Raw genomic sequence first — 72,089 nt, 5'->3', positions numbered from 1 at the left:
AGGCTCTGCTTCTTTTGGCATTAGAGGATCCATCTATGAACAAGGTCCATGTCGACCGAGGCTTCTCTTCATTCTCAAGGGCTTGGCTATGGCCATGGTAAAGCTTTATTCAACCAAGAAGTCTGCCAATGCTTGTGCCTTTATTGCAGGCCTTAGTTAATAGTGTAAGTCAAACTCTGATAGCTTGATCCACTTGGTTAGCCAACTCAAGGTCTTAGGCTTCGAAGCACTAACTTGAGGGGTTGGTTGGTCAATACCGAGATGTTGTGGGCTTGAAAGTAAGGCCTCATCTTCCTACCTGAGACCATCAACTCAAAGGATATTTTCTCTACTTTTGGGTATATAGTCTTGGCCTCACGGAGGACCTTGTTGACATAATATACTAGCCTCTGAATTCCCTTATTTTCTTAAACCAACACCAAGCTGATTGCCTCGTCCCCAGCTGAGAGTACATGAATAAGGTTTCTCCCAAGGTGGGTCGCACTTGCAATGGTGGCGATGCGAGGTATGCTTCAATTCTTCAAAGGATTTCTAGCAATCTTCTGTCTATTGGAAGTCCTTCAACTTCTTAAAGGCCCGAAAGAAGGGTATGCATCGATCAACTGACTTGGACATGAATCCGCTAAGGGCTACAACTTGGTTGGTGAGCCTCTGGGTTTCTTTAATTGATAGAAGGGGCTCCATGTCCAATATGGCTTGTATCTTCTCAGGGTTGTCTCATATGCCTCGTTGGGTGGCTACGAAACGTAGGAATTTCCTAAGGTGATCCCGAAGGCACATTTAGTGGGGTTATCTTCATGTTGTATTTCCTTAATACCCCAAATGTCTTGTTGAGGTCCGAGATGTGCTGGCTATCTCTGAGGCTCTTCACAACCATGTTGTCGACGTAGGCCTCGACGTTCATCCCCATTTTCTCTTTGAAAATCTTGTTCACCAATATTTGGTAAGTGGCCCTAACGTTCTTTAGCTCAAAAGGCATCACCTTGTAGTAGTAGGTGTTGTACTCAGTGATGAATGATGTTTTCTCTTCATTGTCGTGATGCATTTTTATCTAGTTGTAGCTGGTGAAGGCATCCATGAAACTTAGTAGCTCATACCCCATGGTGACATCAATGAGGTGATAAATACTTGGTAAAGGAAAGTTATCTTTAGGGCAAGCCTTATTGAGATCTTTGAAATCAATGCATATGCGTCATTTCTCATTAGCTTTCTTAACCATGACTACATTAGATTAGAGGTGTAAATCGCTCATGCTAGGCCCGATACGATGGTCCGAGCCATGTTGGGCCTAGGGTTCCAGATCCATGGGCCAACACAAGCCAACTTGCGGCACGACCTGTCATGGGCCAGCACGACATGACCTATGGGCCCGTAGTAGGTTGCGCTCGGCTTGCCCGATGAACTAGCCATTGAAGGGGTCCCCAAAGGCTAGTTTCAACCTTTTGGGAATCTTTTTTTTTACATAAATACCCCCAATAGCTATAAATAGCTATATAGGGGGGTATTTATGTATTTTGGTTTTAGGGCAAGAAAGAATGGCAAAATTGCCCCCAATAGATATATAACAACTAGTTTGGGGGGCATTTTGGGTAAAGTGATAAATAGCTTTACAATGACAAAAATACTCCTTCCAATAAGTAAAAAACGGATAGTTTTGAGGGTATTTTGAGTAATTGAATTATTTTTAATTCCTATAAATAGCCCTATCCTCCACCATTCTTAACACACAATTTCATCAATTCTCTTAATCTCTTCTCTAGTTCTCATACTCTCTCTCGTCTCAATCTCTAATACATTCTTTGATTCTCCAATTCTCAACTTTATTGAAGTTTTGACAAGAAGAAGGCCTACTCAATAGCTCAAGTATTTCAAGCTAGCAATTTGGAAGGCTTGGAATCATGGAATTAAAAGGCTTTAACCACTGAAATCAAGTTTAGATTCTGAATTGATAATCTAGGTAAGTGCAATTAAATTAATTTTTAGTTTTTAGAATTTAAAAAAATGGCCAGTTCCTCCTGAAACCAATTCCCCAACATGTTCAATGTCGATGATATTCAATTTCAGCATGGTAGTGTTAGCACCGATATGGATGCTATTGATATTGACGGAACTTCCACCCCTAGTACTGATACTAGGGGAAGAAAAAGGCCACTAAGTTGATTAGACTGGTTTAGAAAATATTTAAAGTAGAGAAGGTTTAGGGGAAGGGAAAAAGAATTGTTTGCCAAAAATGTAAGAAAGACTTTACCTATTGTAGCAAGGGTGGTACTGGCCATTTGGGCAGGCATTTGCTCACCCATGATGACATTGTAAGGTGTGCCTACCTTCACGACCAAGAACTTAGTCATTCGAGTGACGTGCTGAGGTTTGGTCCCTACAGTAACCAGTAGGGTTATCTTTCCTTCAAGTCTCACATCTGCTTTGGAAAACCCGACGAGTGGCACGTCAATGGGCTGTAGTCGGTCTGGTGTCAGCTTCATCTTCTCAAATGTCTTATAGAACAAGATATCGGCTAAGGAACCATTGTCTATGAGGATCCTTTTCATCATGTAGTTGGCAATGATCATTGACACCATTAACACGTCATCGTAGGGCATAGAAACCCCCTATAGGTCATTTGTCTAAGAAGGAGATGAAGTCTTCTGGTCTCGGGTTCTCTAGTGCTTGGCTCTGAATGTTATACTACCTGGTGTATGCCTTTTGGGACGAGGTGGATGCTCCCCCCGAGGCCGAGCCCTTGGCTATGACTTCAATGACTCCGGTTAGGGGGCGATGGGTGCGGCACCCGACTTGTGGCTGTTGTGAGGATGGTGTTGGGGCATCAGTGTCCTGCTTGGTGCCACAGTGGTACTTGTAGTACATGTTGGGGTTCCCCCTTCTTGGGTTCCTCTTCAACTTGGCTGGCCACTTCATGAAATCCTCTTTCCCTACTTGCATTAGTATGTGCGTTTGGGAGGAGTTTAGTGGCATTTACCTATCAAAGGAAGGGGCTAGCGGCTTCTTCTCACCGCCCCTGTTGGTGGGGCCGTTGCCACGGTCACCCCTTTCCTTCATCTTCTTGTCACAAGGGCATGCCTGGTTGACCATCTTCATATACACCCGAAGGCTTTCCCCGCGCTTCTACTTGACGAACATTAGGGAGATGACGGTTTTTTGATATCGTCGACTACTCACAAAGTTACCTAGGAAAAGGTCTATGAATTGGTCCTAAGAGCCAGTGGTGTGTGGAGGCAGTGTCAAGAACCATCGGCGTGCTACTCCCTTGAATGTGAACTGGAAGGCTCGGAACATGATGGCGTCAGAGTATCTGTGTAGGAGCATGAGGGCCCAAAAGATTTCCAGGTGGTCCTCGGGGCCTGTACTCCCATCAAAGGTCTTCAGCGTTTGGGCCTTGAAATTCAACGAGAGGGGTTTAGGGACGATGGAATCCACGAAGGCCTCCATTCGGCTAAATGAGGCATGGCAACTGGCGGAGGTGTCACCTTGACCCTCCTTTACCTACCGAAGCTGATCCTGAGTGGTGCTAATCTGTGCTTGAATATCTCCAAGGAACTAGTCGATGTATGGCATCATTGCTTCGGCTTGGTCTTGATTCTCTCTCACACGGTGCCAATTGTTGCTGCCAAATAAGAAGCAGAGGGCAACAACTATTTTTCTAGTGTCAGAGGCCCCGGGAATTATCCTAGGGACAAAGACTCCGACGGTTAAATTAGCCAAAGGCTGTAAGGGGTCGGACCAAGAAAGTAAGAAAACTTAGAGCTTAAGTCTATGTGTGTTTACCTCAATGTGGGAGCCCTTTTATAGATGGAGTTGCCTTAGAAGAGGAGTAGTTGGGAATAATTGGTGGCAGTTGATAGTAGTTAATGATGGATAGTTAGAATGCATCCAGCCAACGCCACGTGTCAAGATCTATAGGTCAGCCCGATATTCCTACATCAGTATGTATGTATGTATGTATGTATGTATAGGGTGTCATAGAAGTCATTTTCTCCATTTTTTCACAGTTATGAAAAAACAGAAGCTTCTATTTTCACATTTCACATGTGAATCTGTCATGCCACTACTCTTATCTCCTCTTCTACCTCCCTTCCACTTTCTAATCTATCTATTCAATATCAATGTGTAAAGAAAATAAGTGCATGCATGTCCCACAACTCTTCTTTCTTTATAATTCTCTCTTTTCTTGTCATGTTAGGCCTGAGTTCCCACAACCCCTCGTTGGGATTGGGATCCACTCCCAACAAACCCGTTCCAAGTCACTTTTAACATATCCAATACTACACATCTCACCATGAGATCGGGACCCATATTAAGGAGTTCACATCTGCCCCCACAGAATGCGCCCCAAAAATGATTCACATGCACATCTCAACGTGTATTGAGAACATCCCTGGGAGATATTCCCAATACACGATTGGGATGTACCGTGGGACGTTTCTAAACGCATTGTGTGGGGACAGATTTAAACTCATGTATGAGATGTACAATATCAAATCATGTTACAAACGTGGATTCCTCACATCGTCCTCCCCTAATCTATATCTACCATATTCAAAGCAAAGAAGAGAATGTCCCGCATATCTCCTTTATTTATTTCCCTTTCTCTCTCTCTCTTCCCATTGTCTTGTTAGGTCAGAGGTCCCACAACCCTTCACATCCTCCATTTCCTTCTACTCTATCTATTCTATATAGGCCCCACAGATCTTCTTTCTTTCCCCATTCTCTCTCTCTCTTCCCTTGTCATGTTAGGCCTGAGGTCCCCACAACCCCTCGCATGTCACAATGCAATATCTTCCATTGGTCAATGACTCGATAGTTCTTTTCACATTTAGAAAATAAACTCCCCCTTTCTTTTAGATGATATTCTAAAAGAGATCTGTGGGCGAGCTTAAATAATCCTATATTTAAATTTATATTTTTAAAAATTCAAAAAACCACAAAATTCTAAAAGAGTTGAAGAGCCATATGAGAAATCTAATATGAACAGCTGCACTTTGATATATATATATATATAGAAACCAATCGCCTAATGGTATACAAAAACCAAACTATATTGCAATATTAACTTGAAAACACATCATCAACCCAATCCTTAAATGAAAATACACTGAAACTGAATGTCTCATCAGAAGAAAAACTTAAACCGGTCCAACAGAAAAAAGCAAAATGTGCTTATCAACCATTTGCCAACTTGGGTTACTTGAACGCACAGGTTGAGTTGGGATGGATTGATGGCATTACACTTATAATTATTTATGTTTTGTACATTATGTATGACTTATGTAATAAATATGTTTATGTGAGGAGGGGAGAAGAGAGGTTTATGATTAAAGGTGGTTCATTGTAAAATATTATCATGATATGATGTCTATGTATACATTTTTTATATGTAATATATTGGCATGGATACAATATTTGGTATTTGTGCTTATATTTGTAAATTTGGCAGATAAATTTCCAACCTGAACCCAATTTCATGAACAAGTCGTCTTATGGTTGTAAACTTTCGATGGGCTAAGATTAAGGTTGAGCATTTTGATACATCAGATTGGGTTTGGGTTAACCTGTTTTGAGCTAACCCAGTCTGAAATCTGAATTGCACATTCAGATCTCCTACCTACGAAGACATTATAGTCATACATTGGAAATATCTTTCTTATCATTCATGGGAAGATGTTATCATTTAACCAAGATCTGAACAGAAAAGAAGTCACTAGATCAGGATGAACAGCGCAACCAAATCACTCTGATTGATGTGCTAATATCTAATCATAATTTTCCACCTTTGATTTGGACGCCAAGTTATTTGCTAAAATCTAACAATTGGCCTTGGAAATGCAATAAGTGTTTAACAATAAACATTAATTTAGTGCAGCAGTTGTTTCAGGGTCCTGGTTGAACTACTTTGAAACGCTCTGGATAAATTACTCAAAGAGGTTGGAGTGGCCAGCCCTTGAAATGGCTGGCTGACTGTCAATTTGGGCTCTCTGGAATTTTATCAAGCACAGTTCATATGCTGTCTGTGTAAGACCCATTTGGAAGGGCTGAAGTGAAGATTCAGTTAAATTGGTTCAACTGCTTTGAGATGCTCCAGATAAACTATTTGAAGGGCTTAAGTGGACAACTCTTCAAGTAATTGATTAAGGGCTGGTTTGACCTCTCCAGATTTTTCATATCCAACATAACTTGCTGGCTGTCTATATGGATTCCACCTTAAAAAGCCAAAAGTGGCTGTACTACAGCCCTTCCAAAAGAAACCCAAATTTCCTACTCACTTTTCTACCCATAATACACTACAGTTGTCCATCTCACCATACAGATGACAATATATGGATGCATTTTCAAGATGACTAGGGTGTGAGTGGAGAGAATTGTGGACAGAAAATCCGAAATGTTCCCGAACCCAGATTTCCTACTTACTTTCTCTACCCACACACTGCAGCCGCACAAAAGGGCACTAATTTTGGTGAATAACTGAATACTTATCAGGCCCTATACTCTAACGAAGAAAAATTGGATTCCGTTGATATTGAACAAACAAGATGCTGGATCTTGCTTCGTAATTCCCAATGCATAAATAGATTCTAGGCACGAAGTTCAACAATCCAACAGCAAAATTGTCGATTAAGACGTAGGGGTGAGCAAAAAAACCAAAACACTGAAACGGTCGAAAAAACTGACCGAAAGCAAACTGAAAAATTGGTTAATTAAATTGGTCGATTTAGTGTTTTAAAAAATCAAAGGTATCGGTTTGGTTTCGATTACCAATATAGAAAATCGGCGGTTAACCAAATCGATATATTTCTATATATTATATATATTTTTTATATATTATAAATTAATATATATGCATTATATATAAATATATATATATATATATATTTATAATATATATTGTAAAAATTAAAAAACTGAAAAATCGATGAACCGAATCAATGATTAACCGAACCGATCAATTGGTTAATCAATTGGTTTCGATTCAATTTCGGTTACTGGTTTTTAAAAACCGGTACTACTGATTCGGTTGCAAAAAGAGCCCCCCACGGTTCAGTTAACCGAACAGTGAGTATCCAATAAGACGCTGGGTTCAGCTCATTCCCATTGACAGAACCAAAATTTAGGTTTAATTATAGAAAGAAAAACCCAAATCTAGGCTAGTTGCCTTTGTTCTGCATTCAACATTAATCGGAAAACATAGAAGCAATTAAGGAATTAAAACTTGATTAGGCTACCAAATCTTGGGCCCAGCACTCCAGCTGAAGCATCTCCAAGCCTATATACTAAACAGTTAGTAACTCAGCTAACCTAACTCATTCAAACTGTAAGGCGCTGCATTTGGCATTCCTCATTTGAAAGGACTTATCTCCTTTTGGTAATTAAAAATTCAGTATTCATATGAACAATTTTTAACCGTAAAAAGGAGATAAATCCTTTGCCAAATGCAGTCTAAGCCTTATCCCAGTCTTGACTTCAATTACTCTTATGAAGTCTAGTTCACCTGTTGTCTTGACCCAGACATAAATGTGCCTTAGGTTATGTTTGGAAACGATGCAAATAAGAGTGTAAATCCCGGTTTAGGGTAAATTTTCACTCTGGTTCATTTTTGGTCGTGTTTGATAATATTATATTTGTACATTAACAAATAACAGAAAACATATTTTCTAATGCATATTTAGATGTAAAAGTATATCAATAAAAAAGTAGTAAATTTGCATTCAAATAGGCTTTTGATAAAAGAAAAAAAAGAATATGCTTTATTAGAATTTGTATTTGCATCCATTACACGTAATACTCAGTTTGGAATGAAGGAATACAAATGCAAAACCTTATATTTTGTATCATTTTGTATGTATTTAAGCTGTATATATTTGCATTTGTATTGCTTCCAAACTGAACCTAAAAATCTGTTAGTAAAATAAAAAATTTATCAATACAAAACTAACCCAACTTTATCCAAGGCAAAGAGGCTGGTCAGAAAATGAAGAGTACTCTCTAGAAATCCTCCTCGCTGATCTTCTCCTCTTGTCCAGGCTGGTGGACAAAAAATTTATTGAGGGGTAAAGCAATAAGCATATAAATGCAAGTTTAGGATGTCGGCATAATATATGAAGAAATCAAAATGGTGGGTTACATGATATATGAATGAGCTAGCTCTATGTGAACATCACGACGCCTGACATTGACTTATATACACTGCAATGCTCCCACAATATTATTCAGTTGCTACTTTGGCAGGAACGATACCACCATTACCATTAAAATGCATGGTTTCTAATGGTGCTTGAGATTGACATGTGAGTTCTCAACCAACATGTATTGCAGTGGCCCCATTAAAATGTCACTCCATCTAATTCAAGGTAGGGCCATAACATTACATCAAAATATTTCTAAACCTTGTTCTATACTGTATATATTTTTTTCCAAACACAACTTTCAGTACAGAAATATTATATATCCTGCAGCTAGCCCGCACCCAAGAGTAGGTGAAGATGATCACTTCTAATTAAGTCCAACCCAGTCTCTATAAATACCAGGCTAATTAATATATACTAATGCACATGTGGAAGATGAAAGAGTATGGTTTTGATCGTTGAAAGATCTTCCGATATCATGTTCTTCCAGCGGATTTTTGACTTTTTTCCAAATTAGAATGTATATACTATATAATATTTTACATTTATAGGTGATGCAAAGATGATAAATTTATTATGCATATATTATTACATTTATATAAATTGATATACCACTATAGTTGTAATGGTAATTTCTCTCTCTGTTCAGCTTGAGATTTTGGCACAAGAATGTGTGGAAAGTTGGCCTTTCTACTAAAATCTCAACCTTTTGATATGGTCATTAAGAAGTTTGGTAACTGTTGTTGTTGTCACCCCTGTATAGAAAGCTTAAGTCGTGTTTTTGTCAATGGAACTGTTGCTAATTAAGATTCGGTGTCACTTCAGTAATATCTTTTAATATTCCCCTCATTTCAGCACAACATGTAATGGATAGAGCTAATCTTTGGTGGAGTTCTAGTGCAGTAAGCTCTGAATCTCACAAGCTTATTAAAATCACCCCTTCTATATTATTGTGGGTGATCTGGAAAGAATGATGCTCTCGAAGGTATGAAGGAAAGGGTGTGTCTCTACTTTGACTCTTATAAGGAAAATTGAGAGGTGGTTGCAGGAAATTAATCTGGCTTATGTTAAGCCTTCATGTCCACATAACAATCCTCTCTAATTTTATAGGTTTTGAATATTTTTATTTTGCCAATCAAAAGAAAGAGAATTCATTGGGTCTATTTGGCGCGGAGCATATCACGGCAACCCAAGAGACAACCCTGGTGGAGGGATGGATTGTTAGAGATTGCAATGGTATTTTCTACTTTGCTTCCTGCAATTTCTATGGTCATGGCACTTCTTTCAGAGCCATATGCATGGCTATCCATGAAGGGCTTAAAGCTTTGTTATGAAAAAGGTATCAAGGATGTGGAAGTGGATTGTGATAATCAAGGTTTAGTAATTCCTCAATGCCTTGGAGCATTGTCTACTTCTTAAGAGAGATTACAAGTTCGTTTAAGTCTATGAGAATCAAATTTTCTCACACTTCGGAAAAAAGGAATAAATGTACAGACTTCCTTGCTAATATGGGAATTATGAAAAGAAGTAATTTCACTCTTCTTAGGATCTTCCTCGGCACCTCTTCAACTTCATGAAGGAAGAAGACTATATGCAGTTCCCAGTCCTTCGGTTAGATTGATGCTTTATCTGATTTGTGCATTTTTCTTTGCTTTGTTTTTTATAATGCTCTTGGGCAGGGTTGGTTGAACGTGGAAGGAAGTGTTTTTCTTGTTGGGTTTTAAGGCAAGGCAGGTTACGTCCTCCCCTATAATTCAATTTCCTTATCAATAAAATTCTTGACACTGGACTGGACCCATTCAAATTCTGAGAAAAACTTAACCTGAGACTGCCCTACCCCATAATACTTGGCATGTATGTCAAATTTCAATGCAGACTGGGCCTGGATTGGACAAATAGTGCTTGATCTCAGTCTCAATCTAGGATTGGGCCCAATCCTTTTAAGGTTGGGCTTCAGTTTACTTAAACCTGGCCCTGCCCACCCGAATTGCACCGGAGAAAGATTTTAAAAATGTGAAAATTATTAAAAACTTTTCCTCCTATTTCCATGTTCCACCGCATGGCAGCACCACCGGCCAAAGTAACAATACAACGTAGGGACAGGACTAGCCTGAATTAGGGACTAGAGTTGATCCCAGCCAAACAGGCGCGCAGACTAGAGGTAGAGGAGTTCACAACAGCTACGACCATCATTGCAGCGAATTCTTACGAGTTACGATCACTCAATAAAATCACCAAGGTTCTTTTCGATTTTAAGACAAACAGAGAATATGCATAGTTTATTGGACGGTGAGAAGAATTCGGTGTGGTGAACGCTCACTTAAAACTTAAAACGACTCATGCAAACAACGAGACCTCAGATGAATTGCTCAGAGTCAGAGACCCTTCTACTCATCCTGCAGCAACAAATCCAAGATAGCTCAGAAGGGGCACATGGTTTGTTAGACAAGTCGCTATCTTTCCACGTGGCAAGTTTAACTCCGACACTCCCTACCATGTGTGGCAGAGGTGGACTTCTCCAATTTCGTTTACTAAAAAGGATCCAGAGGTTTGAAAGTCTACAAAAGTTGATATAGATAATCAATTATTGGCCTGACGTGTGGACTGTGAAACCACTTTGACCACTTGATCCAGCTTTCAGACCGTGGGCTTTAACTCAGTCCTGTTGTAGATTCTCTGTCCACCATGGACACAAAAGATTTAGATAGGTCAAGCAGAGTGTCTCAATCCTAAACTGTCAACCCCCAAGAAAAAGAATGGCCAATTGCGTTTCAAAAGGTGATAGATTGACTGATAGTGATGTAGATGGTGTTTGGCATCTATCTGTACATGTTTTCAGGCAAAGCAATTGTATATCTGTTAATATAATTTGGTAGAGAGTGGAGACATCTACTATTTAGGCTTTAAAGTGTGCAACTTTTATGAAAAATTAGAATCCCATAACTCCAAGAAAAGTGTTTTTGGAGTGTGTTACCCAGTTTATAGTGAAGTAAAAAAAAAGTACTTTTAACAATAATAGTAGCGAAAAAAATACTACTTTTAATAATCAACAACAATATTGAAGAGACATATGGTCCCTGTTAGGTACAGACAAATAGGACTCTTTCTGTGCTGAAAGGTAAAGGAAAAAGAAAAAGAAAATTACATGATTGAAGACCACTGCTTCGGCCACGGAATGACAAGTGTGTTACACAATTGTATGATGGAGTATAGACTATAATGTAGGGTGTAGGTCCCTGAAAGTTGCCTTACAAGCTTTTTGCAAAGTATTATCTATGACTGTTTATCATTCTACCAATCTACACATTCCCTAAAACCTTTTCACCACCTCGACTGGGTTCTAAAGCACAGCACTGATATGGGAAGCAAACAACAACCTAACTCGGTTTTAATTGGATTTTAGGGCCGTTATGCCTTTATTTAGGGTGTTTGTTAATCATCATAGAGATCTGAATATCTGATTCTAAGTAATATTTACACCAAAGAATAAAAACAAAGGGGTGTTTGTTAGTGTGAATGGTTTTGGTTTAAACATAAAAAAAAAAAAAAAAACAATTATCACATCACTAAAATTATATTTACCTCTTGCAAAATAAAACCATTCATATTGGTAAATATCCCCTATATCATCCCAATTAACCGTGAATATGTTACTATTGAAAAAACAGCCATTACCCAAGACTGGTCCCAACTTTCAGGGTTTGGGATATACACCTAACCTTAATTTGGCACTTTTGTTTTTCTTCTTTTCTATAGAGTGATCACTTTTGGCTCATATTCTGCCGCTTGTCACCACAAGATTTTATTATCATACCAAGCAGTGGCCCTACTAAATTAGATGATTAAAACTCATCAGAGCTGTTTGGTTTATAGTTAGAATTGGAATCGGAATCGGAATCGAAATCAAAATCTATCGGAATCGATTTGTTTACAGGAATCAAAATGAGAATTTGAATAAGTTGGAATAGGATTTTATTCGCAAGAGATGGTTCAGATCAGTAAAACCTGTTAAATGGTGGGCCTAGATCCGCTACACTTTTAGGACTCAGATCACCGGTGTGGTAGAAGCCAGAAGGGCAAGCAATCAGGCCGACTTTGATGGATTTCATAAATCGAATACGCCCATATAATATTCGTAAATGGGCCATACTAGCTAGCCTGATTCTTGATCTTGGGCCCCGCTGGTTCTTTTTTTGCCATTGATCAATTGATCGATCATTAACACGGCTGGAAGTCCATTCTATAGGGTTTGTCTTAACAATGTTATTTCGGGTGACTGTACATGGTTTCTGTAGGAAACCATTTGAGAGGGGTGTGACAATATCATCCCCGATCTCTGCTGCAAACAAGATGCATAACCATAACCATGGTTTTCAAACTGTCATTCACCTGAACAGTTGAACCGTTCAGTTTGGTCGCCATCTAGGCAATCGGTTTCATTTTACTCTTAATTTATATTATAATAAAATATCATTGACTTGGTGAACAATCTGTTGATCTAGTCAGTTGAACCATTAATTCGGACAACTGTTTTTGGACATTTTTTATTTTTATTTATTTTTTAAATTAGAGTGGGCTATTAATTCAAACTGGGCAGTCGAACCACTGACCTAAAGACTGATGGCTAAAACGGTTCCAATTCTGAATTGGTTTTTAAAACATTGTGTATAACAGGGCTACGAAGCCCAAACACTAAGGCCAAACAATATCACTCCATACTATTTAATGCAAATAGCTCGTTTTTTCTTCTCTTCCCCTCAAATTAGGAGGTGTAAAGTTGGATTGGATTCAGGTTAAATCAGCCCAAGTTGCACTCCTGGTTCAGATAACCTTTCTGATTCAGGATTGCTAGGTTGGTTCAATAATGCATGTTCATCCCCAAAAGCCCGAGAGTGCTATTTCCTGGGCACTACAATATAATTCCACAGGAATCAACTGGGTGCCTTACTTTTGCTTCGTTTGTTTGCAGTTCAACTCCATTTGCATCAGTACAAATGTATGACAATGCATTTTGCTTTGGGTTCTAATTTGTACTCCAATCAAACAAAATAAGATATAAAAGCTGACATAAAAATAAAATCGAAACTTATAATTAAATCATTTAATTTGCACTCTCATACTTTTGCACCACTGCAAATGAAATTGCATTGCATGTGAAGGAAAGCTGGATTACAGGTCTAGGTTATCAGGTCCTGTTTGTTTTTATTTACCTAGGTATCTTCAATTACGTTGGTAGAGAGAGAGAGAGATCAATTACTCTCTAGTATCTTCAATTACCAATATGATCCAATAAATAGAACAATAAATGAATGTGAAAATCATGATCAATTTACTAAATATTCAAACTTAGCTCCCACTAAATACCGACAAACCAATAGATCCCTAAAATAAACTTATCTAAACAATTATGTGACGAAAATTAGCTGATTGTGTTAGTGTCCAGCTAGTTTAAAACGCCATCATCTATTGCTTTTGCTTCCTCAAATTATAACGGGTTCGGAATTTGTTTGGACAAATATGTGTTGAGGAATATGGAAGAAGCATCATTGATAACCTTGTTAAATCATTAATTAAACAAACTTATGGAGATCGAAGTTTTTATTAAATAAAAAAATACGTGATTTTATTCTCTTGATGATAACTTCTGCACGAGTATCTGTAACCCCCACCTCGCCGCCTCACATAAGATTCCCACTAATATTCTTCTAAATCAATTTCCCTTTTTTTCTTGGTGGATTTCTATGCTAGCCCAATAGGCTTTTTCATCACAAGTGCCCATGTCTTTTCTGTACTTCATCGTGGTCCTGTCCCGCTAATAATGCACCCCATAACATGTTTCTTGGAGGATTTAATTGTAGCTTTCACTTTTAATGTATATATGGTTGAACACCCTTAAGCTAGAAAAGCAAATTATAATCAAGGATTAAAATATCAATAACATATATTATATTCGTATTTGCTTTTGGTACATAAATTTTTAAAACAATTCAAGACTGTTGAGATTCTTTAGTGATCATATCATGAAACAAAAAAAAAAAAAAACAAGTGGGTGTTAAATATATCGATATTTTAATCTTGGACTCGATTGAGAAATGAACTTTTGCTACATTCAATATTGATAATTCCGTAGCTCCGTGTACACAACTCAGTTTGTAGTCCTGAAATCAATATGGAACAGTGAAAGATGTAATACAAGAATCAATTTGGGAGAATGTAAATATAAATATATTTAAAAAATATCTATGCACAAAGTTTGTAGTGACCATATTTGTATTTACACTCTTCTCAAACTGAGATTTGGGAATCCTTGCTGTATTTACACTCTTTCTTAAATAAAAGAAATACGAATTTGAATCTTTCTTAAATAAAAAAAAAAATACAAGAATTTAAAATTATTATTTTTTTTTTTAATATTAAATGATTATTAACAACTTAAATAATAATAAATTAATACATTTTCAAAGTTTAGATACTAAATTATCACATTTTTAAATACAATAGAGTAGACCAAGTACTGTGCACTAAATGAGAATTTTTTCAAAGTGATACTGTGCACAACTGTACGCTCTTGGAGCTTCCAAATCAAGACAGAGAGAGAGAGTTATAGAAATCATTGTAAAGCGGCAAGGTAATAATGATGGCAAACAAAACCCAATTACTGAAAAGATGACATGCGTCTCATTCTGGGGAATAAAATAGTGGTCACGGGGGAAAAACACCTTAGAGCGGGGTCCACTCGCTCAATGCTCATTTCATTCATTCATTCATTCTCAGGTATAGGTATTCAACAATCAACACCTTTAATTTCATTTCCATAATTCCATCTCATCATAATCTTCAGTATTACCTCGACGTGATCCACCCATCAATATTAATCCTAGACAACTGGTCTACCAAAACATATCTTCTTTTCGCTTTCAAGGCGGCAAGGCCCCACGTAAAAGCAGATGAGAATTCATTGTTTGAATTGAGGCCCCACGTCTACGTATGAAGATATTGACCATCATCATCACCATCTCTTTTGTTCTCTCTCTCTCTTAAAATAAAAACAGAAACAAAAAAAAAAAAAGTAGTAGATCTTCATAGATCATACACACGATAAGCTTATAGTTGTAGAGAGCAAGACTATAGTTAAAAAAGTTATCACGGCGCCTCCCCCATCAAACACTTTCGGTAGATGGAGGCAGTAAAGGCTGAACGAGGGAGGATGGTTTGGAATGGCTAGACACCGGCCGGTTGTTTCCTTGCTCCGACGCCGGGGCGATCGCAGCTGTTTCCTTTGTAAACTTTCTCTCTTCGCTCTTCCCCCATAGCACCAGGTACAAACCCACAATGATCAGCACAGCACCGATGATCCTGTACAATTAATGCACATAAAATTTAATCAAAAAGAAGAAAACAAAAAAAAAGTAGGTTGAAAGGTAAGGTGTTGGTCGAAGATTGGGGAGTTATAACTGGAGTACCCACCCTCCCAAATAAAACTCTTCGCCTAAAGAAATGGAGGCCATAATAGCGACAACCAAGGTCTGTACAGGTTGATACACAGCAACAAACACAGGGCCACCCCTGTCAATGCACCAGATCTGAACAGCGAAGGCGATCCCCGAAGCCACCACTCCCTGCAACCAGGAAGCTATATATTCAGTTTCAGGTCATCATCATCACATACCCAACCAAAGTACACTCACTCATAATACTACTTTATTGCAAAAAACAGTAAGCGGCAAAGCGATCGAAGAAGATTCACGCTAACCCCATGCATAGACAATCCTGATAGATGTACTGATTAATCAACTAACCGCATAGAAAACACTGAAGAGCTCGGCTCCAGAGTGAACTAGCCAAGCCTGAGAGTTTCTCTCCATGAAGGCGGCAATAACTAAGAACTGTAAAAGACCGAAGAAGCATGTATACGAGGTGACGGATAGACGAGCTGGGTATTTCTTTAGAACCGGGGCTTGTAAGACCAGCCAGCCTGACCAAGAGAGGCAGTGCCCGATGAGATAAATGCACCCCAACGTCCAATTCTTCCCGCTGGCGCCTCCAAGAGAGAGAAAGAGAGGTGTTTGGTGCAGATGGGGAGAGGGCCTAAATATGGTTGGGCCTTTGTAGAGAGTGATGACCGAAGCTCCGGCAACACAGGAGAGAGTTCCGACCACCTTCGCGATGCCGTCTTTTCTATGTAAACGTACTTGTTCTATCCTGTCAACACAATATACCTATACTATATCAGTAGATAGTGTGGGAAGAAAAACCGAGCAATGTGTAAATAAAAAGAGAGCACAAGAGTAGAGCATGAGACGGGAAGTTTATTACCTGAGTATGGCAGCCATGAGAAAGGTTATGGCTGGGACCGAGTTCTGAATAGCAGAGGCGAAGGTGGGTGATGTGTTGTCCAAACCCAACAAGTAGAATCCTTGGTTTGCAGTAATTCTGTTGGGAAATGTATATATATAAAACCCCTAAAATATGATTGCTTGCTTGCTCAAATTTTAATTTTTCGACATATATAATATATCAATGAATCAGTTATGTTGAATTAATCGGTTAACTCATAAATCATACCCGATGAGTGCAAGGAGGAAGAACTGAACCAGAAAATTAGTAGTTATTGCAGGCCTCTCTTTCCTATATTAACAAAGAGCAACAAGTATATATGAATATAGCTAGGTTAAGTATTTCTTTGCATGCTCCAAAGTCTAAAGAAAAGGAAGACAAAGACAGAAACGCGCGTCCAAAGTTGAGATAGGATATCATACTTCTCTAGGAAATAAGCAAAGGGAAGGAGCAGAAGCAAAGCGATGATGTTCCTATAGACAGGGAACACAATCTTGCTTATGCCCATATTGAGGGCCGCTCGTGATACAACGTGAAACCCAGCATAGCCAAACTGCAAGGCCAACATGGCCATGTGCAGTTTGGCCCTCTCAGGCACTGAAAACATTCTCTTAGCCCAGCAGGCCAAACCACTATCCGCCATTGAAGCTAACACCAAGGTAAGGAGAAGAGAGAAGCTAGCTAGCAGAGAGCTAATATATAGACGGGATTAGTAGCTAGATAGAGGAAAATAAATAGGCTGGGAAGCTGCTGCCTGCTGGTGGTGGTGTCCTAGAGGAAGTGTGGGGGCTGTAAATATACTTGAAGGTGTGGAGGACAAAAGCGAGTGTGCGTGGAAGGGTGTCCCACAACCGGTCCTCAAAAGACGTTGTGTCAACTGTTAACACCCTTCAATTGTTTTTGGTTGTCACCCACATTCTCTCTCCTCCACTCCTCTTGGCTGACAAGACAACCCTCATCGCACTACAGAAGACAGAGAGAGAGAGAGAGAGAAGCCGGTAGTCTGTAGTGTTGAGGCTAACAGCTTCTGGTTTGGCTCCATGCCATTAATGATTATAATTGAGCAGGGGGCTGAGCCGCCATTGATAGATATAGCGCGCACGAGCTGGGGGTGGATTCTCCATGCGTCCCCGTCCCCGTCCCCATCGACACACAAGACCCTACCACTTCCACCTTCTATGGTTTTAACTCTGTAATCTCTTCTATGTCATAAGAATTTTTTATATTCTCTGTATGCACTCCGTACGGGCAGTGCAATCTCTACTCGTCAATACACACCATTGGGTGGTGTTTGGAAGGGAAAATCAATTCATGGATTCCATTTTTTATCACCTTGCCTCATCAACCTGTAAATCACTGTAAGAAACCTTATTTGGCAATCCGATTCTTGAAACATTAATACAAGAATTGGGGGGCTAGCTCAAGATCTTGACTTTCGTAGGACTGGGCAATTCTCCAAGCTGAGGGAGATAGCTTTTTTTGAAACTGTGATTACTTTTGCATTACAATGATGTGTCCAGGCCAATAACGTCCAAAAGCCAGTAATATGTAAATACCTAATAGGAGAACGCATATATAGAAGTGCAAATCAGCATCATTTCTACTATAGGTATTTCTAATTAAGAAAAAATGGGTGTTTGTCAAAATTAGTGATTCTTGGGGAAATGATTTCGACAAATTGCTCCCTCTTGCCAAACCCACTAATTAAGTCACTACTAGACTCATTTAAGAAAATGACTTAAACCCATCTTGTCAATTACATTTAGATGGAAGGTTAAAAATTATAATTGTATGCAGTAATTGAGAAATTAAGGAATCCCCACATCAAATGGTGGAGGTGGGAGTGCTTCTCTTCTTGATCAAAGCCATCATTTGATATATGGGATCATTTTGGGTCCGGGATGGATGTCCATGGATGGATTAATTAGCTAGAAAGGAATCCCCATATCTAATCAGTGTGTTGGGGTCCATGGATGGATTAATTAGGTAGTTATATATATATATATAGAGAGAGAGAGACCTGTAATTAATGGAAGAATAATGTGTAGAAAGTACAGGTCCCAACCACAAAAGGAATCTATCTTTTTGCCCTTTTAATAAGAGATATAATTTGTTCTAGTGATCGAGTTTCTGTTTGCTTAATGCAACTCTAGAGGTTTTGTTTGGTTAATGGAACTCTAGAAGACTTCATTAAGGAACCCTCCTAATTAATGAAGTGTTTGCCACTGGTACTAAATATGGATCCCACTCCCAAGGTTGCTCTCCTGTGGGCGTGTTCTGATGCCAACACCTTGCTTTAGGAGACATATTGCCCGCTCGATTGAGACCACCATCATTTTAATTTTTCAAATAAAGAGAGAGCCTCCCGAGGAGTAAATACATATATTGTGACAGCCACGCTTTACAAAAGTATGCATGATATTGTTCTGACCAACCGGTCTGAATTGAAGTAGTCTGAAGTCTGAACCAGTGTCGGACACCGCCTGTGTTTGTGTGTTCCAACCCCAGCTTGCAAATTTTTCGGTTGCCTCTCCATTTTCTTTTGAATTACCTAGTACGTGGCAGACAGCCAGAAATGATTCAGTGTCAGAGTTTTGGATCCGATTGTACAAAGTCGAATCTCAGGTTTGACCCAATTGGGTTTCGGGCCAACTCGTGCAACCCGGTTGACCCCATTGGGAGTAAATTAAAGGCATCCATGGTGATAATTAACAAGGGATTTCTGTTTTGCTTAAAAAACCTTTCAACAGTAGTTCTGGTATTTAGAGCAGAAAAGTTGCTCAGATTTTCAAAAAAGCAGAGAGCAAGGTGGGCTTTATTCATTCCACCCTTTTCTTCTTTAATGAGCATGGCGGAAAGAGAAAAGAATCAAAGATGGGGTTTGGCCATGGGGACAGAATATAGGGCACGAGGGTCACACAACGCAGAAGACACACACCAATTAAACAAGGAAAGAAATCTTTGCCTTTGCCTTTGCCTTGTTGTCACAAAGCAAAACTCAAAGCCTTATATACACTAGTGAATATAATGGAGATGGCCTGGTATCAATCAAATATCAATCTGGAGTCACCATCACAACATGACATGTTGGTAGGCAACACGTGATGGATCATGGATCATGGATCATGGATCATGGATCATGGATCATGGATGCACCCAAAGGACTGACGGGGGGTTACATGCTAGACGGCCGACCACTGAGGAGGCTACTAGCAGCTAACACCCAAACACTCACGACAGTGACCACGTCCCCTTAGCTAAAATACTAAATGCATCATCAGGGAGGATTCCAATGAATACTTGCTTCCAACCCATTGAACAACAAACAAAGTACAATAAAAGCTTAACAATTTAAAACAATCTGGGATATGATATGAGCCAACTTGAGATGGACGGAACTTGCCTGCTGCATAAACATCGCAGCTCATCCATCTCATTTCATGTGATTAATAGTAATATTATACATCATAGATGGATAGAACTGGAAGTACGTAAGACTTGTAATAGGCGGCAGTCGATTAATTCACACTTGTTTAAACTAACCTAGCTACCGAGCTACACACTCTTAGACCTCTAGACCTTCTCATCTGACATCTCATCCATGAAGAATCTTAGAATCGTGGGCAGACTAAAAAAGATTCAACCTAGCTAGCTAGCGGCGGCGAATCAATGCGGCTCATATTTGGGTGAAGGCGTGAAGCTAAGCGGCATGAAATGTCTTCACCCAGAGGATCATCCAATTTCAAGCCTAAAGGAGTGACTAGTGAGATCGGTAAATCATATATATCATCAGATGGCCTGGCTTATTGTACTGTACGTCCAATCAGGACTCAGGAGAGATCTATCAGGCTTGTTGAATAGTTTTAGGATTGGATGAAGCAGTGAGTACGAACAATTTGGGACTAGATGAAGAACGGTTTTTCCGATCCTCTTCTGAAAAACAGAAAACGACTTAAGTGATGGAGTCATTCATCAGTAGGTGAATGATCAATCACGATCACGCTAGGGTTAGGGTTAGGGGAAATTTTGGTGCTTATTCCTTCGTTTTTCTTCCCAGCCAGAAGTGCTGGTTATGAGGAAGGCGCCGTTGTTAGTGATAAAAACAATGATAACGGTTTGTACAAGGTCATCATCCACACCAGATCGAGATGCGGCTTTAGACCGATCGAACCGAAAGCCTTTCCCCTCCTTGGGCATATCCTCCTAGCTTTATGCGGGTTGGCTCTTGTGGATAAATTCTTAGTGGATCTACCCACTAGCAACTCTCTTGAGAGCTTTTGCTTGGCCATTTCAGAGGAAAAAGTGATTCCTTCCACTTCCAAATTTAAAAAAAAAAATCACAATCACTGTACAAGATCTAGAATTCTAGAGTAGACGACCAGTTGGTAGAGAAAAAGAAAATGGTCACATATGCTTTAGCTAGTGGGTCCATCCCCAATGAGATGGATTGATGCAATCCCTTAAAGTGGGTATGTATGCAATTGCAATGGTCCATCAAAAAAAATGGAGCGGTGGATGGATTGATTAATCAATTTCAGTTTCTTATATTTATGTGTCTGTCATGCAGTCTTCTTCTTTAATTCTTTTTGACTGGAAAGACTTCTACATTCATGATAACCTCAGACTCGTTAAGATTGATTGACTGCTCAGTTGCCCCTCTCTCTCTCTCTCTCCACTTCTTTTTATTATTCCTTCTCTTTGTACTGTACTACTAGTAATATAATACAGCATACCTATTAGCTAGATTGAACAAATCCTGTCAAAGTAGATAGTTGTTTACATAGTTGTCTTTTTGTTTTCCTTCTCTGGGCTCAAGTAGGGGAAAGGTCTTCTTTCTAGTTAACATCGAAAGAAGAAGGACCTAATAAGTATAAAACCAGCAATGTATCATGGACCAACCCCGCCTGAATGTAAACTCGATATGGGTGTGGCTGACTGGCTGTGATCATCTAATCTAATTATATATACTGGGTATCCAAGTGTGCTACATGTGACAACGAGGAAACCTTTCTTTCTGAGGAATTTGCAAGGGAGGGACCACCTTTAGTGCAACTCTCTCATTTAGGTTTGGTTCATTCATCAACTAGATATAGGACCAGATGGTATGTACCCCTTCCGTTACTTGAGGAATTTATAGTTTATAGGGGACCACCTTCAGTACTGCAATCCTTTCTCATTTACTGATTTAGGTTTGGTCCATTCACCTCATCAGCTAAATATTATATGGAACCAGATGTACCCATTTGGTTACTTTTCATTTCAAGGCCTCTCTCTCTCTCTCTCTCTGCATTTATTGTGTACCTGGTGTATATATAATGTACCCTTCAGTCTTCTAATGTCTCCTTTGAAGGGAGTGGCTAGTGACTATCTCCATTACCATCTTAACTTTAAAATGCACCATACCGAAGAAGGGTCCCACATATATAAGAGGGAGGAGGGGGGCAAACTTCATTAGAAAAAGTTCACTCATGCATGTTCATATGAAAAGATGAGATTGGAATCTTGGGACAGAAGATGCCTGCTGATCTATCCTTTGACCTTTATTAAGATGACACGTGGCTTCCTAGTAGGCCTTTTGTCAAGATCTGCATCACTGTTCCCACGTATCAGGCACGCGTGCTGCTCATGCATGCATCAGTGGACGACACTTCACTGGCCACTCCCACTCGCAATCAGGAAGGAGGAGGAGTTCATTCATTCATTCATTCGTTCATTCAAGGCACTATTATTAATTAGTAGAACTGATCGCATTCAACTGCAAATCAATCCATCATCTTCTTAGTTTCTTCCCGAGATGACTTTTGTGTCGCTTTAACTTCAAAGTTGCTCTGCTTGATTAGTCTTATCGTGGAAAAGGACAACCGAGCCTCAAGAACGATTCCAGCATCTCCTGATGAGAGAGAGAGAGAGAGCATGTTCAATGAATGTAACTTATCAGTGTTTTTGACTAGATGGTTGGTGAAGGTCAGGCCGTGTGCCCAAGAGTCTAAAGATATTCTACAAATTAAAGAAAAAAAAAAGATTTATACCCTACCGAGAGAGGCCAGGGCAATTAGTTATTTTTTTTAATTTATTTCGATCATTAATTTGTCTTAAGCTGTAAAAAGGATGAATTCAACATATATGGCCGGGTTAACATGATCCAGTGGCAGTAGCAGGAAAGGTGTTTTGGTAGATTCGAACTAATTAATTATCTACAGCACTGGAGTCTGATGCATGACAAGAAGAATGCGCCTAATCATGGCACTGAGGAAAAGGGTGCAACTGTGTCGCGGAATACATGGGCTAGCTAGTGACTACATGTTGCTGTTATGGCAACCCATATTCAATATAATAGCAGCCACACCAAGTTCTGAGCCCCTTGTTATGGCTACTCATCATAGACCCTTTCGAAAGAGGTAGGTCGCACACAAAGCGCCATCATTTTCAGATATTTCATTGTGATGATGTTTCTCAAATAACCATTCAGCCATGGTTTAAGTTCATTGGGCTTGAACTTTCCAAAGAGGTGTGAAAAAGCATAGGCCCATTCATACCTTATGCTGAAACTTAATTAATTATAATAGGGGTAATGAAGATCTAATATTAAATTATTTAGTCAAAAATGACTCTAATACCATGTTAAAGAACCATTTAACCTAAAAGCTTAAGCTAAGTTGATATATATATATATATATAATTCATGAGAAGAAAGCCATTTCAGTAGTGCTCATCAAATCTTCTTGAAGCTGCAGACAAGGGATGAAATGTCAGCTTGGCATGCAAGTTCCCAAGTTGCTAAATGTTAAACAGAAGCATCACGTAACCATCAACCGACAGTAAAATGACTAACTGCAATCCTAATTTCTCATGAACTCATCAATTTGCATACGATATACGATATAAAGATCAAGTTCAGATGTATCTAAATACAGGATTAGAGTTCTGTTGGTTTATATTCTATACATAACGATAAGGTTTTCATTTTTATTTTTAATTTAAATAGCATAATATTTTCCCATTCTTGAAATTTATTACCACTATAAAATAAAAAGATCCCAGCTTTTAGGTTGAATCGTTCTTTGAGATAATATCTGTTTGACCAAGATGGTTCAGTGTTTCATCCTCGCCACCCTATTATAATTAATTAAATTTCAGTACAAAGTATGAGTGGGTCTGTATTTATTCACACTTCAATCCGGATTGACTAACTTTTGTGTGAGAGGATATATTAGAGAATAAAAAACTATTTAAGAACCTTGTAACAGCTTAAACTTTTAGGTTGAACGGTTCCTTAGAATTACATTCAATTGCTTTAACGATCTCAACACTTATATCCTCTAAAGTGATTTTAACTATTGCATTAACAATGGATTTTCCACTTATTCCCAAAAAAGAAAAGAAAAACTATATCTACATTCAACGGTTCAATTTTGCTGATGTTACAGTTGATTTTGTTTTAAAAAACAAATCAATCATGTTGCCAAACACCTTCTTAGTTAATTTTAATTTTTATCATTGTTCTGTTTATGATATGAGAGATTTACAGAAGTTTTATGAACTAATAGCTAATATTTTATTTATATCTAATAACTAAGTTAAGCTTGTATAGAACTGTAGTTTTTTTTTTGTCGTGTATGTTTATTAGTTAGTTTATGAATTAAACTAAATATTCCAATTCATTGGTTTATATCTTTTTGTTAATATTGGGCCATTATGTAATCCCTTGGAGCAAAAAAAAAAATGCTAGGCTTAATTAGTTTGAAAAGAGTGCAAATATAAATATATTCAATGCAAAACCTTATTTGTGCTGTCCTCAGACTAAGCCTCAATATATATAAACACATTCAGTAAATAATAGCCATTGGACCTTTCCTTTTAGAAAAAGACAAAATACTAAATTAGCAATAGGAGACCAATGATGCTGGATTACACTTTTTAGCTAAGTGCAGTTGAGCTAGACATAGTTTTCTTAGAGATGCAATATATACCCTAAATGACCAAGGAATATTGCATGTGAAAAATTAGTTTAAGATTATATATAGCACCTCCAAGTTCTTCTCCCCACCCGATCTATTCATACAAAAAAAAAAAAAGTTGGTCTTAGACACTTTGCCACATATACAAAAGAACCCCACTTTTATAGGTAAGCTTTATGTTAGAAGGTAGAACTTTAAATCACTAATAATAATGTCAAAAGACTCAAAACCACCAATACAAGGTGGGGTATATGGATGATGTGTACTATGGGACTGAACATGTGGTCATTTGGTGGGTGCCCTATCTGATGGACAGTCTGGATCCACCACAAGGTCACTCCACATGAGAGTTGGTTCATGTAGGGAATCTCCTTACTTGGCCTGTTCGTGAAACCTTCTCAGAAAAGCAATATTATATTAAGCTTAAGTAACAATGAAATACGCCATTAAATAGAACAAAATGGTGAAATAGGATTCATATAGCCAATTCCCATATACTAGGGATAAGACCCGGATGAGGATGATGATGATAGAAAGAAAATCCATGACATCCTTCTTCAAACTAAAACAATCATCACAGCTTTTATCTACTGATAAATATAATAATACTTCATGTGTTTATAGATAAAGATTTTCTTGCTAGATTGCTTAATAAAAATTCATTGCTTCAAAAAGAAATTAAATAGTTTTGGTTTAACCTAGGACTAAGTCATTTTACAAGCACTAGCTTTCTTTATGCATTTATTCTTTTATATATACTAGTTTAATTTAACCTAGGACTAAGTCATTGACTAGCACTAACTTATGAATTATTTAATGCATTAACATTATGCTTGGTTTGAAGGAAAAGGTAGGGAAACTTATACATGGTTTGTAAAGGTTTCCCCACCTTTCCCTACTTTTTCCCTCAAATCAAACACAGCCTAATTGTTAATAAGGTTGAAGTAATAACTTGCTTTGAATTTCTCAGCAATTTCCATCTTCAAGGCCTAATCTATATATACTACTATAAAAAGTGGGAATATCTCCACATGGTTTCTGGAACTTTTTTAACCAAAATGCACCTCTTTTCGAATTTAGTTAATCTCTATTTTGAGGGTAAAAACTATAATTTGAATGCAACTATTAAATTTATTTTATTCTCCCACATTAAACCTATATGTATAGTATTAACTCCCATTTTCTCTCATTGAATCCTATATTTAAGTTACCCTTGTTTTCTCATCATTAAATTCCACTAATTAAATCCATAAACAATAATTTTAATGGTATAAACCCCTATATTTTTAAAATAGCTCACAAATAATTTTTTTTTCAAGTGGTGGGTAATCAATTCAACCATTTGAGTTAAATAGGTCAACCTATAATAACATAATTAAATACTAAAAAGTTTAAAATATAAAAAAATTATACACATCTCTAATATATAGTAATCATATTAAACAAAAATAAGTGTGATAAAAGAATGATGTAAATGAAATGCAAAATTTAAAATTGATCTAAAAGTGAAATCATTTTACCATCTATATGATACGCCAGCGGTCCAACCTTAAGGACCAAATAGGTCAACCCATGATGCCATAATTAAATAATAAATATTTAAAAAGATAGAAACATAAAAAAACAAAAAGAAGGGTAGAAGTTTTGTAGAAAAACAATTGAATACATCTCCGATATTTATATTCATCATATTAAACAAAAATAAGTATGAAAAATAAGATTTCTTTTTACTAAGAATGAAAATGGAATACAATAAAATTGACCCAAGAATAAACTAGTTTTTTTATCCATGCAAGTGGTGGCACAACAATTCAACCATCTAAGTCAATTGGGTATACCATGATTACAGTAAATTGTAAAAAATTAGAAATAAAAATTATTTTTATGTATTCATCATCTTAAGAGTATAAACTTAATAAATAAAAATTATTTTTATTAATGATGAAAATGAAATACAAAAATCAAGGAAAAAAGAGAATTAATGTCTAACTTGTGACCCCACTAACTAGGTCAAACCATTCAATTGGTTTGAACAGTTTGGTCACCATATTGGTGATCAAGCTAATGGTGTTTTGCAAGCAAGTAATTTGATGATAAATGGATCCAAAATACTGACTGTTTGATCGGATGATTTGACCATGAGATAAGAGAAAAAAACATAAAAAAAACCAATATTCTAAAAATCAAACAAAACACATTTCCCTCATGTCAAACAAATAAATTTGTGATGTCATAAATTAAATAATAAAATATAAATACAGAAAACATTATAAAATTTACAAAAAAAAATAAAGCATGTATTTAATATTACATATTCATCATATTAAACAAAAATACTTCTAAATATGAGAGTTATTGGATTTTTACTATTATTGTCATTCAAAACTATCAAGTGCAATGCATATACACATTTACTATTACATTAAGAAATACCAAAAAACTAATGTTATGCTCATTTAGAGAAACATGTCAAATGGATATCAACTGATGTTGGTAATGGATGGAAATCTGGAATTTGGGCAGGCAGAAAATTAATAAATTAAATAAAAGTGTGCAAGTGAAAACATATAGTAGTAAAGAAATAAAGAGTTAGCTAATGCTATAAATGTTTAGATCGGAGATTTCAATGAAGCAGGAAAGAATAAATCTGATTAGCTATTCAATTAATTTTACATAAAAGGCAAAATTATTAAAAACTGAAACATACACTATGCTCAAGAATTATGTCGACGTCTATACCCAAGAAAGTAGGAAGATGGATTCTCTAGACAATATAATCTTGTCCCAGATGATATCAACAAGAGCAAATGTTAACTGATTGAACCAGATGCTGCGTCAAATCATCATGCGCGTGAACTACTTGTACCCTTCTTGCATTTCCAAGATGACAAACTAATATTTCCAAAAGAAGGTGACAGAATTAACCACTCAAGCAAGAAAATTAATTAATTGTGCATGAGGACGAGGGGTCATAATTAAAACGAAGACGCCCCAAACCAATTGACACCTATCCCAGAATAGATTCAGGCATTCAGCAATCCAATTGATGTCCTGATTAATGTGCTACAGTGGAGGATTCATGGAGCAATGAGTCACAAATTGAAATCATAACAAACTCATCGATTCTCTCATTGTAAAAGCAATGAAGAATCCCCCTGCTTCATTGCCAGCTCTCAAGTCAGTGAAGTCACATGTATGGAAGATGGGGATCCACTGATACAATCAGGAACATGGCATCATGGCGCATAGCAATGTTGACGATTTCAGTCAATTCTTGCCAATGTAGGATGAAGTAGACCATTCCATCGTTTTCGTTTTAGAGTTTAGAGTAAGCACAAGAAGCAAGGTTTTAATGCGAGGCTCGTCACTCGTGATGGGAATTTGCGGAGTCTGAGACGAGTCCGATCCGATCAGTCTCACTAGTCAAGGTTTTGCCTGCTACATGCCACAGAGATTCACTGAGATGACCTAAGTCCAATTGCAGTGATGGGTCTATTCATGAACGGTCTATTCATATATATATATATATATATATATATATGAATATAAACAGTTAAGAAGAGAGAGAGAATACCATAAAAGCAAAAGGTCTTACGTATTTTGTCTTTTGTAGAGTTAATTCTGACATGGTAATATATGTCGTGTGAATACTTGATTCTCTAAAAAAAAACCTAAAACCATGGAGAGAGCTTGATATTGTTAGTTGAAGCCCTAACTCCTACCCCTCCAAAGACCTGTTGTCATACAATAAGTAAACTACAAATGGTGAACTAAGAAGTAAATTAAATTCAAACTCTCTCCAACAGTGACTAGCTAGTGAGGATCTACTAGTTGGTTACAAACAACACTGCGTTGCGTTCATCACTCATCAGAGTTCAGAGATGTGTGCCATGCACCTTTTGCTCTACACATGGGACTAGGGGAAGACTGTTTGTTACGTGTTCTTTATTCTTCTTTGACCGAATATATTCGGGAGCGATACTACGCCATGCAGTTTGTTTTCTTACAAATAATGCACCGTACATCATATTTCTCGATTGTTATTGTCATCTCAAGTGGGTCCCCCAAACAGTGGGTCCTGCACAAATATTCTAGATTTACAGCGTAAGATTGATTTGTATGGGCCCGCGAAAAAAATAAAAAACAAAAAGAAAGAAAGATAAATTTGCAAGGTTCAAAAGAAAATAAGTTCTTAAATCTTAAGCTTAGCATTTCACATGGACGTATTTGTATATTATCATTGATGGAGAGATGTGGATTTGGGGTATTTAGAGTTCAATCCGGATCTGTTACATAGTTCCCACATCCCTGCCCACATAACACCATTGCCATGTATTGGAAATACCTCCCGTGAATGATATTTTCAATGCACAGCCGTATCTGTATTATCCTGTGAGTAGGGATGTGAGAACAACTTGTGAGTCGCAGATCTGAGCCCTTTAGAATTTTAAGGTTGGATGGGGCAGCCGGGCAGGGGATTCTTCGCTACATGGCGATCCCAGCGAGCCCTGTCTGGCCCATCAAAGGCTCAGCTCAACACAGTAGCAGCCTTCGAATTGACACGAAAGTCTCCCAAGTTTCAACATGTCCAATGCTTACATAATATTTTCGTTTATAAGACAAAAACCATCTTGAAGATACAATTTAATATTGTTGTCTTGTCCATTGCCCCGGAGATGATGAATGATAATGATGATAACTTGAAGTCTAGGACTACAAACTCTAAACTTTATTTTATCCAATACATTCATTAAAATTAAACTCTAGTCATGTTCCATTACAGAACGCCCACAGCAAAATTGGAAGAGTTTTTTTTTTCCCTTTCCTATTACATCACAAGGCCCACCAATACGGAGATTAAGGCCACTAGGCCCACAATAGAAGGGAAATTTGGAGACACCAGAGACAGAGAGTGGGTGGTTCAAGTGGATGCAAAGGGGTACCAAAAAGACTATCGTTGCATGAGTAATTGGCATCAAAGAGAAATTATGAAGTTAGCGAAATTAATGGTAGAGACTAGAGAATGATTCCCTGGCTATCAATTTTTGTATAGGATGAGCTGAGTTGCTCCTCCGTGGCATGTAAGCATCTGACAAAAGATGGTAAATGAGTAGAAACATTGATGGACTAGTGGCTGGGCCCAAGTAATTCATGGTCTTCTCTTGTCTTGTGATGCAAGTACGAGGGCTTGACCCGGCTGGCGATTACAAAATTTGATTTGTTGGAGTTACATACAAAGAAATGAAGTATCTACCTTAATTCAGCCATATTAGTTGGTGAAGCTAAGCATTGATTATTCTGGTAAGTCAAACTCAGGAGGAGACAGCACAGAATCACTCATGCATGTTGAATGATATAGGCCTACATATTCCATTTAAATATTAAAACTAACTAAAGACAAAAAGATAACAGGTGTACATGTAAAAATGTTAAAAAGGACAGTGACAAACATTTTTTTATTCCTTGACCATGTCTATTTCATTTCAATCAGACGTTATCAAACTCCACCACAGTCAGCAGACAACAGGTACATTTTGAAGTCCTCCATTTGACAAAATACAAATAGTTTAATGCTTTTGTGAGAACATGAGAATTGAATAGATAAGGGCTGTAACTTGAATGCTAGACCTGAGATCTTAAACGTCTTTATATACTTCTATCCTATATGCCTCGTCTCTCTTCATCATGTTACATTGAACCCCTTGGCTACAACTGGGATCATTATTTTGTCATGGATCTCAGAAGAACTAGGGGTGTTGCTCCATCTTAATTTTTTTGACACAATCAGCTTATGGGGAAGAAAAAGAAGAAAAATAGTTGCACAATCTGATATAGAATCAGGAAAAAAGGTGTTAAATTATTCAGCATCTACATCCTCAGCAGATTTCTTGTATTCCGGCTTAAGCTCATAAGTTCCTTGGTTTGTACCTCTCTTATTGTAAACACAGAGTTCATTCAATATCTCCTTCAAGAATTGCTGCCAGAAATAAAAAATGAAAAAAAAAAAAAAGTTAAATGCATACAGTTGACCGGTTAACTATGTATCTACTTTTTTGATTGATTAATCACGTCTACAATAGAAGATCCCTACGAAATTCACTGTTGTCAGCTTCATTTCTAGACTTAATTTAGACAAACAACTTGGGGGGTGTTCAAACAACATGGTTTTGTTTTGAAAACAAAAACATTTGCCACATAATTTTGCTGATATAGCCATTATTTTTGTTTCCAAAAACAAAACTAACCATGTTGTCGACCACCCCCTTAGTTTACCCCAATTTCCCAAATATCACCTAATATTTCTTCATTGCTCATGTCAATCATTTTGCCCAAGCCAATCTTTTTCTTCCATACTATTTCATCACTTTGCAGACCAGAAACCAATACCAACCTATAGAACTTAACCAATAAACTCTCCAAGTCAATACTGGATACCAGATGCCGGTATCTCAAAACAAACAAAACTTTGTTCAAATGTAAGGAATTCCTTTTGAAGGGCATACAGTATTAATGGGACAAGTTAAAAGGAAAGAGGAGAGTTCTATGAAGCTGAAGATGAGTTGAACTCTCCCTTAGTACACCCCCACAATATGCAGAATCACAATAGCTAGTGCTTGTGAAGAAAAGGTGTTGGAGGGGTCTGGAGGACAGTACGAAAATTTCATCATACAGGGGTATTTTTGCTGTACATGGATTAGGAAACCTTGAGAAACATGATCCGATGATGTAAAAACTAAATTGTTCACCAAGGCTGTATACAGTTTGAGTTGAGAATGGTAAATTTCATGGGGACCTTCCATGGATGTAAGCACAAAATACCAAATGCATTCTTCTCTCTTTGCATTCTTTTCTTAAAGAGAAACATACTGCTTTGCCCAAAAAAAAAAGGTATGCAAAGGAGCAATTAAAAAACTTACTGCAGGTTGATCTGTCTCTTGGACCAGCTGCTTCAATGTCCAGTTCGGTTGCCTTTCAAAGAGCTTAAACATAATATCCTCCAGTTCCCCACGGTCCCTTCTTGTTCTTTTCATGTCCGTTCCCTTCACAGGAGTCACTTTCTTCTTATCCTGGACAAATTGTAGCAGAAAGACATCACGTATGAAATTACTGGCGTTAAAGACAAAGCATTATCTTCTTTCACAGATGGGATCTAGTAAGCTTTGGAATAAAATAGAATTATTTAAACAACATAACCTAGCTTTTACAGGAAGTTAAAAGCATTAGAGGAAAACAAGGACAACAACTGAACCATGCTTTCCTACATAAGGCACAGTCCCTTTACAAAACCCAGAAATGGATTTCTAAATATCACAAGAACTAGATAATTTCTAGACAATAGAAACATATAAGAAAATTAACAGTAACATAATTGTTCTGGTAAAGAAAAGTTATAAATGAGTACCTTAGAACCAGATGCCACTAAACCAACCATTCCAGGCAATGGCCTCATAAGAACTCCATGGTCATTGTCAATTACCTTTTTGGACAAAGAATTTATTAACTCAAGGAAAGAGAACATGAGATTCCAGTCATAAGAAAACAGAGAATAAACTGACATACTAACCTGTATTTGTCTAGTTTTAATCATACATTTGTTTGTCCTTTCACGGCATAATTTACCATACGCCTCAATATTTTCATTATGGGGCTTCATGTCAAATTTATGCTCCACTTTTCCTTCCATTGCAACCTTTCCTACAATCACAAAAATTCCCCCTTTAAATTGGTTCACTAGATAGAAAGGGTACCTGAAGGAGTTAAGAGTGTTCAAATTCAAATAGAACCAGAATTGATGAGCTGGAAATACATATGTTTGTTTTCTTGATACGATTTTTCAGAAGCATATTAGTGCTATGCAGTCAGAGTCAAAGCAAGTGTGAAGTCATGAATTGTATAGCCACTTAATTATGGTGCCTCCTAGATCCATATCCATACATGTTAACATGTTAAAAGGTCTATATGAAACTAAATTAACCAATTGCATTAGTCAAGTGGAGCAAGGTTTGCAGCTCAAGGAAGGCTGGGGGTCTAGGAGTGAGAAGAATTAGAAAACTTAATGTGGCATGCATAAGTGGTATTAAAGATGGAATGAACAGCTTAACAGCTTGTCAAAATATGGATCAAGCAATCTAAACTGGGAGCTGGGAGAAGCTAACATATCATATGGGTGAGCAGTATGAAGAGGAACACAGAAATCATCTTTGGAATTTGAGAAGGGAACTAAATTTGAAATTGGAGATGGAACAAGGATAAAGTTCTGGCAGGACATCTGGTGTGGAAAGCAACTTCTAAAGGAGATATTCCCAACAGTTTGAGATTACACAGAACAAGGAGTGCATGATTTCAGAAGTATTTTCACATGATGGGAGTTCAGGTGAATGGTGCCCCACATTCAGAAGAAATTTGAATGATTGGGAGATAGGGCAATGGATGGAGATGATGCAAAGAATCATCAGCAAAATCAGACATGATGGATCAAGACCAGATAAAAGAATTTGGGTAGGGGAAAAATCAGGAGTTTTCAAGGTAAAATCATTTTACAATAGGCTGAACGGTGAAGAGATGGAGAGGCTTCCGTAGGACAGAGTATGGAAAACAGCAGCTCCCCTCAAAGTAGCCTTCTTGGTATATGTTGAGTTGGGCCGATTTCTAGTTATTGGGCCCAATTATTTGTCTTTTATTTTTAAGTTGTTAAGTTAGGAAGTTATTGGGCTTTAGGCCCATTAGTTTATGTTTTTTAAGTTGTGACTGTTCAGCTACTTAAGTAGCCTCCCTACTAAGGGCATTCTTGTAATCTCTTATTCTTTTAATTTGAGTATATAATACAAAGAGGGGTTGGCAGCCAGAACTAATTCAATTCTGGTTGACATCCCACTCCTTTTCTTCTCCTTTCTTCTCTCTACTGCTGAAACTCTTCATCTTCTTCTTCTTTCTCTTCACAAGGAATTCATCTAAAACTGCAATAAGTGATTTCTACTTGGTATCAGAGAAGGCCAAAGGTTCCTTCAGTTGTTCTATCATGCAGCCCTAGATCAGCTGACTGCATGGTGATTTGAGAGGTTGATCAAAGATCTCAGGTAAGCCCAGTTTTTGGATTTTTTGGTGGATCTGTTTTGCCTTGTAGCTGGTCTAGGGTTTCCCATCAAATTCAAGAAAAACTAGAGAAAGAGGGAGAGTCATATTTCTGTTGGACTCTTCAATTTTGACTTAGGAAGTGGCACCCTAAGTTTTTAGGGTTCCTTGGAGTTTTCTGAAGGGGGCGGTTCAAGTCCTGCCTATTTTGGAGGTCTCTGGAGAGAGCGGCTGCCTCTTCTCTCTTTGCTCCCGTCCCGCAGAAAATGAATCTTTTGTGGGAAGATCATCTAGGGCACCAGAAGGGTGTCGGTGGTACCAGAAGTGATTTATTTGATATTCTTTCATCTTACAATAACCTTCTAACCTCTTTTTGAGAATTATGGAGGGTAACGGAGTTGAAAACAAACCCGGGAGTGAAATGGGACCAGTGGGAGGAGGTGTTGAAGACCTTTTCGGGGCTGGGACCATTACTACAGTTAAGTTGGATGGTTTAAATTACTTAGAATGGTCACAATCTGCAAAGATGGCCATTGGTGCTCACAAGAAGTTAGGGTATATCACTGGTGAGGAGGTGAAACCCGAAACTAACAGCTCCCGGTGGGTACAGGAAAATTATATGGTGATGACTTGGCTGTGTAATTCAATGCTGCCCCATGTAAGTAAGAATTTTTTGTGGGCAAATACAGCTAAGGAAATATGGGATGGGGTTGTAGAAACCTACTCACAGAGTGAGAATGTTGCTAGGACCTATCAGTTGAGGAATCAGATTATTGCTACAAGGCAGGGAGATAGACCTATTGCTGTTTGCTTTTCAGCCCTTAAAACCCTGTGGCAGGAGATTGACCATCTGGAGACAGTTGTTTGGGAAACCACTAAGGATGAAGCTGCCTACCAGAAGCTCCTAGAGAAGTATAGGGTTTTTGAATTTCTTGCTGGCCTTAATCCCGAGTATGATATTGCAAGACAGCACATTCTTTCCAGACATGTTTTGCATGGAAGCAGACACAGAAAGTTGCATTTGGATCGTATTAGAGGTTCGAAGCCATGTCTTCAGCAAGAACAACCATATCTTGCAGACCCTTTGGCATATTATGGACAGCATTTATGTTAGAGCTTTTAGGAAACTATCCAATATAATATGGCATTATCACAAGAAGTCTGAGAAGGTAGCTACATTCTCCATCTTCCATTCTAGAACTATATCCAGGGTCTTCAGAAGGATGAACTGTATATGAACATAACTACCAGAATTTTAGCACAAAGTGGCCACTTCCAGACTCAAATCTGTGTTCTCATACTTGTCAGGCCAAGACTTTACCATCCAACCAAGCCTAATTCCTCTCTTTGCATAGTTTATAATGCCAGAATGTATGGTTTGACTTGTTTACAGCCATTAACTCAAAGATTTTGCTATCCATATTTTACATACTGTTAAGGATTTTTCACCCAGCTGACTACCTTGGTACACACAAAAAGCTAAGGCTGATGTGGCAAGTCCATATCATCATGTAAAGGTCAGCTCAGACATTGCACCAAGGCCATTGACATGAGATGGGAATGACTGTCTCTGAGCCCAAATATCCCCAGAAGACGGACTGTAACAAGGGAGAGAGACCACCCCTAACATAAACATCACGACATGCACAATTTAACTAAATCCATCAACAGAAAACAATGAGGCTATGAGCCATCTGAGGCCAATTGGACAACAGGGCTGGACTTTGCCAAGATCAGTGGCAATGCATCACCAACCAAAAAAGAAGTGACTGTGACCAGTCAAACCTTGTTTGATCTGGCTAAAATTTGGTGGCATTTAACTTGTAGTCAATCCAACATGCAGAATTACCCCAACTAAAGGATGATATTTTGGTTCTGCAAGTCATGGTCAAAAGTCTCGGTCAACAAGACGAAGTGACTGAAGCCTATCATTGCCAGTTGGATTGTTGGAAATTTTCTGCTTCATGGATGTCATGATGGCACCCCAAACGTAGTACATGAAAAGTAGTCCAGTGACGAGACAAAGTGACTCAAAATGTAGGAAAATAAATCCTTACATTCTGAAAAGGTGAAAATGACAACAGAAATTTCGTCAAGGGGTTGACAGGGTTACCAATGGAAAAGTTGACCCATGCCAGCATTAGGAAAGCTTCCATGTGCCCATAAACTAATTCCCACTACCTCCAGTATGGCAAGACAACCTGATCCCTGCAGGCCAAAAAAGCTTCTTGCAGACTGGTAGCCCAGTGTGTTTACTGACCATGGCCACCAAGTTTGTGGGATGAGAGGATGAGGATTAGGTATAATGCCCTCGGACTATAATAGCCTGGACGGAATCCTCTTCTATCAATAGAAGGATCAGGCAATGAAACAGAAACATGATAAGTTGATAACCAAGTCCTTAACCTGGTTTTACTCTGCTGAAATTCACCAAGAAACCTCTTCCTTTCCAACCTGATCTCCCAGCCCTCTTTCTATCCTCCATCCAGCATCAGGCCCTCAATGGTCATGGTGCAAGGCAACATTCCATGTTCACTTCCCTGAACCCTCCTTTGGTGGGGATCATCAGGGACCTATTCAACAGCTATTTCAGCTCTACACTAAAGAAACCCCCATCCACACATGTCGAAGAAAATTATATACGAATTTGATCTCCCGTTAGATCTTTAGTCTTAGATTGACTGAAACCAAAAGAAGGTCATGTATTACAACAAGCACTACCTAATTCTTAAGTTATAATTCCATATATTGCCCCATTGGGAACCCAGTTCCACCTTAAGGTTTCATTGTGTGGAAATGGCAATTTCAAGTGATAGAAGGGGATTCATGAAGGTTGATGTGTCTTTCTCAATAAGTGCAAACTCTTTTGAATTGGGGAACAGATAAAAAACTAGCCAAACCAGGAGTTTACCAAAACCCTGCCTTCATCCCAGATGGTCTTCAAACAGTGTGGCAAAAAGTTCAACCAACTTCCCGGAGGCAAGAAGTCTGCGGCACAATTCCCTTCCCTGCACCACCATTTTGAGATGGATACATAGGGATTGGCCACTACAGCTTCTAAAACGGAATTTGAGGTTTTGAGATCATAGAAATGTTCTTTAACCATATGATGCTTTTTGTAATTTGTATACCAATACAACTTGTACTCGTGCACTCATGCCATGTCTGTTCTATGCCTATATAGCCTGTAAAGCTTGGGGATGGATGTATTCATTTATTTTTTCTTAATGTCCATTTTGTAGTTCAGATTTTCTATCAACAACAGAGAATTTCACCAGAATAGAAAATTCTTGCACAAAAGATACAAAGACAATAAACAAAGAAAAATTGTAGTCCAGAAAAGAGCTAAACTTCAAAGCCCAACATGAAACCACTGCTTGAGGAATGGAGTTTCCCCAAAAGAGCACCTATCTATGAACTGGTATGGCTAAAGTTTAGCCAATGAATTGGCAGATCCCCTTATCCAAGTGAATGAGATTTACACTCAAGATGCAAGAGCTCATGTGTCTCTGATTAAATGCTCATTCACCAACGTCCTTCCTCTTCACCCTTCAGCCAGCCAATAACCACCTTATAGTCACCTTCCACTTCTAATTTTTGGAAATTCAAAGTAACCATTAGCCTCTGCTTGTTAAGGGCCATAGCTTGATGCAATGGTAAAGTCTCAGGCTGACAAGCATGAGAATGGGGTTTCTGACCTGGGAACAGCCATTTTGTGCAAAATAAATTGTCAAAGGTTAGGTCTGTGTCTAGTCTACCAGATAGCCAGGACCATCATTTGGTAATGCCCCCATTATTCTATTAATTTGAGTCTGTTTCATCCGTTAAAGTAATAAGTATAATTGTCTTCCTGTCATAGTTTTCAAGGCGCCAAGGTGAGGCTAGGAAACAGGGGGGTGCCTTGTCGCCTAGTTCCCAAGTTTCCATAACCAACTTTCTTTAATAACTATCCATAATTTTCATAAGAAAATTATAAACTTCATGTTTAAGTCTAGAAAATCAACATATTCATGAGAAGAAAAAGAAGAAAGGAAAGAAAATTCAAAAAATATAGGGGCTGAACCCCTATTTTTGTTATAGGAAAAGAAGAAAAGAAAAGGTGAAATGTGTTGATTAGACAAATTTTTAAGTTCTTCCCTTACTTATTGGTTCAGATTTTGAAGTCATTGAGAGTTCAATACAGCAGTTAACAATGTTTGTGTTGATTAAACCCTAACAAATAAGAAAGTAATAAAAAGAAATTAGTTTATAAACACAAAAAATGAATATTTTTCTTTAATAATGTCTATTTTATAATTATAATCTTAAAAAAATAACAATATAAAAGTATTTTATTACACAGTATGCAAAACTGCTTGGTGACATAAAGAGGCGAGCCTCCAAGGATGCCTTGTTGCTTAGGTGTCGCCTTGACAACTATGCTTCCTGTTAATATTTATTAGGCTGTTTACTCTTTTTCTTACTGTAACTTAAGTAAGGGCAATCTTGCAATTTCACTTTAAGTTATGACATAAAGTATAAGGGCCGACAGTTAGGGGAGTCCAGCTTGAATTCTCTGATTGGAAAACCCTTCTCCTGTTCTCTTTTTCTTTCAACCAGATCCTTCTTCACTTTATCTTTATTTTTTCTCTTCTTTTATTGCTGCCTTTGGAAGATTACACCAACTTTAAAATAAAGAAAAATTAAAAACTAATCACTTTTAACTTATAAAATAAATTCATTTAAATATAAAATACTGAAATTATTAATTATAAACATTGAGGGTGGACCTTGGCACAACAGTTGGGTTTCTCCATTGAGACCTTGGTGACCAGGGTTCAAATCTTGGAAATAGCCTGCCTCTCTTTGGTGCCATTTGGCAAGTCTTTTTTTAAAGATCTTCTGGAAGCTCTAACAGTCAAAAGACGTACGGCCCCATTTGGTGCCTCTTTCCATGCGGTCTGTCGGCTATTTACAAGCTCGGAAGACTGTGATTCAGTCTATTCCCATTTGGTTCGCGGTAGATCCAGCCGCCAAAAGTCGATGCGCCGAAAAGAAGCAAGAAGCCCAAAACGGGTGATTTTCGGGAAGCTCCAAATGGAGCTTTTGCGTTTTTTTCTATTCGTCTTCGCGCAGAAAGACACGCCTTAACCAACAGGCTTCAGGCTGCTCAAATCTTAATGCAAAAGCTCAATGCATCTTTTGACTGTTAGAGCTACTAGAAGATCTTCCCAAAAAGACTTTCCAAACGGCCCCTAGTGAGCTTTTGCATTAAGATCTTGACAGCCTGAAGACCATTTGGTTAAGGCGTGTCTTTCCACACGTCTTTCCACGCAAAGACAAGTTGAAAAAAAGAAAAACCGAAAAGCTCCATTTGGAGCTTCCCGAAAATAGCCCAAAACAGGCTTCGCGCATCTTTTCAATGCAACATCTTTTGGCGGCTAGATCACCTCTAAACCAAATGGAAAAAGACCACAATGTGATCTTTCAGGCTTCTAAATAGCTGACAAACTGTGCAGAAAGACGCGCTAAACAGGGCCTTTATGTATAGGGGGGTAAAGCTGCATACATCTGTCCCTCCCCAGACCCCACATTGTCAGGAGCCTTGTGCACTAGGCTGCCCTTTTAATTAATTATAAACATTAAAAGGTTATGTGTGTGCGACTTGAATCTTAATCAGATTGGATAGTGTCAAATCTGCATCCAATTCAATTATTAAACAAATGCAACCCTCAAAATCTGAATCCAAACCAATTATGTAGATGGATCATCCAAATCCATAAAAATCAGAACTGCACATTGGATGATGACCATGGAACTATTCAAAAACTTCTCCATGAATGAGATTCTAAGAAACTGGACTGAAGTAGCACAAACAGATGTACCCAAAGAAGTTGTGAGAGCGGAATGGAAGCCACCTGCACTGGACAAACTAAAACTAAACTTTGATGGGAGTTCCTTTGGTAACCCGGGAAGGGCAGGTATAGGGGGTGGGATTAGAAATCATCTAGGTGAAGTTGTGGCACTCTTCTCAGGACCAATAGGTATTGGTGACTCAATACAGGCTGAATCTCTGGCTCTACTTCATGATCTAAAGATGGCTGAGCAGATTGGAACAACAGATTTAGAAATAGAAGGAGACTCACTACTGGTCATTTCTTGGGCTAAAAACAACACATCAGCACCTTGAAAGCTCAAATTTATCTACAGAGAAATTGACATACTTGCAAGGAGGTTCAACTCTCAGTTTGGTTGGGTCAAAAGGACTGCAAATGGGTTGGCGGATACCCTAGCAAAACAGGGGGAAAATAGATCTACCTTGTACTGGGCAGAACTGTAACTGTTTGCATGTGTTTGTAGATTGGGTTAATGCATTACTGCAACCTATAACTATTGTAATTCAATATTTCTCTGTTATTAATAAAAGTCTTTTTTTCTGATAAAAAAAAGTCATCCAAATCCAAAATAATCAGATTGGATCTCAGATAGTCAGATCAGAACAGACTCCATTGATCAGCCCTACATGAGTAGAAGACCATGCTCTTATAGAGACCATAATACACTAAAAGAAGGATATGAAACTTCAATCATGGTAGATAATAACCATTAACTCCAACCAAGTGAACTACTCGAGCTTCACCCTTATCTTTCCATCTCTAATCCTTTCCTTCACTTTCTAATCATGGTTTCATCTTTTATATTTGGCAGTTCTTAAGAATCCTACTGTATGGACATGAAGGAAAAATTACATCCAAGAGTAGCAATCAGGATTATGTATAAACCTGCAATCATGTCCAAAATCCCATCAGTTGACTAATCCCTCACTTGATTCTCTATGTCAGTTTGTTAACCTAAAGTTTGAAACGCTAGGGTTTAGTAGTTCGATCAAAAAAGATGTCTCCCATCATAAAATCATCCAGGCAACCTGCAACAGTTTTTAGAAGATCATTAACCAATACAGGTCTTGGTAATAGAGGGTTGTCGGAGGGGTTGACCAAGTAAACTCCTAACCTCCATCATTTTTTGCAATAAGTAACCACCCCCCAACTCCCATGCTTGTCAAGACAAGGTTTTACCATTTCACCAAGCAAGGACCCCTTTCCAAAGGGAACAGTCATCTCTCTGTAAATCCAATGAAAAACTCATCAACTGCATTAATGCTAATTTCTGCATCCACAAAGTTCCCATGATTTTTGCATGATTTCACCTTTGAAACTTAAACTGTAAGCCCACCCAAAATATTTAACCAAATATGAATCAGCAAACAGATAAATCCTCTCTAAATCACTGTGTTGCAGATTGCACATATATTGTTTTAGTTGAACACTGAAGATTTCATGTAAAATGTAAAATTTGAAAGCTAGCTAAAATACATCTAGGTATTTCCCTATCAATATCTAGAATCAACTTTATCCATGCAAGAAGTGGCTATGTGTGTGTGTGAGCGCGCGCATGCGCGCTTGTATCAATTTATGTTATTTGGGATTGCCTAGCCAGCACACATTTAGCCTATCAAGTCAAACAAAGTAAGAATAGTAAAGAACATTTCAACACAGAGAGAAAAATGAGAATCAAAATAACACCAACAAGGTGCATTAGATATGAATTAATGGGTGTGCCTTGAATAAGTGACAACTATAGATAAAAGTTAAATGAACTGAATATACAAAAAGTACACATGATAATCCTCACCTTGACTCGTCTCAGAGAAAACACACATTGGAACAAAGTCTTTAAACATATTCAAGGAATAACTCTTTGGCGTATTTGCAAACTCAGTGCCAGCCAATTCCATTGTGAACTGATTACCATCCAAGGAACATGTTAAAACAAGGAAATTGATTCATAAAAAAGAAGATATTAATGATAAACATAGAAATAAACCTTTTAAGTCAATTGGATAGGTATGAAATATGAGAATAACAGTCGAAACGTGCAGAAGTGCTCTTAAAATTATTATTAACATTCAACCATAGGAAGTTGTTAGTAAATTACACTTCTTGAGGTGGGAGTATCTCAAAAGTTAGCACGTCCAGTAAAAGAACTAGGCCATGGTGCAAATGGCATACAACTTTCAATCAAACCATCCAGAAAAAGGACCTTCCTTGTATTACCCATGCTTTAAAAATGACCCGTGTTTATCTTTCAACATCATATTTAATTAATTACTTGTAAACAGGAGACAAATATGCTCATCAATCTTCAAGGCATCTTCAAAACAAATTTGTCAAAGTGAAAAAAAAATAGTCATTTGACTAAGGTCCTTCCAAGTGATACGTAATGGCAATAAAGAAGTTGATCCATTGAATAAATAGTTTGGATACCTGAGCATTACATTTCTTGTATTATAAACAAAACCACATTCCTTTATATAGCCCAAAAGATGAAAAGATGCAAAGTCCATGGACAAGTATGAAAATTACAAGACAGTCACAAAACTGGGAGCATGCACAAGCAGAACCAACCAGGTCCAATACTTTTTTTATCAGATCCAGGTCCAATATATTGAAGATTGACGAATCTCTGGGATTCCTTTTTCTCATTAAAACAATTGATACAAGTGGTAAAAAACTAGAATATCGATATGTCTCATACCAAATATCTTAAACATTCACAGGAGTAAAAAGCAATGTCTTAGAAACCAGCACACCACAAAATGTCACCGTCCTGTTTCTGAGGTCGGAAGAGAAGGCAATTGAAGATCATCTATGAAATTTAAAAAAATTACTAGTCACACATCTCAGAAGATCTATTGTCTATCTTTCAACTAAACTCACTTCTATTGTCTATCATTTACATGTTTTCAAGATGATAACGTATAGAAAGTTAGAAAATTGGCATTCTACAAGATGCTCCATAGGGTTGATGAGAGACTATAAAAAAGTTATGGAAAATCCCAATACTTTAAAAATATCCCATTACCTAAAAGATATAATATAGGAGAAGGTGAGAGTTATACACAATGCAGTTTCTAGACAGATAAGTAGTAAAAGTTTCATCTAAAATTTAGTCATCCATCTGCTAAATGGATGAAACACAGTATCAACAAAAACAGTATTGCTGTTGAGGATTTTTACGATTTTTATTACTTGTTTTTGTTTATTATTTGTTTAGTTAGTAGGTGGGGCCACAGCATACTATTTGAAAGCTTTTAGAGTAGTGTTTTTATGTTTTTTACATCAGCCACCCTATAAGGACATATCAGTCATTGTATACACTTTTTATTTATAGTATAAATATTAATGGAAGACGGCAGCTAGATTAGATTGCCTTCTCTTCCTTTCTTCACTCTTTCTCTTCTTCTTCTCTTCTCTCACAAAAACTTCTTCTCTTCTTTCTTCTAAAGTTTTTTTTTTATTTCAGCAGATTCCTACTTGGTATCAGAGCCTAGTTAGGATTCCTTGAGGTTGATTCATGCAGTCCTAGATCAGTTGACTGCATGAGGAAATAGAGGGCTGATCGATCTGCTTTAGGTTGCCCAGTTCTTGGACATTTTGGTGGTTTTCAGTCATCAAGAAGATGATTTGTGTTTAAATCAGGAAAAACTGGAGTGCAGGGAAGAGTCCTAGTCATGTTGGACTCTTAATTTTGACCTGGTGTTGGGCTCTCAGACTTTTATGGATATCTTAAGGTTTTTTTATAGGAGGCAGTTCAGTTTTTGGCCTTTTTTGAGCCTCCTAGAGAGATCGATACCCTGTTCTCTCTTCTCCCACAGCTCTCAGGAAGGGAGATTTCTCTCCGGGTGAAGTTTTCTTCCTTCGGAAAGGTTTTCCACACTTGTTTGTGAGATCAATCTGATCCTGGAGTGTTTCTACCTGATCCTTTTTTGGTTTTAAGCTGATTGAGTTGAAATGGAGGGTTGGAGTACTGAACAAAAGTCAATCGGTGACCTAGGTCTGAGTGTAGGAGGTACAAGTGATCCTTTTGGATATGGGATTATTACCACTATAAAATTGGATGGTACAAACTATTTAGAATGGGCACAATCAGCCAAGATGACTATTAGTGCTCATGGGAAATTGGGGTACATCAGTAAGGAGGAAAAGAAACCTAATACAGATTCTTCCCGATGGGTGCAAGAAAATTACATGGAGATGTCTTAGCTATGCAATTCAATGTCACCTCACATTGGTAAAAATTTTATGTGGGCTAATACTGCAAAGGAGATTTGGGATGGAGTGGTAAAGGACTATTCCTACAAACAGAATGTAGCCAGAGCCTATCAATTGAGGAATCAGCCAATCAGGTGATTAATACAAAGCAAGGAGATAGACCTCTTGTTATGTATTTCTCTATGTTGAAAACACTTTGGTAGGAGATAGACCACTTAGAGACTGTGGTTTGGGAGAGTACTAAGGATGCAGCAACCTATCAAAAATTGGTGGAGAAAAATAAGGTCTTTGAGTTCTTGGCTGGACTGAACCCTGAATTTGACCAGCTATGGTTAGTACAATCAAATCTAAGCCAAATTAAGACAGAGGAGCAATGAGATTAAGAGGAAAGACAAGAAAGACTTGGTGTGTGATTACTGCAAGAAGGCTAAGCATACCAGAGATACCTGTTGGAAGCTCCACCCACATCTTATATTAGCCTAGGTTAAGAACAAGAAAGGGAATGTCAATATGGCAATTACTAAAGACGCATCAGGATTTCTTACTCAAGCTAATTTAGAGTCCATTACAGCAGCAGCAGTTAGGACAGAATTGGATTAGTATGGGCAACTTATAAGTAAGGACTCAGTTGGTTCTACAGGCAAACAGCAAAATGCAAGAAGTTTAAGGGCAGTCACACCACTTCTTTTTTTTTTCGATAAATGACTTAACATCCACTCTCATATTACTAGTTAGCCACTTCACTTTTTTGAGGAGGTCTCTGTATCCCCAAATGACAGCATCCGGATTTGAGAGCCAGCCTATTACCACCTGAGAATCCCCTACAATTAGCAAATGTTCCACCCCAAGCTGGTTGGCGATCTAGATACCTTGTACATCCGCTAGTAGTTCTGCCCTTGTAGAATCTCCCACTCCCACTGGCCCTGAGAATAAAAACACAATGTTGCTTTCCTTATCCCTCAGCACACCCCCTACACCTGAAGGCTTGGGGTTACCTTGGTTGCTCCCATCAAAGCCACACCACTTCTTTTGCTCACACAAATAGTTCATATGCCACTACAAATTATGCATCCACCTCAGGTAAGGAGGGATCTCTATGGATTATAGACTCAGTAAAATTTGAGCATATGACCAACATGTCTACTCTTTTTACTTCTTACCAGTTGTGTTCTAGTAGAGATAGAGTCTCTACAACAAATGATTCCCATGTTCCCATTGTTGGGAAAGGGAATAATCGTTTGAGTCATCTTTCTTTCAGGTATTTGCAATGTTTATTTCCAAAATTGTTTAAGTCTATTTAGTTGTCTAGTCTGGAGTGTGAAAGTTGTCAATTAGGAAAACATTGTAGACATTCTTTTAAATTAAGTAATAAAAGAAGTTCTTTTGCTTTTGATATTGTTCACATTGATGTATGGGGGCCTTATCATATTTCTTCCATGGGTGGTTCCTGCCATTTTCTTTTGTTCATGGATGATTACACTCGATATTCTTAGATATATTTTATGAGATCACGTGATGAGGTACCTATTTTGGTACGACAATTCCACTAGATGGCTCTCACACAGTTTGGATGAGGACTAAGATTTTCCAAGTCAGACAATGCTAAAGAGTACTTTGAAAAGGATTTAGCCACATATTTATTGGAGCATGGGGTGATTCATCAAAGTAGTTATGCTTATATGCTGCAGCAGAATGGGGTAGCAAAGAGGAAAAACAAACACATTGTGGAGGTGGCAATAAGTCTTATAGTGTGCTTCAGTTCCTGTTCGGTTTTGGGGTGATGCAATTCTCACATCTATGTACTTGATCAACTGTATACCTTCATGCATTCTTGGGTTTAAGGTGCCACATAGCCCTCATCATAAGAAGTGGGGTCCTAAGGCCAAGAAATATGTTTTCTTTAGGTATGCTCAAAGCTATTAGGGGTACTATTGTTATGATCTAGTGTCAGGGAGCAAGTTTGTCACTATGGATGTTACTTTCTTCGAGCCTACATATTTTTTCTCCAGTGGTTCTCCTCAAAGGGAGTGTTTTGGGGAGGAGAGCTCATAGTTTGTTCCTCTTCTTGTTCCTTCATTTGTTCCACTAGCTCCACCACCAATTACATCATCAATACCATTTGTTGCTCCACCAACAACTCTTCGAGTGTCACTACCTAACCCATTACGACCTGCCTCATAGTTTTTTCAATGCCAATGCAAGAAGGTTGATTCCACGCATGCTCCAACAAAGGAACCTGCACCACTCTCCATCAGACCATCTGAGATTCCAGGTTTGACTGATATAGTTCTAGGTATTTCCCTTGAGCATGTTATTGCTTCCGATCCCACTAATGATATTTCTATACCTAACGCTGATGTTGCAATTGATCTTGATCTTCCCATTGCACTCCCCAAGGGAAAGAGAAAGTTTACAACCCATTGCATTTCACACCATCTTTCCTACAATTGTCTATCTCCCTCCTACCATGCCTTCATTTCTTCCCTAAACTCTATGTCTATACCTAAGAATGTTAGCGAGGCTCTCTCTAAACCTAAGCAAAGAACAGCTATGCAAGAAGAAATGAAGGCTTTGATTAAGAATCAGACATGGGAAATGGCTGATCTTCCTACAGAGGAGACTATTGGATGTAGATGGGTGTTCATTGTGAAGTACAGGGTTAATGATAGTATAGAGCGGTACAAGGCAAGGTAGTTGCAAAAGGGTATACACAGACTTGTGGTATAGATTATCTGGAAACCTTTGCATCAGCGGCTATGATGAGTTCAGTTTGGATCATTTTGTCTCTAGTAGGTATTTACTCATGGCTACTCTTCTAGCTTGATGTCAAAAATGATTTCCTTGGTGGTGATTTGCAGGAAGAAGCATATATGGACCTTTCCAATTGGTTTCTCATAAGGATGTTGGTGAAGGAAAGGTTGCAAGCTAAAAAGTCATTATATGGTTTGAATCTTTGAAGCAGTCACCTAAAGCATGGTTTGATAGGTTTAGAGGGGCATTGATCCATTTTGGATACACACAAACCCAGTCGGATCACACTCCCTTTGTGAAGAGGAGAGGATCACTTGTGTTAGTATTGATTGTGTATGTGGATGATATAGACATTGTTACAGGGAATGGTCTGAGTGAGATTGATATACTCAAGAAGTCATTGCAGCAAGAATTTGAAATTAAGGACCCAAGTAAACTGAAATATTTTCTGGGAATTGAGGTTGCAAGATCCAAGCATGGGATATTCATCTCTCGGAGGAAGTATGTGTTAAACTTATTGCAAAAAACTAGGAAACTAGGAGTTTAACCAGTTGGTACTCTTATTAACCGAAACCACAGGATTAATGCTTAAATTGTGAGTTGGTTAAGGATGTAGGGAGATATCAGAGAATGGTAGATCGGCTGCTATATTTGTGCATGACACACCCAGACATTTCTTATGTCGTGAGTGTTGTAAGCCAATATATGCATGCTCCTCGGGTTCAGCAGTAGGAGGCAATTGATAGGATACTTGCATACCTAAAGAAACATCCTGGCAGAGGAATTTTATTCACTTATCATAGGAACTTGAAACTGGAAGCCTATACAGATGCGGATTAGGTAAGTTTCCTAGACGATAGGAGATCTAGATCAGTAATATGTACCTTTGTGAGGAAATTTGGTTTCATGGAAAAGTAAAAAACAAACAGTGGTGGCAAGGTCAAGTGCAAAAGCCAAATTATAGAACTATAGCCCATGGTAGACCTGTTCAAGGGCTGGGTAGCCTGACGGGCCAGCCCGGCCTGGCCTGTTCTGAGTCAAGCTTAGTCATAATTTTAGAATCACGAGCTTGGGCTCCGGCCTAAAACACCGGGTCTGAATTTTTTCAGGCCAGGCTCGGGCATTCTTGGGCTTTCTCAAAAACGCCCGGCCCAAGCCCGAGCCCGACTTAATACTATATATTAAATAATAAAAAACATATTTTATTTAATAAAAAGTATATATACAATATTTTTTCTTTGTTCTTCTTCTCTTTTTTTAAGTAATAGTGAGATGTTTATTATTTTTGAGTTTTGAAGGTTTTTAATATAAATAAAACACTTTTTATTGAATAAAAAGGAAAAAAAAATATATGCTTTCAAATTTCTGGTCAAGCTCAAGCTTCGGGCTTTATATGAGGGTTGGGCTCAAGCTCAAGACCTAGGCCCAATGGCTGGGCTAGGCTCGGGCTCGGGCTCGGGCCTAAATGTATTCTGTTGATACATAGACAAAGCCCGGCCCGGCCCAACCCATGAACAAGTCTAGCCCATGGTGTCTCAAAATTCCTTTGGATTAGGTCCTTGTTGAGTTAGATTGAGATTAATGCAGAGGAGCCCATGATGTTATACTGTGACAACCAAGTTGCAATCAATATTGCCCACAATCCAGTTCAGCATGACAGGACAAAACATATTTAAGTTGATAGGCACTTCATAAGAGAAAGGGTGGCAGCTAGATAAGTTTGCCTTCCTTCTGTCTTTTCTGAATTACAATTGACCGATGTCTTTACCAAAGGGATTGCAAGGAGTAAGCTTGAACATGACCTACGCAAGTTGAGAATGTGTGACATTTACTCCCATAAGGGGGAGTGTTGAGGATTTTACAGTTTTTGTTGCTTTTATTTATTATTTGTTTAGCTAGCAGGTAGGGACCACAACATACTATTTGCAAGCTTTTAGAATAGTGTTTTTTATGTTTTTATTGAGTTTTTTGCATCAGACGCCCTATAATGGAAACCAGTCATTGTACACACTTTTTATTTAAAGTATAATACTAATGGAAGAGGGCAGTCAGATTAGATTGCCTTCTCTTCCTTTCTTCACTCTTTCTCTTCTTCTCTTCTCTCACAAAACTTATTCTCTTCTACTTCTTTCTTCTACAGTTTTTTTTTATTTAAGCAGATTTCTACTATTAAGGGCAACCAGTCATTGTACACACTTTTTATTTAAAGTATAAATACTAATGGAAGAGGGCAGTTAGATTAGATTGCCTTCTCTTCCTTTCTTCACTCTTTCACTTCTTCTTCTCTTCTCTCACAAAAACTTATTCTCTTCTTCTTTCTTCTGCATTTTTTTATTTCAGCAAATTTCTACTATTAACCTGAAAATCAATTCCAACCAGTAAAAATTAGCATATACGGAAATGCATAATGTTGGATCTAAGGCAGTGGTGGAGGTTATAGCAGTTGAAGAATTCCATGGAGATAGATATTTTAAATTAGATTGAATGAAATTTCTGACAGAAACTTTGATGACAAAGTAGGAGCCATCGCTTTGTACAATGGTAAAATCTCATTCTGGCGCATGAGAATGCAGGTTTAATTCTGACAGTGGCCACTTCATGGGAAAAAAAAAAAAAAAACTGGAGGTTAGGTTCATATCCAGTTCATCTGTCCCCAAGACCTAGATGGACAGAAGTCAGAACTAGCATTGGGTGGAGGTCATAACTTTGATGACAAAGTGAAAGAAATAATTAGTGATTCAAAATTCTGAGAGTGGCCGCTTCATGGGAAAAAAAAAAACTGGAGGTTAGGTTCATATCCAGTTCATCTGTCCCCAAGACCTAGATGGACAGAAGTCAGAACTAGCATTGGGTGGAGGCCATAACTTTGATGACAAAGTGAAAGAAATAATTAGTGATTCAAAATTCTGAGAGTGGCCGCTTCATGGGAAAAAAAAAAACTGGAGGTTAGGTTCATATCCAGTTCATCAGTTCATCTGTCCCCAAGACCTAGATAGACAGAAGTCAGAACTAGCATTGGGTGGAGGCCATAACTTTGATGACAAAGTGAAAGAAATAATTGGTGATTCAAAATTTGAAGTACAAGACTACAAGTCAAGTATCAAATGCAGTAAAATCAGAATAATAGACTGCAGCCAGTGGAGACTCTATCTCACTTTATTCTCTTATGTTTGTAAAATTTGGAAACACATTTTCTATTTGTTTGGTGTTCAGTGGCAGCCTCCTGAATGAATCTCAAGCTTTCTTTTTCTTTTCAAGGAAAGTCGACTATGTAGAATATATATATATATATATATATATAGGTAGGTAGGTAGGTAGGTAGGTAGGTAGGTAGGTAGGTAGGGGTGGATTCGAGTCGAACCAAGCCGAATATCTAGCTATTCGAAAAGAAGAATTTAACTGCCTATTCTCCCTCAAAAGGCTCAAGTTGGTGTCATCCTTGGTTCAGGTACTTCAAAAGGTCCTCTTGGACCCGCCTAGGGGGGATTCCCAGATTTTGACCCTTTTCCTCTTCTAGCTCTTTCAGTTGTGCCTCTTTTTTCAATGCCCTAACTCAACCCACTCCTCCTGCCAATCCCTTTCCTTCTAAAGAAGTGTGGGGGAGACCAGTCCCACCTAGGGCCGGAGCACTTCGCTGGGAAATAGCGCTCGAAAAAATTAATACTTGCAATCAACTTCAAAGAAAGAAGCCTTTTTGGTGCTTGTCCCCGAACTGGGGTACCCTTTGCTCAATGGTGAGTCTTGCTTTCACTTACTTATATCCTGCCCTTTTACTTCTTCTATTTGGGAGTGTTTTCTCTCTTTATTTGGTTGCAGGTGGACTTCCCCATCTAGCATTCAAAGCCTCTTCATCTATTCAGTTGGTAGTCGGATCAAAAAGAGGGGAAAATCTTGCAGAGGTGCACCAGGGCAGCGGTTTGTTGGACAATTTGGGAGGAAAGGAACCACAGGATATTTGCTGAAAAAGAAAGAAGCAGGGACACAATTATAAAAGTGATTACTTTGAGGGTAGCACAGTGGATAAAGACAATGAACCTATTTGATGATGCTCCAATAGAGACCATTGTGAACAACTTGCAGGAAATAGCAGTCTCAACTCCAAGCAGAATTAGTGTCCATCCTTTGTGGCATCCCTCAATGGAAGGTTTCATCAAACTCAACTTCGAAGGGAGCAGTGGAGGAAATACAGGGCCATCAGGGGTTGGTGGTGTTTTCAAATCAGAGGCAAGTTCAGTAATAGCTCTTTTTTCAGGACCAATTGGATTTGGGGATTCACTGAGAGCAGAAATTCTGGCTCTATTAGAGGGGGTGAAAAGCGCTAAGGAACTAAATATAAACAAGTTGATTATTGAAGGAGATTCGCAAGTGGTAATTGGCTAAATAGAGAAGACAAATGATGGGTTATGGACATACATTAATGAACAAAGGCAATTCAAGTGGTTAACTCAAGGAGTGGAAGTGTATATCCAATGGGTTAAAAGATGTGCCAATTCATTTACAGACGCTCTAGCTAAATAGGGAGTGGGAAGAAGTCATTTGTTTTGGGATACACTGTAATTTTCCTTTTGGGGGAGAGTTAAGAGAGTTTACCTCCCCCCACCTTTGTATTTAAACCTTTTTCTTAATTAATGAAAGTTATCTGTTGCTTATCAAAAAAAAAAAAAAAAAGTATGAGGCTTGAGCTTGATTCGAGCTAGAGACTTGAGCTCAAGTTCAGCTTGAGTCTAAAGCTCGTAAGCTCAAGCTCGGCTCGTCTCAGCTCAACTCGAGCTTGATTGTGAGCCAAATATTTTATAAAAATAAAAAATTATACATATAAAAAATTATTTTTTATTTGACATATAAAAAATTAAGGATTATAAAAACTAGTTATTAGTATAATATTATATATGAAAATAAAAATATTATATATATAATTTCTTATTTTTATTTATATATATTATTTTCTATATGTATAATATTTTTTATTTTTTATATGTTTAATATATATTATTTTCTATATGTATGTAAAAGCTCAATTAGGCTCGTGAGCCTCATGAGCCGAGCTTTATTGGGCTCGAGCTTGGCTCAATTAGAAAACGAGCCTATATATTGGACTCGAAGCTCGATTAAACTGAACCCAATCGAGCTTTTCGCAAGCCGAGCTTGAATAGCTCCTGAAAAGCTTGGCTCATGGCCACCCCTATATATAGGAGATGTACAAGGTTATATAAAAAAATAAAACAAAGAATAGCCCTCCCCCAAAACTAAAAATTAATGAGGTATAAAGCTACCACCATTCAAAAAGCCCTTTGCTCCACTAATCTTGCAAGACCATCTGCCACAACATTTAGGTCTCAAGGAATCCACTTGATATGTGCTAAGTTGGGCTTCAATATTTCCATAATCTCATTGAGGAAGTGTTCCAAACTCTAAGGGCTACCAACAATTCATCTCCACTTGATTGCATGGGCTGAATCGCCTCCAATAGAAAGCAAAGAGAAGTGTCAATACTTTTGAATTCAAACTCTGGTCCCTGTTAAGAAAGGTAACAACCTCGGCCTTAATTGAATCTGCATCCTCAATTTGTCTTACCTAGCCATGGGTTGAGGAAGAGTGTTTGTGAGCATATGCATGCAGGGTTCAAAGTATCAGAAATGCAAGGTGTATCGGAAAGACAATTTTAAGAGGTGTATCGAGATACATTTTGGATACACATGGATACAGACGAAAAATCAAGATATGCATAAATATGTTAGGAAATTCAAATAAATCATAAAAATATATATTATTAACAATACTTACAAGTTTTATATGATTGTAAATAAGTCATTTAAATGTAAAAAAAACATAATTTAATGTTTACACAAAATGTGACATATCGAGATATAATTAGTAACCGTTGAAAAGTGATGGAATAACTAAAATGTGAAAAAAACAAAAAAAAAACTAAAATGTGAATGTATATACATCAATTTTCAAATAACCAATATAATTATCTTAATATTTATTAGTATATAAATTTTAATAATTAATTTCAGCATTTATTAATAAGCATCACTAAGAAAAGAGAAAATTCACTTAAAACTAAAAATGCATATAATTACAATAAACAAATCAGAGTGGTTTAATGGCGAAATTATGGTCATTAAAATCTAGTGACTAGGGTTCAAGTCTTGCTATTGTTAATATTTATAGTTTTTACACTAACAAAACGAAATTAATGAGAGAGAGAATCATTAATTAATAGAATTAATGAGAGAATTGTAATTAGGTGCTAAAATTCAAATTTAAACTTAAATTTGCCTTAAATATAGGAGTAATTAACTAATTAATGAAGAAGTTAGACTTAAATATAGGAGTAATAAACGACATTAATGAGAGAGATTCGGTATTAAATATAAATTAATGAAATCAATGGAACAAGGGGAACCGAAACGGTTTGGTTTGTATCGGCTTGTTTTGGGCTTGTATCGACCAATACAAATCCGAAACAGCTCGATACGGGCCCATATCGGCCGATACATACGAAAAGAAATGGAACACATGAAATCAATGCAATCAATGGAACAAGGGGAACCGAAACGGTTCGGTTTGTATCGGCTTGTTTTGGGCTTGTATCAACCGATACAAATCCGAAACAGCTCGATACGGGCCCATATCGGTCGATACATACGAAAAGAAATGGAACACATGATTTTTACACGTTTCGTGTATCGGTTTCTTATCGAAATGGTATGTAGAAATGGAACACATGATTTTTACACGTTTCGTGTATCGGTTTCTTATCGAAATGGTACGTATCGGCCGATACGGCTTGATACGTTGCGATATTTTAAACCTTGTATGCATGTCTTGGGTAGGGTTAGGGGCAGGGCATAGGGGGCACCTAGGGCATAGGGAGGATCTGAAAATCTCGAGCAGTTGTCCACTAAGATCGTCAAGAGATACTCCACAGAATTCCCCAGAGGATGACACCTGCAAGCTTATTAGAAGAGATAGGCTCAAAACCAAGCATATTTGAGTTATCGTGCTTCTCATATAAAAAGATCATGCAGTGGTGTCTTCATGCAGCTATTCTATTTCCATGGGCAGCATGGGAATAGAGGAATAGAAAAGTTTTCTACGATAATATCTCAATTGATGATTTTCTAAGGGCTAGTTCATATCTAAGAGGCAAGTGAATAGACATGGGAGCCCCATTAGAGCTGAGATTATGGCACTACTTCAGGTCCAAGATTGATGTTCTCCGTGAGCATTCAGCAAATCAGGGCAGAGAGTCACTTGCAGGTTGTGACTGGATGGATGAGAGATGACATGATGGTCCATGGCTTCTGGCATCATATCTAGGAGAGTAGTCTTGGCAGCCAGATAGAACACTTAGTTCAGCTAACCCTGAAGATCAGCTCACTCATTAGTGGATAACCTTGCTATAGCAAGAGTTAATATGGCATAGTTTATACTGTGGAGCTGCCATCCTCTAGTGAACTTGTGGGTTTTTCCAACAATGCATCTTCTGGGGTTTTTGTTGTGTTGGGTATATCAGATTTTCTAGACATCTGTCGATGTAAATTTTTGTACTTAATTCTGTTTGGGTGGAAACTCCAGCTCAGTATGGTCTTACTCCAAGCTGGTACAGTGTGAATTCGAGAATAACAAACATTTTTAAATTAAAAGACTAGTATGGCGAGCTACAATTATTAGTAAAAGGACTGTTTGGTTGAGACTCGCAATCCACATAAAGTTGAAAAATACCTTCTCTATTGCAAGGGAAAGATACCTCTTTTCTATATAAACATTTTAGGTAGTATGCTGTTTAGTTATAATAGAAGTTTCGTACTATGGGATTTTAGAACACTATGACTTGCAGCTTATGGTGTTTTTGGGTACAAGCCACTTCCCGTCACCTCTGAATCAAACATCATAAAATACAGAATATCAGATCGCAGACCCAAGAAGGAAGAACCAGAAAGCATATTGGAAGGTCTTGAGCTTAAATTGTCTGTCATATATTGAAGCTTATGATAGGAACTGGGAAAAAATCACATGGAATCTGGACTATTTTCACTTCAAGTGCCAAGCCCTTGGATCTCTCTACCTCTTTCTCCTTTCGAAGATCATTATGTACACTTTCATCAACACTTCAAGTAGGGCTTTTAACAATCCAAAGTAAGCATTTCTGACTCCGATCGTATCTCGCATTTGTCTGCTTTACTTTAAGACACATATTTGATTCTCAATTAACCAGTGAAAAAGGAAATAGCTCAATTTGGCTACCTATGTCAGAAAACCCGGTTCGCGATCAATCGGGACAATATCGAACTCTAGTAATAACAACCCCAATTATATATTGGAACACATCATCATTAACAGAGAGAGAGAGAGAGAGAAGGCACCTGGAGGGAAGAGGAGTCGTCGGGACGGAGAGGATCGACGGATAAGACAACCTTAGCGACGGGGTGGGAGTCGGAGGCATGAGACTGCCAAGACTTTGACACAACGAGGGGGCACTTCATCAGCCACACCGATCTCTCTGCCTTACCCGTCTCCAGGGTGCTGCTACGTTCTTCCTCCATGATAAACTTTCCTTCAGCCTCTCTCTCTCTCTCTCTCTCTCTCCTGCTCTGCCTTTTAGTGTTCACAGTGATGTCCGAAACTTCGGCAGGTTTGAGATGGAGAGTTGATTGAAACCGTTTAACAGTTGAAGTGCACCAGCCGGCTTACGGAGACAAGGAAAGAGCGTCTACGGCATTCGGACAACCCAGCCAGGTGTGAGCCTGTGAGGTGTGAGGTGTTACTACATACGGTTAACGGCAGAGAAAAACTTTGGAACCCATCCCTATGACACCGTGATGCAATCCAGTTCATTAGTCACGTTTCAGGAGTTCTCTTGATTTGGCATTCAAAAAGAATCCATCTATTGGACGGTTAAGATCATTTATATCTTTTTAAGTTCTTTCGGTGAGCTTCACCCCCGGACTGTACCCTAGTGCGCATTTACAATTGACACTTGTATTTCTGTTTTCTTTTTTTTTTTAATATATATATAATCGAACGACACTACATACTTGGGCTCTAACTTCGAATTAAGGCTGCTTTCAAATTAATCATCGACATGTTAAAGTGAGTATGGGGTATCAATTCTTTGAATTAAAAACTTTTGTGACAATCCTTTCAACTATGCAAAAGAAAATCACTTTATACCCTTAGGTTATGTTTGGTTTGAAGGAAAAGGTAGGGAAAGGAAAGGAAATGCAGGGAAGATCTAAGGGTTTTCCTGCATTTCTTTTCCTTTTTTTACCTTTTCCTTCAAACCAAACACAGCCTTATTGATGGATTCATTAGATAATCAATAAAATAATAAAAGCATGGTTATGTGGTATTGTTCAAATTTAAAAAAAAAAAATTGTTTTAGATGTTAAAAAATCTATTAATTAAAAAATAAGTTTTATTAATCTTGAAGTAAAATACTTCAAAAATTTTATCAAATTAAAGTTATTAAATTATTAATAATTAATTTATTAAGAATAAATTATTACTTAAAAACTAACTTAATTAGCCTAACTAATAGCAAACTAACAATCACTTAATGTATTTAATTAACTTAGTTAACTTAGTAACTTAATTTGCTTAATTACATTCATTTACTTAATTTCTTTAATTACTTTACTTAATTAATTAATAGTAACTTAATTTACTTATTTATCTTAATTAGATTTGATTATTTAACTACTCTATTTATTAAGCTTAATTTATTTAATGAATTAGTTAATTCACTTAATTGCATGGTTTTAAAATTGTTATTAACTTAAGCGACCAACCCATTCGACCCAAGAATCGGTTAATTGTCCAGTTTCATTTAATGCATGGCTCAAAATTTTCCAAAAAAAAGAAATTATTGAATTGGTCAGAAAATCATTAACCGAAACGGTTGAACCGTTAAACTCTCATTAAATGGTTTTTAAGGCTTTTCTTAATTATCTTTTATTTTTTAAACGTCACGGGCTAATCAATTTTGAATTGGACAATCAAATTAATGACCATACGGTTGAAATGCTAAACTCCCAATGAATGGTTTTCAGAGATTTTTTAATTATTTTTTAAAAGGTCACAAGCTGATCCTTTTGGACCAAATAATTGAACTACTGACCCAAAAAATGGTGGCCAAAGTAATTCCATTTTTGGGTCGGTTTTTAAAATGTTGCTTAATTGGTTCAATTTACTCATTTAGATCAATTAGTTGTGTTTATCTAATTTAATTTACTTATTTAATTGCTTAATTTACATAATTGTCTTAATTTACTTAATTGTCTTAATTAGTGTAATTCATTTAATTCAGTTAATTAACTTTATACTACCATAGAACTTGAAATTATTTACTTAATTAACTTTATTAAAGTGGCATTTTCAAACTTAGTGTCTAAAACGGCCTTTTCAAACTTGACCAATGCCGCATAAGCATGTTTTTATTATTTTATTTATTGCCTAATAGATCTATTAAAGATGTCTCTAATGTCATCTTTCTTTGCCTCAAAGTGACCTTCCATGCGAAAATGGCCCTCTTAATTCTATAGGATCTAAATTGATTTTTTCGCAAAGTTCAATGGTTACCAGAGCCATATTTAATAGGGTTTGATTATGATACATGAATATGCAAGAAGCTTCAAACTTTTCCACAGTAGATCATCCATATACCATATTTAATAGGGTTTAACTATGATATAGGAAAGACATGATACTTATAACCAATCAACTAGCATCATAAAAGTGATTTCCAATCAGGTGGGGGTTCATCAAAATTCATGGGGTTTTTGATTGGTCAAAGTCTTTCTGCTTTTACATCATAGATTTTTCTTATTTAATGGTCAACAATGAATTAGTTGTTGTGGGCTTGGGCCTGTAGGGTGGGTTTCATGGAAAAACTTTGGCTATTGGCTAGGCTATTCGGAACATTCTTGGGTATGACACATCAACCCATTCAATGTGTAACAAATCACTTCTTCTAATTCACATAGTTGGTGGTCTTTTATGCATGTGCCCAAACCATCTTAATCTACTCTCCCTCATTTTATCACCTATTTGACCTACTTCTAGGTTCTTATGGATAACTTCATTCCTAATCATATCCTTTATAGTTTTTATATTCATCCGTTTTAACATTTGCATTTTTTCCATGTTCATTTTCTAGACATGTTGTTTCTTGACTGCTCAGTACTCCATACAACATATTTGGCTTCACAACTGTTTTATAGTTTTCCTTCTAATTTAAGTGATATTTGCCTATAACATAAAAGTCCAGATAGACCCCTCCATTTTTCCCATCATACTCGAGTATGTAGTATAGGTGTCATATTATAATATTTATAAATAAAATAAAATAAATCTATTAGTATATATTAATACAAAGATGGCCACATCAAATGGCTTCCCCCTTTCACCCCATGGCCCATGCCCAATTGAAGCTTATCCTTGCTCCTCAAAATACCATTCCTTACACTCTCATCTTGCCACCTCATCACCTCTATTTTCCTAAAATCTCTCTCTCTCTCTCTCTCTCCCCCCCCCAATCACCCAATCATTTCCACCTAAATTATCTCCCCACCTAAAACTTCCTCCTAAATTATCGTCAATGTATTAAAATATTAATGTTTAAAACTTAAACATTGAAAAAAGATGAATAAAAATATCTAAAATATAATAAAAAATAGATAATACAATAAGACAAATAATAAAAGTAAAGTAAATATTTAATATTTATTTAAAAATATGTTTATAATTACAAATAATACAAATACAAAATCAAATACAGTTAATTAATTAAGTAAAATTAATTACTCTCAAATAATTACTATTATTCATTCAATACTTAATTAATTATAGTTAATTAACTAAGTAGAGTTGATAATTAATTATGCTTAATTAATAAATGTTAAAAAATTACTCTTAATAATTGATAAATAATTATAGTTAAATAATTACCAAACTTTTTGAAAAAGTAATTTAATAGTAAATTACCATATTTAATGAATTATTTAAATTATAATTATTGTTATTTTAGTTACTGTAAAATTACTTCATGGTAATTAAATTAAGAGTAATTATAATTAAATTATTATTGACAATTACTTAAATTATTAAGTATAAATATAACTAATAATTATGGTAATTATAATTGGAAATTATCATAATTTATGTAAACTATGTTACTTGAAAATTCACCAAAAAATGTTACTTAATTAGTTATCGAACTATTGGAAAAAGTAATTTAATATTAAATTACCATATTTAATGAATTATTTAAGTAAAACATCACTAATTAAAATAATATTAATTTAATAGTAAATCACTATTAAATTAGTGAATTTACCATAATTTTTTTAAGTAAAATAATTAAAGTGGTGTTTGGCACATCTTTTCAATGTGTCTTATGGTTTGTGGAAAGCTCAAAAAGACCAAAAATGGTCTTTTCCATTTGGTATTGTGTCGACCAAAAGACCCGATGCATGTAGAAAGACTGAAAAAACGAAAAATCAAGAAGATTTATATGAAGCTTTTGGCCTTTCCGCTTTAAAAATAGTCTTCCTAGTTGTTTTTAACAACCCGATAGACCACGATACGAGCCAAACAATCTTTGTCTTTAAAGACAATACCCCAAAAGCTCCATGCATCTTCTTGTCTATAGGGTTGGGTGGGTTGGCATTTTTTACTCAACCCTAATATGCTTCCACTCAAACTCAACTCGATACTATGCAATTCCAAAACCTGCCCCAACCTATAGGGTTCAACTCAATACATACCCAACCCACCCTGTAGTCTTTAAATTGTACTTTTGTGATACTTTTTGAAAACTCAAGAACCATCTTCTTTCAAGGTATCGTTTCTCCAAAGTGAAAGAAAAAAAAAAAAAAAAAAAACAAACAGTAAAATAAATAGTTTGAAGGAAAAGGTAGGGAAAGGAAGGGAAAGCTATGGAACCCCTACCTTTCCCTTTCTTTCCCTGCATTTTCCTTCAAACCAAACAGAACCCAAGGTTAGAGTTAGAAGTCAAACCAAACTCTAACTGGACCCTACACCCTAATAAACCTAACCCTAATCTGACCATGTAGGGGTGAGTCAAGGTATCGTTTCTCCAAAGTGAAAGAAAAAAACCAAAAATAAATAGTGAAATAAATCATATATTTTAAGGTTAGAAGTAGAAGTCAAACCAAATTATAAGAATACCCTTTATATGTATAGGGTTATTATAACTTGATGGGTGGGGGTTAGCCAAACTTGAACCCAATTTGGGTTGAATAATCAGAACTCTAATCTAACCCTACACTCGATTTGGGTTAAAACAAATATTGAAAAAAAAAATATAAGCTGTAAGGTTAAGGGTTAGAAGTTAGACCAGATTGTAAGAATACTCTTTATGTGCAAGGGTACTATGGGTTAAATAATCAAAATTCTAACTAGACCCTACACCCTAATAAGCCTAATCCTAATCTGACCATGTAGGGGTGAGTCAATCAAATTTACCATTTAACTTCCTATTGACATCCCTATACAATATTAGCCATTATCACTAGGGTTTCAATTTGGATTGTGGTCATAACAACTAAATATAACTCAAAAATATAATACTTGAATGGGCTTGGATTGACTTGGCTTCAATTAGAAATACCATAAGCTCCTTCTACTTCAATTTTACATAACAAAGCCCGTTCGTTGCACGAGTCCCAACTAATACAACATAAATATATATATTAGGCATGTATAGATAACATATATAAGAATATATACAAGACAGGCCTGAACACAAAACCTAAGCCTAATCCCAAAATTCCCAAATAGGCTTAAAACGATCGCACTAATTCAAACCCTATCCACTTGCTCTAACCAATGTTGTCAGACACTCAAACTCATACCGGCATCATACCTTCGGCTTCATAGATTTTCCCATTAAAAAAATGGTCAATTCACTATTGACCTAAGTGAACCATATCAAACCATCTAGGTTTTGGCAACTTGACTAACCACTAGACATGGGGATGGGATTAATAGCAATACCTGATCGGGGACAAGGAGTGAAGTCCACACCCCGCCCAACCCCAATTATATATATGTGTGTGTGTGTGTGTGTGTGTGTGTGTGTGTGTGTGTGTGTGTGAATATATAATATTCACACACACACACACATATAATATATATATCAAAATATATTTAAAATATTATTTGCATTTTATTTTTTCCTTTATTTCAAATAAATACTTTTTGAAAACAAACTTTTATTTAAAACATTTGGGGATTTAGGTCCCCGATGGAGAACCCATCTCTGTCAGGGACTGCAGATGTAGGCAAAATTTTTTCATGACAGGGATTGGGGTTAGAGACGGGGATTAATTTAAAATTCAGGGTCAAGGACGGGAAGTATGATCCCACCCCGAACCCACCCATTGCCATTCCTACCTGAGGGGTCATCCCCCAAACCCATAAATATAGTTCCAACAATTATGGCAATTATAAATGCAATATCCAATAATTACGAAAAGTATTAAAATCATCAAATTATTTATTTGAATAATTGGAAGTTTTATAATTTAACTTTCACTAAATTAAATTACCAAATTCAGTAATTTTTAGTAACCAAAATCACTAATTATTGCTAAATAATTATAGTAAATATCAAAATTACTGAAGATGTAAAAACTAAATTTATGTTTATTGAAATTAATTTTCCACTAAAAAATTACTGAAAATTAATTATTATCTAATAATGTCACTTAATTATTACTGAAAATATCAATAACTAATTATTGCTAAAAAAATTACTGATAATAACAAAATTACTGAAAATATAAAAAAATAAGTTTATATTTATTGAAATAAAATTTCCAATGAAAAATTACTGATGATTTTAATTTCTAAATTTTTATTTATTGATACTTTAATTAATTATTCATTTTCAGTAATTATTGATTTCAATAATTAATTTTCAAAAATTTCTGAAATTAAATCACCAAAATCATTAATTTTTAGTAACTGGAATTTCCAATTTACCAAAATTGCAAAAAACTATAGTTTATGTTCATATTTACTGAATAATATTCAATAATATCAGTAATTATTGAAAATATAAAAAATATTTCACAAATTAATTTAACCATATTTTTTATTTTTAAATGGTTTATTGGGCATGTAAAATAGATTAAGAGGTGTTTTAGGATAAATTTTAGATGAAAGAGGTAGTTTAGGAGAAATTTTAGGAGGGATTGGCTAAGTGATTAGAACATGAGAAAGAGGGAATTGGAGCAGGACTCTAGTGAAGTGGCCTATATTACTTAATAATATTATAGATATAGGATCATTTACTTAGACATGCCTATGATTTAACGTATTTATTAAAACCTATCTACTATACATTATTAAAACACCTCGATAGTTTGCAATCACTTTACTTAGAACCATTTGTATTTTCCACCCAAGAATGGTCATTGTGACCTCTTAAAACGAGTAGGAAATATGCAAGAGAGTTAATAAAGGATATATTATTTAAAAGTACCACTATTAGTCGTATACCAACCTTCTAGAAACATAATCCTATGCCTACATTACAACTAGTGGTCTAGAGAAGGGCGGGGTATGTGTGATATGAGAATTGCTAGGAGTACTTAATGGAACAAAAAACCCCTAATCTATGCCTTTTTCACAATTTTTTTGACTAATTGCAAGAGGTAACTTGACCATTCTTGGACATAAATATATACAAATCACTGTTTTCAAAACCGAACTGGATCGGACGGTCGAACCAGAAAAACCGGGCCTGACCGATTCCGTTTTCCTCCAAAACTGTTTTTTCCCCAAAACCGTTGATTTTCGTCAGCAAACCGCTGAACCAGCCGGTTAATCATTCGAAAAGTTTTGACCGTTTTCCAATTTTTAATTTTTTTTAATTTTTTTATTTTTTTTTGTTAGAACGGGCCGGTCATTCAAGTCGAACAGTCGGACCGTTCAAACCGGTAACCGGACCCCTGACCGATTCGGTCACCGGTTCATTTTTAAAAACCATGATACAAATGGTTTCTTGATAAAAGGTGATTAAATAAAGCAACTGCAAAGCATAGAAGATGTTTTACAGCAAGGATATATTGTAGGCTCACTTGTAATTGGTTATACAGCCTAATTCACACACCAGTGTTCACAACAAATCCCATGTAGTTTTAGAAAATACATGAGATGCTAAGGGAGTGTCTAAATAAATGAAAATGATCCTAAAGAATACATTTATTATTGATTCATGGAGTTACACAACAGGGATTGCCCATCCACCATCCCCTTAGACCCCTCCAACTCTGGAGTACTCTCGGACCTCCTACCTATAAGAACTCTACTCTTACCTACCCACAAAATACTATTTTCATGCATTTGGAACATTTTCCCATACATAATAACATATAAGAGCGTGAGATGTTCCCCATATGTGGCTGCCATATTATGTGGGTAGGGGTGGGTAAAGTCATTGTGGGTAGGAGATCCGAACTCTCAACTCTGATCCCAGGTGTTTGGAACAAGTCAGATATCCTACCAACCGAACCACCGGTGACCCTAAAATATATATTGGATCTGGATTTATTTAGTGGCCAGACCATTTACCTGATTCACATTTGCATTTGGAACAATTCAAGTCTGACAACGTTGGCTCTACCAGGAGATCTGCAAATCTCTCTCAGGCAGGTAAGCTGGTGCTGATGAAGTTGGTTCTTCAAGCTGTGCCTAATAATTGTTATGTCCATAGTTCAGCTCCCTACTGGTCTCAATAAAAAGATAGATTCTGTGTAGAAAAGATTTCGGTGGAACTCATCCAATCAGGGGCATCATTTTAGGTGGTGCAATTGGGATACCCTTTGTACACCAAAGACTGAGACTTTGGTGTTCTTTTTTTTTTAATAAGAACTCATCTGTGCATCACTTTCAGATCAACGTTATGGGTGCAATTTTGAAGGCCAAGTATTTAGAGAATAACAATTTATTTCTTTTTAGAATTAAGACTGGGGGGGGTCTCTTATTTGGAAATCTATTTGTTTATCTTTAAATATTCTTCAGCCTAATCTTGGGGTTCGACCCAGTAGGTAGGTGAGGGTTGATGTTTGGGATGTCCCCTGGGTTCAGGTTGATTCTTCTTTTTTGACCCCTATAGGCCCTCCTAGTGGAGTTGATAAGGATCTTTCTCTGACCTAATTGATAATAAGAATTCTTGGAATGTGGATAAAGTTTTGAGTGTGTTTGGGGTAATGTGGGGGGAGACTATTTTTCAGACTCATACCTTTACTAATTTGGAGTGTGTCCCTTTTTTTTTACCCTTTCTCCAAATGGAGATTTATCTGTGAAAAAGGCTATTTATTGGTTGTGGTCACGAAGGGGTGCTCCTGTAACGGAGAGGCTTTGTGTCTGTTTATGGCAAGGCAAAGCCTTTTTCAAGCTGTTTTTGTAGAGAGTTGTTAGAGGCTTTGTATTCGGTTATGCAAGCTCGTGGTTTTGATGTAATTCAAAAAGTAGTGGGGACCCATGGTATGAGATTTATTAAGATAAAGATAAACAAAAGAATATATAATTGTTTATATAATAATTAATATAATTGTTTATATAATGATTAATAATTATTTATATTGTATATATTACTTTTAATATTTTTTATAATATAAAAATAATAATAATTAATTTTAGATAAGGTTATTTATCAAATTTAGGGATGGCAATTTTTTCCATTTCCTCGATCTCTATGAGGATCTGCCCCGAACAAAGTGGGGGTGGGGATGATTTTCCCCCTACGGGGACGGAAATGGAAAAATTTTCATCCTCGTTGACGGAGATGGTACGGGGACGGAGAGAGCACTCCTTGCCCCACATGGACCCCGATCCCCGCCCCATGGGATCCCCACTAATATATATGTATATATACGCATATGTTTATATATGTATATATGTATATATGTATACATACATCTATATGTCAATATTTTAAAAATATGGTTGAATATTTTCTAATAGGATTGTAAATTTTAATTATTTTATTTTTATTTTTTTAAATAAAAAACATAATTATTGACATTATAAAGTATCGTGGGGAGTGAGGATCCCGTGGAGATGGGGATGGAGATAACTTTGTCCCCATTAGCGGGGATGGGGACGAGGACATGGATGGAGAGAGGCTCCTCGTCCCCGCCCAATCCCATTGCCATTCCGAATCAAACTAATGAAACTAACCAACCCTATTTCTAGTATTTTTCAGTCAGCTTTGGTTCAACAATTTCCCAACCCAACTAGGTTGGATTAGTTTCGCTTTGCCCATTTGTAAACTAACTAAAATCAAATGACCCGACCATAAATATATATTAATATTTTTTAATACGGGAAAGTGGAAAAATTCTAATATTTCTTAGGCTAAAATAGTTTATATCATAAATTTATTTTTTAAATAATGCCATTGTAATTTTTTAAAATTTAAACTTAAATTTTAAATAAAAAATTTTTAAGTTTAAATTTTTGAACCGACCAACCAAACAAAAAATTGACTCAAACAGATATAACATGAGTGACCAACCCCCCAACCTAACCAGGTCGATTTAGTTGGCCAAACAACCTACAACTAAATTGAATCAACCTGTGAACAATAGTTTAATCTCCAATAATTATTAAAAATTTATAGTAAAAATACACAATAAATTAAAGAATAAATTACAATGACCCCTATACTATGGGGTCTATGACAAAGACCCCCTATACTTTGTTTTGTGACAAAGACCCCCCCGTACTATGACCATGAGACAAAGACCCCCTTACGTTAAAATCCGCCATTACAATGTTTTTTCACGTTGCAGCGGCTAATTCGGTTGTTGAAATACCTCCCTTCCTATGACAACACCTTCCAACCCTATTTTGTCAAAACCCAATTTCAATTATATCACTAACAGCAGCAGAGAAGCAGCAATCAAGACGATGGTGACGACAGAAAAACCATCTTACCTACTATGTCTGAAATCATGGAATCCTCAAAGACCCAAAACCTTGACCTACAGCTCCAAACACTGGGACCCTTATTCAGAATTGCAGCCATCAACTTGGAAACCAAGAGAGAGCTTGGCAGGGCAGAAGGACTCATAAGACTCTGGTTGGGAGGGAAAATTCTTCACTAGGACTCCATTAGACTGCGCAGAGAGACACTCAGCATGGAGAGATCAATATTCAGCATTGGTTTGTTTATTGGAGCCGTTGCGGTCCGGTTTGGCTACGATTGCGGTTGCAGAACAGCAGAACTTCTTGCCATCAATGACAGATCTCTACCATTCCAAGGTTCTTAGTTGTTGATAACACCTCAATTCCCTGTATCTATCTTCACTTCTTCTCTTTGCCATTAGGATTCTTTTTTTTTATTTATTTATTTAGATTATTTATTTGTTTTATTCTTAATATCAGCTTGTTAATTAGATTCTACAAAAGAATTGGGTTCAAGGCTGTACACGAAGTAACTGGTTCCTCCATGGGAGACAACGCCCACATGCTTGTCTGGGGAGGCAAGGGGACTCGAATGGGCTTAGATATTGAAGAGTTTTTGATAAAATGGGGAACCAGATTTAAAGCTCGCAGTTAAGTTCCACCTTGTGTCCATATAGGTTAATCGACTTTATTGAATGCTCATAGCCTTGTGACTGCCTTCTCTTTCTTACCAATGATCAGGCAAGTTGTTCATTCTCCCTCCTTTGTGCTGTATGCTGTAAAGACTAAAGGGTTTGGGGTTCAATTTGTCATGTCTTCCGATCAAATCTTCTGGTCTTCGGAAGAACGTTAATGAACTGATTAATTTCCCTCCAGACTCCACACTTCAAAAACAGAATTATCTCCGTATTCCATTGTCTGGGATCATTTCTGTTATGAAGCAGAATTCAACAAAAAGTGTGAACTGGTTTATTTCCTTACTCATTAACATTTGTACTTGTTAGTTTTCTGTTTTTATAGGCCTTGCATTGATATTAGGGAAAGATGTGGAACAAAACTGATTTAACTGAGAAGAAGCCAGGTAACAATGAATTGGGATAAATCTATCATTTCATGGTTAGCTGAGCTTGGGACTCGACTCAAGTGTTTAAACTGGAAATAATTCTTGAATCAGATAAATATTCCAAGTCCTATTTGCTGAGAAAGATATAATCCACCAGTCTATTGGTAAGGCAACTTTGAGGCCTGGGAGCAGGCGCTGCAGTCTCTTTTCAACAGAAGAAAGCGGCACAAAGAACACAAATATGCATTATTTGCGCGTCGAGTGCAAGAAACTGATGAAGATCGCAGTGTAGGTAAAGAGATAGAGCAAAGGTGTGGTAATAACCATCATGGATGACGAGAGGGGAAGAAATGCTCTTACAGCATCTTGATAGAAGAAATGGCGATGGACAGCCCAGTTGAGAATGTCTTTGAGAGCCCTTCTGTAGAGGATCCTCACCCGCTCCTTCTGAGCAGCTCTCATCACAAGGTATGAAGCACTCATTCCGAGAGGAACGGAAAACAGAGGAAAGTGGGAAGAAGAAAGGGGAAGGGGAAGAATAGAGATCGGGGGAGAGAGATAGAGAAAAATGTGAAGGAATCTGAGGTAGAAGGGATTACCACCACTGCTGTTTGTGTATGTAAGGTCATGGAAGATGAACAGTGTTTTTTCCCAATTGTCCGAAACAATGGTAGTATGGGGATTAAAAAATATTGCAACGGTGGATTTCAACGGAAAACTAACGGAATGGGGTCTTTGTCTCACGGTCATAATATAAGGGGTCTTTGTCGTAAAACAAAGTACAGGGGATCTTTGTCACAGACCCCATAGTACAGGGGGTCTTTGTAATTTACTCTAAGTTAAATTTAAAAAGCCAAATAACAGTAGTTTAAACTCCAATAATTATTGAAAATTTTCTATTAAGTAACAAAAGAAAAATATATTTATACATAATTATTGAAAATATATTTAGCACAAAACAACAAATAAATATTGAAATACAATAAATATTAATTTTAGTATAGATAAATATATAATAAATAAAGATTAAGATTTTAAAATTATTATTAATAAACAATAGTTTTTTGAAAGTTATTTTCTAGAATTAATAATTGATATAAATGAAATTAGGTATTTACAATATTATTTATTTGTTAAAATAATATCATCATTTAAACTTTAAAATATTAATTACTTGTTGAATTTAATAATCCATAAAATTATAGTGATATTAATACATAACTTTGTTATTTTAACTATTTAAAATCTAGTTATGTTAAATATTTCATTATTTAAAATATTTAGTTATTTAACTAAATATTTAAAATTTTAATCCATTTATTATAATTGAAAATTATTCAATAACTATTTAAAATATATTATTAATTGATTTAAAATATTAATTTTAATATTTTTTTATTTAAGATATTTATTTATTGAAATGTTTAAATAATGCTTCATTTTTAATGTTAGAATTTTTATTATTTGAATAACATTTAGATTGAATAATCCAAAAAATCATAATTTATATTGTTTGTACTTTGTACATAATTTTGTGATGAATTTTGTTAAAATATATAATTATTAACAATATGAATATTATTAAATCAATTATAATTATTTTTTGTCTTTTTAATAAATATTTTAAAGTTATTATATAATTTTGTTAGAATATTTAAATAATTGTTAAATTTTTAATTCAAACTTTCTTTAGATAGATGTAGATAAAAAGTGGGGGAGAAGATAAATAATAATTAGAGATAATTTATGAGAGAGATTACTTAGGAGAAAGTTGGGGATAGTGGGGGAGGTTGTTTAGGAGAAATTTTAGGATATTAGATTATTTAGGTTATTGGAATGTGTTGGGGAGAGAGAGATTTTAAGAAGATATTTTTTGGGAAAATAGAGTTTCTATTTGGTAGTTTTGAAAATGACATAAATTAAAAAATTAAAAAAATTAAAAAAGGAAAAAATTTCTAAACTTCCTTGTTTTAATATATAGACTAGGAATGACCCCATACTAAGCACGGGACCATTAATCTGAATTATTTCAATTTTTTGAATTATTTATATTAGACATTTAGGTTAAGCTTTTTATTTGATTTAACAATAAAAAATTAAATTAAAAAACTTAACATGGGTCTTACATCTTTGTAATTGACAAAGCACGGGACTAGTATCCTGATATTTTTTCATTCATGTATTCTCATAAATTTTGTACCACACCAATTTTTCAATTGGGTAGAGCTGGTCCAAGTTCAACCCAAGTAGGCCATGCTAGCCCAAGTAAAATTCAAACATAAGTTTTATTAATTTTTAATTTTATCAAACTATATAATAGGATTTAAATTAATTTTTCAATGGATACACCCGTTCTCTATTGGATTACAAACAATCGACTTTGAAACATTGTTGACCTCTTAGGCCCACCGACCAATTCTCCATTTAGCCCATTTAGGGACATGGATTAGCCATCCCACCAGGGCTAATGGGCTAATCCACTACTTTGCCATTCAAGTTTCCAAACTCCACACATTCATTATTGCTCTTAGCCTTATATCTCCAGGTCTCTATTTAACTGCATTCCTTTTTAGCATTTTCAACACATCTCAATATTACTACTCACCACCTATCCTCTATCTTCTAGCGAATAGGTTGGGCTAGTCTGGTTTTAAATTATTTTTTACTGTTAATATTGCTTGACTTTATTATCTCCTTCCTCACGACCATTATTCCTTTGCAACTTCTACTACTTCAGTTTATCTATTTAGGTGGAAAATCTTTCTTCTTATATATATATATATATATATATATATATAATTTTTTGATAATGATGCATTAGAGGTTTGTTGCTTGTTATAGTAAATTCTACCCTAAAATCAAATTATAATTCATTTGCATGATTCTTGCACACTGTTGGTGTCGATTCAAGTGTCTTGAAACCCAATTTGTTTTGTTTGATTGCACACAGAGCAATGGTTGTGATTGAAACATTGGGAATGCCAAATTTACAAAATGTCTCTTGTTTTTGCAATGGCTGGTTGTAATCTGACATGGGTTGGAGAAAGAAAAAGTGCTTCAAACATTTAGAATGCCAGATTTACAAAACGTCTATTATTTTCTGTATGGCTACTTCTAATCTAATATGGGTTGGAGAAAAAAAAATAACAAATTCAAAAAAAAAAAAAATCAATAACAAAAAATTGAGACATAACAGGTTCAAATTTCTTTTACTTGCTTACCTAATTACCCTTCTCCTTCCACTTGAAACTGGTAGAGACTAAATCAATTAAGAATTTGTATTTGATTAAAACTCAATAGCAGTTACCTCTTTCTTAGTAACGACCTTAATTAGAGTGAGTCTTCTTTTGTATTGATGTTGCCACCTGTATAAAGATAACTTTTTCTTTGAAAGTAGTGTTAACCACTCTCACGGTTTTGAGAGTGGATAGCCTTTTGTATGAGTGTGGGAGAAATTAATTCTAAGTGGGTTAACTCTTTTTGAGGAGTGGGTTTTCTCTTTGAAAATAAAAAAAAGCCCTGAGTGTGGGAGAAGTTAATTCTGAGTGGAGTTAACCAATTTAACTCTTCTTGAGGAGTGGGTTTTCTCTTTGAAAATAAAAAAAAAGCCCACTCCTGAAATGTTACTTACTGAAGTTTTAAGGATGCCACGTATCTGAATAACAAGAGATTTCAGCCTAAAGCGGAGGAAACACGTGATTTAAGTGAGAGGGCCAAGTTTTTTTATGAGGAGAGAGTTTGGTTGCCTCCTCCTGTTTTGAACTTTGCTGGTTGTAAACTTATAATCCTTTTGCGATTAATAGGAATTAACTATTTTTCTTATAAAAAAAGAACAGTAATTTTATAAGTAAAATCTATAATACCCGATGACATATTACCGGAAGAGCTTTGGCCAATCAATGCGCCCCGTGAATTTTAATGAAAACCACTGATTGTAAGCATTTCTGATATTTATCATGGAGTTCACCAAGCCAATTCGGATCTTCTACCCACAGAGCACCACAAATACGGGAGCTGTTAATGTGTGGCTGAGGCTGTAGTGACGTATGGGTATGTGTTGGTAGGGAGTTCAAATCTGCCCCCACAGAGTGCGTATCACATAGGGGTATAAAGAGATCAAATTCAAATCCGATCAGGCAATATTTTGAATTTGAATCCGATTAGAAAATCTCATATCCGAATTTAATTTTATATCGGATGGATATTGAAAATTAATATTCAAATTTGTATTTGATTAAATATTTGAATATTTGATTTGATTCGAATTCAATTAATTAATTATTTTAGATAATTAATAAATATTTTATTGATATAAATATATAAATATATAAATTATTTATATAACTTAATTATTATATATAAATTATATAAAATATTTTATATATTATATATAAGAATTAAATAATCGGTTGAACTCCGATATTTATCGAATCAAATCAGGTCATATCCGAATTCGACCGATTAGATATTCGAATTATTCGAATCCAATTTGATTATGTTCAATATCGAATTCGAAATCAGATTTTCGAATATCGTTTACACCCCTAATCTCATAGCACATGCGAACATCTTCAAGTGATAAGTATGGGATATGTTTTCAATGCACGCTGAGATATGCATGAGGTGTTTTTGGGGAATTGGGATCTGCTCCTAACACAGGGCGCCTCACAACGACCTCATAAGCACATTCCATCGTGCATTGGAAATATCTCCCGTATATAGTAACACATAAATACGAGAGATGTTCCCAATGCATGGTGGGATGTGCCTGTGAGCAAGGTTTTAAAATTTGCAACGTACCGGCCGATATGGACTGATACGTATCGTTTGGGAAGAGTTTCGATACACGGAACATGTCTAATTATAGGGTTCCATATTTTTTCGTCTGTATCGGACCGATAGCCGATACATACCTGAAACGGACCGATACGCATTATGTATTAGTCAAATTTAATTTCCCTCTTCTTTTTAAATTTAAATTTAATTTATCTCTTCTCTCTCTCATTAATATAAAATTTAAATTTAAATTTAATTTATCTCTTCTCTCTCATTAATATCAATTTTAATTAAATGAGCAAGGTTTTAATTAAATGCTCATTTAAGTTACCTTTGATTACATCATTTAATAATATCATTAAATGTTATTTAAGTGAAATGATTCGTTAAAAATCACAAACCAAATGTAGCAAGTTTCTAACCCAAGTCATTTCCTTATAACAATAATTAATTAACCATTATGCCAACATTAATTACTTATTAAAATGACATGTTTTTTATACTTAAAGTAATCTTTCTTGCCTTGGTGGATGTTTCCCGACAAATACTATAAATTTGATTAATTAACCATTATGCCAACATTTCATCATTTATAGCTTCCTTCCAAAAGGCAGCATCTCTAGAGGTCATGGCATTACTGTAGTTTTTGGATCATTTTTAATGTTCAAGACAATGGGTATCTTATTTAAAATCTTTTCTCTATCAGCCTCAACCAAAAATACAATTGACTGAGTAGAGATAAAATCTGAACCTAAGTGTTTCTCGGTTCTTTGTCTTTGACTTCTTCTAGGTCCTATTGTAGGTGTTACAGTTGTGTCATTTCTTCTTTCAGTCTCATTATTATCAACATGTATTGAGATCTGAGTTTCTCTTTCAAGTTCTCTGTCATTTTTTATGGATTCATTTTCTGTAGATTCAGAATACAATTTATTTTCAAAGAATTCAACATCTCTAGTTT

General features: G+C 36.5%; 2 protein-coding genes and 1 long non-coding RNA gene across 3 annotated transcripts; 1 reads left to right on the top strand and 2 right to left on the bottom strand.

The window, feature by feature from the left end:
- Positions 1–14,852: 14,852 nt before the first annotated feature.
- Positions 14,853–17,239, bottom strand: LOC104607558 (protein WALLS ARE THIN 1-like). The gene is made up of 6 exons (XM_010273221.2): positions 16,892–17,239; positions 16,698–16,760; positions 16,449–16,565; positions 15,932–16,334; positions 15,600–15,751; positions 14,853–15,488 (listed from the first exon to the last, which is right to left on the bottom strand). Exons 1-6 carry the CDS (start codon positions 17,110–17,112, stop codon positions 15,293–15,295), a joined length of 1,152 nt encoding a protein of 383 aa, XP_010271523.1. The 5' UTR covers positions 17,113–17,239; the 3' UTR covers positions 14,853–15,292.
- A 12,531-nt stretch (positions 17,240–29,770) lies between these two features.
- LOC104607557 (uncharacterized) lies at positions 29,771–55,108 on the bottom strand. Its single transcript, XM_010273220.3, has 6 exons — positions 54,717–55,108; positions 41,171–41,279; positions 31,992–32,122; positions 31,830–31,904; positions 31,345–31,494; positions 29,771–30,404 (listed from the first exon to the last, which is right to left on the bottom strand). Exons 1-6 carry the CDS (start codon positions 54,894–54,896, stop codon positions 30,285–30,287), a joined length of 765 nt encoding a protein of 254 aa, XP_010271522.1. The 5' UTR covers positions 54,897–55,108; the 3' UTR covers positions 29,771–30,284.
- Positions 55,109–65,173: 10,065 nt separating this feature from the next.
- On the top strand, positions 65,174–67,137 carry LOC148791339 (uncharacterized). Its single transcript, XR_016075829.1, has 3 exons — positions 65,174–65,649; positions 65,773–66,373; positions 66,467–67,137. It is a non-coding gene; the product is annotated as an uncharacterized LOC148791339 (long non-coding RNA).
- Positions 67,138–72,089: the final 4,952 nt, after the last annotated feature.

Source organism: Nelumbo nucifera, chromosome 5 (assembly GCF_055504915.1).
Source record: "Nelumbo nucifera cultivar China Antique chromosome 5, China Antique-T2T, whole genome shotgun sequence".
Classification (NCBI taxonomy): Eukaryota; Viridiplantae; Streptophyta; class Magnoliopsida; order Proteales; family Nelumbonaceae; genus Nelumbo; species Nelumbo nucifera.
The sequence above is the reverse complement of the archived record's forward strand: the minus strand, read 5'-3'. Positions and strand labels throughout refer to the sequence as shown.

What these genes read in the sequence shown, in the direction of transcription:
- LOC104607558 (XM_010273221.2), bottom strand. Translation starts at nt 17,112, where the DNA reads ATGGCGGATAGTGGTTTGGCCTGCTGGGCTAAGAGAATGTTTTCAGTG. An exon ending in TTTGCTTATTTCCTAGAGAA is followed by an intron (nt 16,761 to 16,891) that starts GTATGATATCCT and finishes TTGTTAATATAG; the next exon opens with GAAAGAGAGGCCTGCAATAA. An exon ending in TCTTCAGTGTTTTCTATGCG is followed by an intron (nt 15,752 to 15,931) that starts GTTAGTTGATTA and finishes TCCTGGTTGCAG; the next exon opens with GGAGTGGTGGCTTCGGGGAT.
- LOC104607557 (XM_010273220.3), bottom strand. Translation starts at nt 54,896, where the DNA reads ATGGAGGAAGAACGTAGCAGCACCCTGGAGACGGGTAAGGCAGAGAGA. An exon ending in TTTCTCTGAGACGAGTCAAG is followed by an intron (nt 32,123 to 41,170) that starts GTGAGGATTATC and finishes TTGTGATTGTAG; the next exon opens with GAAAGGTTGCAATGGAAGGA. An exon ending in TAGTGGCATCTGGTTCTAAG is followed by an intron (nt 31,495 to 31,829) that starts GTACTCATTTAT and finishes CAATTTGTCCAG; the next exon opens with GATAAGAAGAAAGTGACTCC.